This window comes from Phoenix dactylifera, unplaced genomic scaffold (assembly GCF_009389715.1).
Source record: "Phoenix dactylifera cultivar Barhee BC4 unplaced genomic scaffold, palm_55x_up_171113_PBpolish2nd_filt_p 000543F, whole genome shotgun sequence".
Classification (NCBI taxonomy): Eukaryota; Viridiplantae; Streptophyta; class Magnoliopsida; order Arecales; family Arecaceae; genus Phoenix; species Phoenix dactylifera.
Window position 1 is genome coordinate 231,377 of NW_024067952.1, and position 72,089 is coordinate 303,465.

A 72,089-nucleotide genomic window follows, 5' to 3' on the forward strand; every position below is an offset into this window, starting at 1 on the left:
TTTAACATATCTAAAATAAGCTATTATGCATCATAGCTATCTCATAGCATGTATAAATCATAAGCAACTAATTAACATGCTTCAACATATCTTCATATGGAAAATTTCATATCATGACATTTTATTACATATCATTGTTAGGGTTTCCCAGTGCCCTAGGGCGCAGCGGAAGATACGGGATTATAAAATTTTCTTATAAAACCCATTATATGAAACCCTAATAAGCCAAGATCGCCTTAATAGTATAACCAAATAATGTAGAAAATATAATCTTGGTATAGAAGAATACCTATCACGCTATATCCAATATATCTGAAGATGTCCTAAGGTGCCCAAATGTTCACCCTCCGATGTTGATCCACATAGGAATGGGTTCAAGACTCTAGCTCCACCAAAACTTGATTCTAATTGTTCAATCCTTCCAAAGGATTTAATTGGCTGATTTTCCTTCACTTCTTCCTTTCTACCTCTAAAACATTCACTAGCCTTTTTGTCCTAAAGAAGACCCTCTTGTCTTGGGTTAGGACAAAAGAGAGAGACTTGTAAGAAAGAAGGGATAAGGGAGAGAGAAGGAAAGGCTTTTTCTTGGATGATCTTTAGAACCCCAAGGCACCTCCTTATTTATAAGAGATGGAGGGATGCATCATAAAGGGATGCATCCCATCCACACACCTCATCATGATGAGGCATGTGCCAAGAGAGGCATCCCATCATGATGGGGTGCTAAGGAGAAGGGTGTATCGACTTCTTTCTCACATCTCCCTCTTAAATCATGATGATCCAAGGGCCCAAATGCAGTGAACCAAAGCCAATGGTCCAGATCTAGGTGCCATCTAATGGTCCAGATCAAGACATCATCATCCAGGGTGCCATCCAATGGTCCAGAAGTAAGATGCCATCACCGATGGTCCAGATTCAGGCGCTGAGCAACGGTCCAGATCTTTCATCCAGAGAGCCATCCAGTGGTCCAGATTCAGGCACGAGCAACGGTCCAGATCTTTCATCCAGAGAGCCATCCAGTGGTCCAGATTCAGGCGCTTACCAGTGGACCAGATCCTTCATCCAGAAAGCCATCCAATGGTCCAGATGAAGGCGCCAACCAGTGGACCAGATCCTTCATCCAGGAAGCGATCCAATGGTCTAGAAGTGAAGGCCCTATCAAACCCAATCCAATTGGGTTTAACCAACTTAAAGAAAATATTAAACCTAATCAAATTAGGTCTAATTAAAGCCAAATGGGTTTCAACTCTTGGCTAACCCATATTAGGTCATGATCTAATCATATTAGATCAACCAAATCTAAGAATCATATTCGAATTTAATTTGAATCAGGAGCTAGGATTTGCAACACGTGCTAGCATGTTCATCTTGCAAATATGATCTAATCGAATTAGACCCTTGATCAATTCCCTTATGTGTGACCCATTGGGTTCCTTATCTTAGCTAGCAGTAGGTGCAGGTGCAAGTTGACCTAACCTGATTAGAATACCTCTAATCCAATTTAGGTTCAATTTAGTGCTAAACCTGACTTAGCAATCAGAACCTTTCTGATGCTTTGATCTAATCAAACTCTTTGATCCGATCAACCCACAAGACATGATTGACGTCTAGCAACGTATCATGTCTACCCGGAAGATGAGGAATGTATTGGACAAATCCAAACATACCCTTCAGTGGAAAGTTACGGTGCAATTCAATCCCTCAGTCATACTACATCCTGAATAAGTGCTCGAGTATGGATCAATATCAAACTCAATCACTTATTCATGTCTCTCTCAATCTTTTATATGATAATTCAAACAATGAAACATTAGAAACTCTTTCTAATATTCATTTTGCTTTGATCAAAGGCTTCGTGAATCATCATAAGATTAGAGTAAGTAGGATGTTACCTTCTCTTACTAGAAGTGACTGATTCCTTGTTGACCTACTCACAACCTTCGTACAAAATCCACCATATCCAGAATATCCAGTACACAACGCAATGTCGTGAATGAGGGTAAACCAAAACATAGCTTCAAGTGCACAAGGTACCATGGTGATCTCAGGTCTAAGGATCACTTGCACAACTCCCACTATGAGAACCATCTTTTGATAATTAAGTAAGAATCCATAAGATGTTCTCATGGCTGGTCATTTCAGTGAACTCATTCCTCTAATGAGCACCCACATCTTTGTATTAGTGTCTCACACAAGTGATTGTGAGATCAATCACCCTCTACATTGAGCATACATAAGATGTGCCAGTCTTTCCGGTAATATTGATCCCCGACTCAATATACCAATTTGACTGGGAATATTCTAAATTAGGATTTTAGGATTTTAGGTCTCACTGGTATGATCTCATCATAACCCTAAAACCAATGTCCTAATTTATGGGGTTCATCATCCAATAATAAAATAGATAAGCAGCAAATGATGAAACACAATGCCTAAAGCCATGATTTGGAGGATTACAAAGAAAAACCCATCAAATGATTGGCTTATAGGGCATCTACTCTTTCAATCTCCCACTTGCACTAAAGCCAATCGCCCTTATATTTTAACCCCATACAATCGAGGTGACGATTGAATTGCTGCTGTGGTAGAGCTTTAGTAAATGGGTCTGCTATATTGTTCTTTGTGTCTACTCATTCAATCTTGACGTCTTGTCTTTCGATTATCTCTCGAACAAGGTGGAAGCGTCTCAAAATGTGCTTGGATCTATGATGAGACCTTGGTTCCTTAGCCTGTGCAACTGCTCCAGTGTTATCGCAATAAACTGGGACTGGTCCGGCAATCTCAGAAACTACACCCAGCTCTGTGATGAACTTCTTCATCCAGACTGCTTCCTTAGCAGCTTCACTAACAGCTATGTATTCTGCCTCAGCAGTTGAGTCAGCTACAGTTTGCTGTTTGGAACTTTTCCAACTCACAGCTCCACCATTCAAAGTGAAAATATATCCAGAGATTGACTTGCTATCATCTGGATCAGATTGAAAGCTAGAATCTGAATAGCCTTCTAGTTTCAATTCTGATCCTCCATAAATCAGAAAAACATCTCTAGTCCTTCTCAAGTATTTGAGAATGCTTTTCACAATTTTCCAATGATCCTCTCCGGGATCTGCCTGAAATCTACTTACCATACCCAAGGCATAAGCTACATCAGGCCTGGTACATAACATAGCATACATGATTGACCCTACTGCCGAAGCATAGGGAATAGAACTCATTCTATTCCTCTCTTCAGATGTCTTAGGAGACATCTTCCTAGAGAGTTGTATGCCATGTCCTATGGGTAAGAAACCTTTCTTACTTCCATCCATATTGAACCTCTTCAGCACATTATCAATGTACCTAGACTGGGACAAACCGAGCATCCTTTTAGATCTATCTCTATAGATCCTTATACCAAGTATATAGGATGCTTCACCCAAGTCTTTCATGGAAAATTTCTTTGATAGCCAAGTCTTGGCCGATTGCATCATTGGAACATCATTTCCAATGACCAATATATCGTCCACATATAATATCAAGAAGACAATAGCACTCCCACTAGTCTTCTTGTACACACAAGGTTCATCTATATTTTTAATGAAGCCAAACTCTTTGACTATCATGTCAAAATGGATGTTCCAACTTCCAGATGCCTGCTTTAATCCATAAATGGATTTCTTAAGCCTACATACTTGATTTGCTCTCCCTCTTGAGACAAATCCCTCTGGCTGTGTCATATAGACCTCTTCCTCAAGGTGACCATTAAGGAAGGCGGTTTTGACATCCATCTGCCAGATCTCATAATCATAGTATGCAGCTATAGCAAGCATAATCCGAATAGATTTGAGCATAGCTACTGGCGAAAAAGTTTCATCATAATCAATGCCTTGTTTTTGCCTAAAACCTTTTGCCACTAGCCTGGCCTTGTAGGTTTCTACTTGGCCATCAGCTCCTATCTTCTTCTTGTATACCCATTTGCACCCTATTGGAATCACTCCCTCAGGTGCATCAACCAAAGTCCACACTTGGTTTGTATACATAGAATCTATCTCGGATTTCATGGCATCCAACCATTTGTCAGAGTCCCTACTCTTGACAGCTTCCGAATAGGTCAGAGGGTCATCGTTATCAACGATGTGGGCTTCATCATTCTCAATAATAAATCCATACCTCTCAGGTGCATTTCGCTCTCTTTCTGACCTTCGAAAAGGAGTAGTGTGTAGTGGCTGTACCTCTTCCATGGGTATATCTGGTTGAGGATTATTATGTGTCTCACCTTGTAGGTCTTGAACTTCATCAAGTTCAATTTTTCTATCCTTGCCCTTTTCTAAAAAAAACTCTTTTTCCAAGAAAATGGCATGCCTAGCAACAAATACCTTTTGTTCGGTAGGATTATAGAAGATATATCCTAAACTGTCTTTCGGATAACCTACAAATATACATTTGTCCGATCTAGCACTTAGCTTATGTCCAAAATTTCTTTTGACATAAGCATGACAACCCCATATCTTAAGATACTTAAGATTAGGTTTCTTTCCTTTCCAAATCTCATATGGAGTGCTGATAAGTGCTAAATAATGCATAAATTAATATCCTATTCATAGCACTTATCATTATTTTAATTCACATATTTTGTAAATGTAACTAAAAAAATGTGTTACCTTCACCATTGCATTTTTATAAACTATCAAAGTTTGATTTGATTATTTATTAAGTTTTATATATGCAGGTCAAGTCAAATCCAATTGAGTGATTGCCTAAGCCCACACCCCAAACATGTTCCCAGCCATACGAGGTTAATTCCATCTTCCTAGCCAAATCACATTAAAATAAGCACAAACCTCCCATGCTAGCCTTCCCCTGTTCCACGACATTCACCCAGAACCAATCCCATTCCAAACTTCCTTAACTTCCCAACCATTCCGCTCCCGTCCACAAACAAAGCCACGTCTTCTCCTTCCGAAAACTCCCAGCTCATCTTTTCTTCTTTCAACGATCTCCTCCCAGCCAGCTCGTTCATTCCATCTTCCCCAACGAGAACCAGCTTGATCTCAGCATCCACGGATTAGAACTCACCTTCCCGAGATCCCAACTTCCCAACTCCTCGTTTCTCCCTCTCCCGTTTGGAATTGACTCCATCCACGGATGAGTTCACCTCCCCGAATCCCATGCATCCCGGCATTCCGAATTGATCCCAGCTAACTTTGAGTGATTTCCGTTGTCTATACTTCATCTCCCAGCCATCTTCCGGATGAGAACCAGCAACCTTCTGTCGGACTACTCCCAACGTCCCAAGCCGTTCCCGAGAATCCAGATCCCATCCGGATTTGCTTCCATCCTCATAACATATCAGCTCAAATCCTCCGCATCAGCTGAATCAAGCTATCCATCATCCACGTCCTTCCCAAATCTCCTATATCCATCAACAAAAACCCATGCATCCGTTCCCTGTTATCAACCGATATCCAAACATTCTATCCTCTGTTTCGTGCGGATAAAAACCAGAAACATCTCCCGGATTTCCAGCCAACGGCAGCACAACCAAATGATCCAAACGTCCAGCATCATCCTCTCATTCACACGTTTCTTCCGCGTTCATCCTCATCCAAACCGATTCCCCTGTTTTGGGATTAATTTCAGCCGAATCCATCTGCCCATCCGCGGATTCGAAGCCCTTCCGGGTTCCTCTCACGCTCATCCCGTGCAACAACTTCTTCAAAAGCCCTTCTAGATCATCTCCTGGCAACCCATCTCCTCCCATGACCGGTAATTCAGCGAGTCATCTTCATCCCATGAGCTAGATCTTCTTTCTAGATCACATATCCCAGCTGCCATCCGAATCCCCTGTTTCTCCGTGATCTTCTCTCCTTCCATTCGCGTTAGCCTCTTCCGGATCACTCCTAAACGGCATCAGCTCTCATTAGCCTCCGGATGAACTCCAATCCCAGCTCGCCCACACTCGTTCCAGCCGTCCGAGATTCTCTCAACAGAGCCATGTTCCCTTCCGCGTTGAAGAAGTGCATCAGCTTCATCCCGATCCCAACTGAATGCATCCACAACGGCCCAACGCGTCTACAGTCTCCTCCGTTCGCGATCCGTTTCCAGTATCTGGTGGAGGCTATAAAAGGGGAGGAGACGGACCCCTTCATCGATGAATCTCTCGGAGGCAAGTCCCACGGGAAGAAGAAGAGGAAACAGGGGAGGGAGTGAGCCACGGGAACATGAGAGAATAAAAAAATAAGAGGAGAGAGAAGAGTTTTGTTATTTTGGGAATATTTCAAAGAAAGAAATCATGAAGGAAGAGATGGGAGCCTGCTGCTGTGCTGCTGCTGCCGTCTCCAACTCCATGCAGGGCTGATCTCTTCTCCAGGGCTGGATGCAGCCCTAACAAAGGGCCAAGGGTTTTTATATTTTTAATTTCTATTCTTGAAGTTGTATAAACCTTATTTTGCTTCTAATGAATATTTTATTTCATCTCATATTTAATTTCTGTGATTTTAAATATGAAGTTTATACAACTGCTCTTCATGATCATTGACGTAAAAATAAGATAGTTCATGCTTAAGGAAGATGCGATGTGCTACCACCTTAGATTAGGGTAGACATTTCATGCTAAACTAAAGATGGATTATGCCTAAATTACTTCTGTGAAATTTTATTCGAATGCTTATTAGGCTTGTAGCCAATTTGCATGTTAATCCAAGAATAAATTAAAATATAAATAACCCTTGTTCCGATGTTAGTGGTGAATTCCTTGCCCTAGGTTTTTCCCAAACTGATATCTTTTTAATTGCATTTTGCTTTATTAAAATTCCTTAGTTTAATTTTCTTCACCAACTCTTCCTTTTTAAATATTTTATTTTTTTTAGAAGAAAAACAACTATACCCCAATCCCTGTGGATCGATACCCGTATTCACTATCCTATCAGATACGTGCTATTGCGTGGTCTTTAAAGTTGACTATCAATTTTTGGCGCCGTTGCCGGGGATTGTTAGCATAGTTATTTTTCTTTTCAATAAAAAAAACTTTCAAAAAAATATATATTTAAAATTAAATAAAAATATTTTTTGTTTTTGTTATTTCTCTTATCTCTTTTCTCTCCTTTACTAATTTTTGATTTTTATTTGATCAGGAATCGAAGAGAAAGTCTGGGATGATCAAAAAGGGAACTACTGGAAAAAGAATGCTGTAGAGGTTTGCTTTAAAAATAAAAAAAATTGCTAGAGAAATTCCCTTTAGTAACATCTAAACCTTTCTTATTTAAATTTCCTTGTGTGGTGATTGTTTGATTTTAAATTTAGCAAAAGTGTGAATGCATGCTTGATACACATACACCAATTAATCCGCACATGGTAAGGGCAATCACCCCAACAAGATAAGAACTGGATTTCATCACCAGATTCTTGCCCAAATTAGGGAATCAATTCTCACATAGCTTTCACATTAATTAAAATCAATTAGACGTTGGCCCCTAGGGACATTCGAGCTCAATAGGACGAAGATCACCGAAAGTTGCACCAATTTTGCTCTGTGGCTCAGTTGATGTCTAGGCAAGCTTTGTCCCTTTAAGGGAGACAGTTTATCTGTTCGAGGCAAGTGGTTTTTAAGTGGGACCTTTGCAACGCATCGTGACCCCCCCACTTACCTGGGAGCTTACCTGGTCAGCTCAGTCATTAGACCGGATTGGAGGCTTAGGTGCCATCTTCAAACCAGTTAGGAGCTGTCTAGTGATTTTAGGGTGAACTTAAGGAATTGATGTGTTTTTCTTTTTAGTGCATGCTTGACTGTACTTGACTAATCAAAGGAGTCTTAGTGTATGCTAGGGTGTCGTTCCAAATCTCCTGAATTAGTACCTTTTGACCCCGAAATAGAGCGTTCTATTAGGACCCTTCGAGCCGAAATCCGTACCTATAGAATCATAGGATCTACACCACTTGTCGAGAGGGCTGAGGAGCAACCCAAAATGTTAAAGGAGTACTTCACTCCTTCTATTTATACCTCTCCATCTTGTATTCGACTACCTGATACCACTGCTGCTGCACATTTTGAAATTAAGTCTAGTGTCATCCAAATGCTTCCCTCTTTCTATGGACTCAACAATGAAGACCCATATAAACATTTGGATGAGTTCCTTGAGATCTGCACTACTGTCAAAATTCAGAACTTCACTGATGATGCTCTGAAACTTAGGCTGTTTTCTTTTTCCCTTAAGGATAGAGCTAAACAATGGCTCCATTCATTAGAAGCCAATTCTATTCTTTCATGGGCTCAAATGCAACATGAATTTCTAAAGAAATATTTTTCCATAGGAAGAACAAACCAATTTAGGCGTGCTATCACGAGCTTCTCCCAATCTGACGGGGAAGAATTTCATGAAACTTGGAAAAAATTTAGAGACTTACTCCGAAAATGCCCGCATCATCAAATACCCAAATGGCAATTAGTGCAATGCTTTTATGATGGACTATCCGAACGAAATCGTCAAATGGTTGATGCTTCTTGTGGGGGTACTTTCATGCTTAAAAGTGAACATGAGGCATGGCAATTATTTGAGAACCTTAATGAAAATTCCCTCCACCATGCCTCCTCCGCTCGTCAAGCACCCCCAAGTTCTCAAAGAAAAGGAACCATATATGAAGTTAACCAGTCCATAGGTCTATCTGAGAAAGTAGATGCATTATCCCGCAAATTGGACCAACTAATGTCTAAAGAACAGCTTCCAAACTTTCATCAAGCACAAGTATGTACTCTCTGTTCTAGTCCATCTCATACTGTTTTTGACGGCAGCACAATTTCCTGAATTTGTGCAAGAACAAGTAAATGCTGCCCAAACACAGTCCCGACCGGGTAATGATCCATATTCTAACACTTATAACCCGGGGTGGCGCAACCATCCAAACTTCTCTTGGAAGCAGCAGACTTCCAATACTTCCCAGCCTTATTCCCAAAACTTTCAACCATTCCATAATGTTAATCCATACCGTCCTTTGACTCAATTTCAACACACTCCTCCTTCACCCCAAAGAAACACAGCCTTTGAGGAGAAAGTGTTGACCTCCCTTCAAGGTTTGGAAACCATTACACAATTGGTGCACTCTCACACGCAATCTATCGCCAAGCTAGAATCCCAAATGGGGCAACTAGCTAATGCACTGAACAAGCGAGAGAAAGGAAAGCTTCCAAGCCAACCAGTGAGTAATCCTAGGGGACAATACATGGCTCAAGAAAATCAACCAAATACAATTCATCATGAACAAGCCAATGCTTTGACTACCCTAAGGAGTGGACGTGTAGTAGACAACACGATTGAGGAGGGAAACAATAAGGAAGGTAAAGAGGAGGAGAGAAATGTATCACATGAAAATCCAAAACCTTCCTCTTCCTCAGTTAGTCCACCTTCGGCCAAAACTCACATCCCAAAGGCTCCATTTCCTGAAGCTCTTAATGCACCCACTCCCTTTGGCAAGAAAGGAACTTCACTAGAGGAGATGATGGAGGTTTTCAAACAAGTCAAAATCAACCTCCCGCTTCTTGATGCTATTAGACAAGTTCCATCTTATGCCAAATTTCTCAAAGACCTTTGTACCCAAAAGTAAAAATCTAGGACACATGTACCTAAAAAGGTCTTCCTAACTGAGCAAGTGAGTTCTATTCTCCAACACAACACCCCACCGAAATTCAAAGATCCTGGTGCTCCCACCATCTCCTGTGTCTTAGGAAATAATTTCATTGATCGAGCACTCTTAGATCTAGGGGCAAGTGTCAACATTTTACCTTACTCAGTTTATGAGAAACTTGGGTTAGGTGAGTTAAAACCAACCTCGGTATCCCTTCAATTGGCTGATCGATCTGTAAAAATACCACGAGGAACAATTGAAGACGTCCTAGTCAAGGTAGACAAATTCTATTTCCCAGTCGATTTTATCGTCCTTGATATGGAACCTGTGCCTAATCTTAAGAAACAGATCCCTATGATTCTAGGTCGTCCCTTTTTAGCTACAGCCAATGCGAGTATAAATTGTAGAACTGGGGTGATGAATATATCCTTTAGGAATATGAAGGTCAAGTTAAATATATTTCGTGCCTCTGATCAACCTGCAAAGGAAGTTGAGTGCTTCCTAATAGACAAAATGGACGATCTTGTAGAAGAAACCCTTTCCTATATTTTGGCAGATAACCCTCTGAAAACATACTGGCCCATTTTGACTTTGATATCGACAAGGCCATAGAAGCAGTCAACTTCCTGCTTAACAATCAGTCTTCCACAAATTTTCTTCCTTAGAGAACCCCGCATGAACCCGGTATGATTTGATAAGGATGCACTGCGTCTGGCTGAAGACGTTAAACTTAGCGCTTGTTGGGAGGCAACCCAATTCTCGTAGGTTAGTTTTGCATATTTTTTTGTCGCATTTTTTTATTATTTTATTAACAGGATCCCTCATATTACTGATGCAACTACGGTAAAATGCTTCTATCATCCATATACATCATATTTTCGTCCAAAATAAAAAATATATAAAACAATAAAAATAATAATATAATATTCCAAAAAAAAAGAAAAAAACATTGAGGACAATGTCTAATCTAGGTTGGGGGGTATAAATTCGAATTTTTGAAGAAATTTTTTGAAATTTTTGATTTTGTGAATAAGTATTTCATCTCAAAAAAAAAAAAAAAAACCCTAATTTCTATGCTTTAATGCTGAAATGATAAACACACAAAGTATATAAAATCTAAAAAGCCCAATAACTAGTCAGGAGTAAGTCAATTTGAGTTCTTTTTATTAAAAGTTCTTTTAGTAAGTTGTAAGATAATTTTTACTTTGGAATTTCACAATACACATGGCCTGCACTTCTAAGGGTTAGGTTCAACATGATGTTGTTAAGTCTGGTAGCAACCTTGAGTCCTGATGAATCATACCTATCTAATTCACTATTAAAAAAAAAAAAAAAAGAGAAGTGAATTTAGTCAGGTACATCGAAAAGGGCTACCTATCGTCAAAGGTCAGCGGGCTTGTAATGAGGAACCCGAGCATAGGTCCGTAGGGGAGTCTTGATGCCCAACACCTTACGCCATCTGGTGTGGGAGTGTTGACTGAATGCTCGCTACATGGAGGAATCATTACAAGAGTAAAAGTGCATAATTTATTTATAAATACAAAATCAAAAAAAAAAATCAAAATCAAAAAAAAAATGAAAGAGAAAAAGAGAAAATAATATTGACCTTGAAAAAAGACGATAGTGTGAAAGCCGTCGTTGTAAAAATTCGAGTAAACTGGAATATTACAGATAAAGCCCATGAGGTATTAAAGTAAACATCCACAACTCTCGAAATCCTGCAAGGTAGGATGATTTTGAATCAGTGATTAGGTCTTATCTGACCAATTCTTGGAAGCTACTAGCTTTAGCAGTATTTTGGAGAATCTAAAGCCTTAGCTTGTGTATGGTCCAGACATCACCGAGCACCCAAGTATAAATTAGCCTTACAACTCTCTAACGGAAACTTAATGACTTCAACTTAAGTTGCATCTTGACCTAGGATTTGGGCTGACTTAGTATTAAAACTTTGTGTGCTTTTGAAATTCTTGGCACTTATGCATTTGAAATTAGATTTTATAAATTAATAAAATAAATTCTTTCGACTACAGTTTGTGGATATCTGAGCCGGAAATCCTCACGAGACAAAACTCGTCCACTAGGGCCACCTAGGGGTTTAAAGTCTTATTGCATACGGTAAATGCAATCGCGATTCTTGCAAAAGTGAGTTAGTTTTCTTTTAATTAATTTATTTTGCTCGAGGACTAGCAAAATGTAGGTTTGGGGGTGTGATAAGTGCTAAATAATGCATAAATTAATATCCTATTCATAGCACTTATCATTATTTTAATTCACATATTTTGTAAATGTAACTAAAAAAATGTGTTACCTTCACCATTGCATTTTTATAAACTATCAAAGTTTGATTTGATTATTTATTAAGTTTTATATATGCAGGTCAAGTCAAATCCAATTGAGTGATTGCCTAAGCCCACACCCCAACCATGTTCCCAGCCATACGAGGTTAATTCCATCTTCCTAGCCAAATCACATTAAAATAAGCACAAACCTCCCATGCTAGCCTTCCCCTGTTCCACGACATTCACCCAGAACCAATCCCATTCCAAACTTCCTTAACTTCCCAACCATTCCGCTCCCGTCCACAAACAAAGCCACGTCTTCTCCTTCCGAAAACTCCCAGCTCATCTTTTCTTCTTTCAACGATCTCCTCCCAGCCAGCTCGTTCATTCCATCTTCCCCAACGAGAACCAGCTTGATCTCAGCATCCACGGATTAGAACTCACCTTCCCGAGATCCCAACTTCCCAACTCCTCGTTTCTCCCTCTCCCGTTTGGAATTGACTCCATCCACGGATGAGTTCACCTCCCCGAATCCCATGCATCCCGGCATTCCGAATTGATCCCAGCTAACTTTGAGTGATTTCCGTTGTCTATACTTCATCTCCCAGCCATCTTCCGGATGAGAACCAGCAACCTTCTGCCGGACTACTCCCAACGTCCCAAGCCGTTCCCGAGAATCCAGATCCCATCCGGATTTGCTTCCATCCTCATCACATATTAGCTCAAATCCTCCGCATCAGCCGAATCAAGCTATCCATCATCCACGTCCTTCCCAAATCTCCTATATCCATCAACAAAAACCCATGCATCCGTTCCCTGTTATCAACCGATATCCAAACATTCTATCCTCTATTTCGTGCGGATAAAAACCAGAAACATCTCCCGGATTTCCAGCCAACGGCAGCACAACCAAATGATCCAAACGTCCAGCATCATCCTCTCATTCACATGTTTCTTCCGCGTTCATCCTCATCCAAACCGATTCCCCTGTTTCGGGATTAATTTCAGCCGAATTCATCTGCCCATCCGCGGATTCGAAGCCCTTCCGGGTTCCTCTCACGCTCATCCCGTGCAACAACTTCTTCAAAAGCCCTTTTAGATCATCTCCTGGCAACCCGTCTCCTCCCATGACCGGTAATTCAGCGAGTCATCTTCATCCCATGAGCTAGATCTTCTTTCTAGATCACATATCCCAGCTGCCATCCGAATCCCCTGTTTCTCCGTGATCTTCTCTCCTTCCGTTCGCGTTAGCCTCTTCCGGATCACTCCTAAACGGCATCAGCTCTCATCAGCCTCCGGATGAACTCCAATCCCAGCTCGCCCACGCTCGTTCCAGCCGTCCGAGATTCTCTCAACAGAGCCATGTTCCCTTCCGCGTTGAAGAAGTGCATCAGCTTCATCCCGATCCCAACTGAATGCATCCACAACGGCCCAACGCGTCTACAATCTCCTCCGTTCGCGATCCGTTTCCAGTATCTGGTGGAGGCTATAAAAGGGGAGGAGACGGACCCCTTCATCGATGAATCTCTCGGAGGCAAGTCCCACGGGAAGAAGAAGAGGAAACAGGGGAGGGAGTGAGCCACGGAAACATGAGAGAATAAAAAAATAAGAGGAGAGAGAAGAGTTTTGTTATTTTGGGAATATTTCAAAGAAAGAAATCATGAAGGAAGAGATGGGAGCCTGCTGCTGTGCTGCTGCTGCCGTCTCCAACTCCATGCAGGGCTGATCTCTTCTCCAGGGCTGGATGCAGCCCTAACAAAGGGCCAAGGGTCTTTATATTTTTAATTTCTATTCTTGGAGTTGTATAAACCTTATTTTGCTTCTAATGAATATTTTATTTCATCTCATATTTAATTTCTGTGATTTTAAATATGAAGTTTATACAACTGCTCTTCATGATCATTGACGTAAAAATAAGATAGTTCATGCTTAAGGAAGATGCGATGTGCTACCACCTTAGATTAGGGTAGACATTTCATGCTAAACTAAAGATGGATTATGCCTAAATTACTTCTGTGAAATTTTATTCGAATGCTTATTAGGCTTGTAGCCAATTTGCATGTTAATCCAAGAATAAATTAAAATATAAATAACCCTTGTTCCGATGTTAGTGGTGAATTCCTTGCCCTAGGTTTCCCCCAAACTGATATCTTTTTAATTGCATTTTGCTTTATTAAAATTCCTTAGTTTAATTTTCTTCACCAACTCTTCCTTTTTAAATATTTTATTTTTTTTAGAAGAAAAACAACTATACCCCAATCCCTGTGGATCGATACCCGTAATCACTATCCTATCAGATACGTGCTATTGCGTGGTCTTTAAAGTTGACTATCAAGTGCTAGATACAGACTTAGATGGTACTCTATTTAATACTAATGCAGCAGTTTCTAGGGCATGTCCCCAGAAGGAAATTGGAAGATTTGTGAAGCACATCATGGACCGTACCATATCTAATAAGGTACGATTCCTTCTTTCAGCTATACCATTTAATTGTGGCGTATATGGAGGTGTCCATTCAGAGAGTATACCCTTTAATTTAAGATAGTCTAAAAATTCACTAGAAAGGTATTCTCCTCCTCGATCAAATCGAAGGATTTTAATACACTTTCCAGTTTGTTTTTCGACCATACTTTGATACTCTTTAAATTTATCAAAGGCTTCGGATTTATGTTTCATTAGATACACAAAACCGAACCTTGATAAGTCATCAGTAAATGTGATGAAGTAAGAGTATCCATCTCTAGCTTGAGTTGACATAGGACCGCACACATCAGTGTGTACGAGTTCTAACAACTCACTTGCCCTTTCTCCATGTCCCGAGAATGGAGACTTGGTCATTTTACCCATAAGACAAGATTCACAAGTTCCTAATGATTCAAAATCATAAGGATCAAAGAATTTATCTTTATACAACTTATGTAACCTTGTCTCACTAATATGACCTAATCGGTAATGCCAGAGGAGGGTATTATTAATATTTTCTCTTTTTCTTTTATTATCTTTGCCAATATGAAACATAACATTATTAAGACATAATACTAAAAGACCATTTTCCATAGTGCCATGACAATAATACTCATTAGATAAAGAAATAGAGCAACCATTGCTCTTTCCATTTATTTCGAATCCTTTCTTAAGCAACAAAGGAATTGAAATTACATTTCTAATGATTTTTGGCATAAAATAACAGTCTTCTAGCTTCAAGAACTTTCCGGAGGGTAGCTCCAGTATGTAGGTGCCAACAGCTTCAGCCTGGATGGATTCTCCTCCAGCGCCATATAGCTCGAAGTCACCTTTCTTCAGTCTTCTAATTTTCTGCAGTCCATGCAAAGATTTGCATATGTGAGAACCACAACCGGTATCCAATACCCATGAATTAGAATCAGAAGAACTTAATGTCATATTGGCATGTAATAAAAACATACCTTTTGATGCAACACTTACATCAGGCTTCACACTTGCAAGAAAGCTCTTGCAGTTCCTTTTCCAATGCCCCGTCTTGCCACAGTGGAAACAGGGTACCGGGTCCAGAGATTTTCTTTTCCTTCTTCTTTTTGATGCGACTCTTAGGGTTTAGTTTTTTCTTTGAACCCTTGTTGCCCGACTTCTTCTTTGAGCTCTCACCAACAAGAAGGATCGGACCCTTGTCCTTCTTGATGTGAGACTCTGCTGTTTTCAGCATATTTAGAAGCTCAGGCAGGGAGGAATTCAGTTTGTTCATGTGATAATTCACGACAAACTGCGAGAATGAGTCGGGTAGTGATTGCAGGATCAAATCCTGACTGAGCTCACTGTCCATAGCAAAACCAAGTTGACTTAGTCGAGTGATTAAGTCTATAACCTTTAAACAGTGGTCTTGCACAGATGATCCCTCGATCATTCTAGCACGGAACAACTGTTTAGATATCTCATATCTAGCAGTTCTGCTCTGCTCACCATATAACTCCTTTAAGTTAAGGAGGATGGAGTGAGTATCCATGCTATCATGCTGCCTCTGCAATTCATTATTCATAGAAGCAAGCATGATACATTTGACAGTCAAACTATCATTTTTCCACATACGATATGTGGCCAATTCCTCCTCAGTTGCATCTTCCCCTGCTGACCCTAGGTCAGGGGTTTCAAGAATGTAGGAAAGTTTTTCTTGTGTGAGAACAATCTTTAAATTTCTCAACCAATCCACATAGTTGGGACCAGTCAATTTGTTTGTATCTAAGATACCTCTAAGTGAGAGTGAAGATGCCATTTTTGCAGAATTAATCTATAATTACAAAGAACACTAATATAAGCAGACCAATCATGATGACATGTATTCAATCAGACAAGGACTTTTATCTAATTGTTACTCCCACTATTTTTGTCGAATATCATAACCCTCAAGTATGATGAACGAGAAAATACTAATTTTCTTAGTGGGGTTGAGATCCAAATTCCTTATAAAAGACCTTGTGGGAATCACAACAAGCCCTTATAAGTTCAAAGGTAGGAAACTCTTTCCAATTGCATCCCATGCAATTCCCAACTTTATTCTGTCCTCTAGCACACATATAGTCTTGTGGGAATCACAACAAACTATTGTGTCTAGTTAAGTCAAACCCTTCATTTTTATACGGTCATATTTGAATAATGCTGCCCTTGTGGGAATCACAACAAGGCAACATATTAAAATATGCCATATGCATCATATGCACCAAGATATTACAATATCAATCCCTAATACTAGCCTTGTGGGAATCACAACAAGCTAGCGTAGATATTGACATAATAATATCTAAGCATGAAGGAAGGACCTTTATAGTGTTATATCAGCAATTAGCTTTTCCATGGAGGTCAATCAAATAGTTGGCCAGGTAAGCAGATGGGAGGCTCTCCTTACTTAGTAAGGTCCTAATTAAATAACCACCTGTAGCCTCTTTCCTAGACACCAACTTAGTCAATTAATTCAGAATGGCTCAGCTTAAAGCAATTAACACTACGACTTAATTATGAATTTAGTGAGGGCTTTCAAATAGTAGTATCTTACTAATATTAAGCTCAACCATAAAGGATAATCAAATAATTGGCCAAGAAAGCAGGTGGGAGGCACCCCTCACTTAGAGAGTGAGGTCCTAATTAAGTAACCACCTGTGGCTTCCTTCCTAGACACCAACTGAGTCGATTATTCTAGAATGGGTCAGCCCAAAGTTTTCATATTACTATATTGGTCTCATTGCACATTCTATAATTTAGTACTAGCAATTATACTGTGCTACAACATGAATATAACACTATCTCATAGCATAAACTAATCATGCATACAAACAACCTAGCTATCTCATAGCATCAAGATAATAGCATGTATTATCATTTGGTTAAACTGATTAAGGGTGGCTCTGATACCACTGTTAGGGTTTTCCAGTGCCCTAGGGCGCAGCGGAAGATACGGGATTATAAAATTTTCTTATAAAACCCATTATATGAAACCCTAATAAGCCAAGATCGCCTTAATAGTATAACCAAATAATGTAGAAAATATAATCTTGGTATAGAAGAATACCTATCACGCTATATCCAATATATCTGAAGATGTCCTAAGGTTCCCAAATGTTCACCCTCCGATGTTGATCCACACAGGAATGGGTTCAAGACTCTAGCTCCACCAAAACTTGATTCTAATTGTTCAATCCTTCCAAAGGATTTAATTGGCTGATTTTCCTTCACTTCTTCCTTTCTACCTCTAAAACATTCACTAGCCTTTTTGTCCTAAAGAAGACCCTCTTGTCTTGGGTTAGGACAAAAGAGAGAGACTTGTAAGAAAGAAGGGATAAGGGAGAGAGAAGGAAAGGCTTTTTCTTGGATGATCTTTAGAACCCCAAGGCACCTCCTTATTTATAAGAGATGGAGGGATGCATCATAAAGGGATGCATCCCATCCACACACCTCATCATGATGAGGCATGTGCCAAGAGAGGCATCCCATCATGATGGGGTGCTAAGGAGAAGGGTGTATCAACTTCTTTCTCACATCTTCCTCTTAAATCATGATGATCCAAGGGCCCAAATGCAGTGAACCAAAGCCAATGGTCCAGATCTAGGTGCCATCTAATGGTCCAGATCAAGACATCATCATCCAGGGTGCCATCCAATGGTCCAGAAGTAAGATGCCATCACCGATGGTCCAGATTCAAGCGCTGAGCAACGGTCCAGATCTTTCATCCAGAGAGCCATCCAGTGGTCCAGATTCAGGCGCTGAGCAACGGTCCAGATCTTTCATCCAGAGAGCCATCCAGTGGTCCAGATTCAGGCGCTAACCAGTGGACCAGATCCTTCATCCAGAAAGCCATCCAATGGTCCAGATGAAGGCGCCAACCAGTGGACCAGATCCTTCATCCAGGAAGCGATCCAATGGTCCAGAAGTGAAGGCCCTATCAAACCCAATCCAATTGGGTTTAACCAACTTAAAGAAAACATTAAACCTAATCAAATCAGGTCTAATTAAAGCCAAATGGGTTTCAACTCTTGGCTAACCCATATTAGGTCATGATCTAATCATATTAGATCAACCAAATCTAAGAATCATATTCGAATTTAATTTGAATCAGGAGCTAGGGTTTGCAACACGTGCTAGCATGTTCATCTTGCAAATATGATCTAGTCCAATTAGACCCTTGATCAATTTCCTTGTGTGTGACCCATTGGGTTCCTTATCTTAGCCAGCAGTAGGTGCAGGTGCAAGTTGACCTAACCTGATTAGAATACCTCTAATCCAATTTAGGTTCAATTTAGTGCTAAACCTGACTTAGCAATCAGAACCTTTCTGATGCTTTAATCTAATCAAACTCTTTGATCCGATCAACCCACAAGACATGATTGACGTCTAGCAACGTATCATGTCTACCCGGAAGATGAGGAATGTATTGGACAAATCCAAACATACCCTTCAGTGGAAAGTTACTGTGCAATTCAATCCCTCAGTCATACTACATCCTGAATAAGTGCTCGAGTATGGATCAATATCAAACTCAATCACTTATTCATGTCTCTCTCAATCTTTTATATGATAATTCAAACAATGAAACATTAGAAACTCTTTCTAATATTCATTTTGCTTTGATCAAAGGCTTCGTGAATCATCATAAGATTAGAGTAAGTAGGATGTTACTTTCTCTTACTAGAAGTGACTGATTCTTTGTTGACCTACTCACAACCTTCGTACAAAATCCACCATATCCAGAATATCCCGTACACAACGCAATGTCGTGAATGAGGGTAAACCAAAACATAGCTTCAAGTGCACAAGGTACCATGGTGATCTCAGGTCTAAGGATCACTTGCACAACTCCCACTATGAGAACCATCTTTTTATAATTAAGTAAGAATCCATAAGATGTTCTCATGGCTGGTCATTTCAGTGAACTCATTCCTCTAATGAGCACCCACATCTTTGTATTAGTGTCTCACACAAGTGATTGTGAGATCAATCACCCTCTACATTGAGCATACATAAGATGTGCCAGTCTTTCCGGTAATATTGATCCCCGACTCAATATACCAATTTGACTGGGAATATTCTAAATTAGGATTTTAGGATTTTAGGTCTCACTGGTATGATCTCATCATAACCCTTAAAACCAATGTCCTAATTTATGGGGTTCATCATCCAATAATAAAATAGATAAGCAGCAAATGATGAAACACAATGCCTTTATTGATATATATCGAGTGTCAAAGTACATGATTTGGAGGATTACAAAGAAAAACCCATCAAATGATTGGCTTATAGGGCATCTACTCTTTCAATCATATCATATATGAATCATATATTTCAGCATTTCATTAAGCATATGACATTACTATCTCATAGTAAATTAATAATCATACATCATGCATTATTATTTGATTGAACCAATTAAGGATAGCTCTGATACCACTGTTGGGTTCTAGCATGTTATAATGGGCAGCGGAAGCTAGGAATTTTAAAAATTTTCTTAATAAAGTTCCCATGCATGAAACCCTTTTAAGCCTAGATCACCTTAATGATTACAATCAAATAATATAAAATAAATGCAGACTTAGTAGAATACCTCAAACGCTAATCCAAAGTGTACAATCTCCACGAGGCGTCCAAGTGTCCGCCCTCCAATGGTGATCCACACGAAAACTTGATCAAGACTTTAGCTCCAAAGACTTTTGATCCTTAATGCAGAATTCTTTTAAAGAACTCTAATGGCTTGCTTTCCTTCCTTTCTATTTTTCTTTAGCCTTCTAAAATCACTTCTAATCCTTTTGTCCTAAGGAAGACCACCTTGTCTTGGCTTAGGACACACTAGAAGCAATGTTAGAAAGAAAGAAACTAATGTAAGAAAGAAGGGATATGAGAGAGAGAGAGTTGGATTGATTTCCGATGATCGAAAAACACCGGGAGCATTCCCTATTTATAGATGGCGTACGGATGCATTGTCGCCATCCATTCATGCATGAAGAGGGGCGTGAGATCAAGGGGTGTGTCATTTGATGAGAGGGCATATCAGAAGTAGTTAGGATAAGATGAAGTGCTTATGATATGGCGCTTCATCCTTATCCATTCCCTAAGCATCTCTTCATGAAATCCACCGTACTCATGCCTCTCTTCATTTCTTCTCATGCATGAAAAATAGGGAGCATTCTCAACCATTGATCAAGGCTAGATGATGATCCAAAGGCCCTTATTGGTGGCGCCATAAGAAAGAAGGAGAGAGAGAATGATGCGGTTGAAGGGAAAGTAGTTAGGATAAGATGACGTGTCATCTTTATCCAATCCAAGTGGCGCTTCTTCATGAGGCGCCATTCTACATTCACCGTATTCCCTTCTTTCTCACGCCATCTGATGTTGACTAAGTCAATATCACAAGTCCATCAGGAGATCATGATCTCCCATCATCCCATGATGAAGATCCAATGGCTCTAATCCATGGCGCCATCCATTTGATCCTTCTCTTCATCCAAATGTTGATCCAACGGTCAAAATTAAATGTTTTATCAAATCTAATCCAATTAGACTCAAATCAAGCCAATTAGGTGCCAACTCTTGGCTAACCCATATTAGAATATGATCTAATCAAATTAGATCAATTAAGAATCAGATTCGAATCCAGTTCGAATCAGATTCGAATCCAGTTCGAATCAGGAGCTAAGGTTTGCAACACCTGCTAGGATGTTTATCTTGCAAACATGATCTAATCCAATTAGTGTTAGATGTATGCCCTAGAAGCCAATTTGGCTGACACATTGTTGATTCTAGGGACATAATTTTATACTTGACTATTTATTATTGAATAAATAAAAGGCATCTTTTTCATTCATATTGTTTATGTGTCTATGAATCATCCAAGAAATTAATAAGATGATGATACATATTCTCAAGAGTTGAGAATTTGAGCCATGTATCATTGGTGATTAATTTCTAAATGCTCCTGATCAAAGGATCATCACGAGGACGGTGATCGATCCGATCAGTGCACAGATCACTCTCCTTCTGGATGGACGAGACTTGAGTCCACAGTGTAGGGACACTGAAGTGATAGTGCAGGTGCTTGTTAGAGAACAAGGGTACTGAGCGTGACCAATACAAGAAGTCACTTGGATGTCTATCCACTCGTCAGTGACTTGCTTGATGTTGCAGTAGTGTGACTGGTCCTTTGACCTGCGGCGCTTCGGCTACTCACAGTGAGGTTATTGTAGTTTGACTGCACACATACATGGTCTCTAGCCATATGGGTCCATGCAGTGTAGATTGGCTGCAGTAAGTTCACTGTAGGAGTAGGGTATGCACCTATATGGAATCTATCGACCTTGATAGATAAGGAGAGATCCTATGTGATTTATAAGACTGAGTTCGTAAGACCTCGGCCGGGGCAGTATACACAGTGGAGAAAGAGTTTTTCACTATCGAACTCGAGTCGAATAAATCTTGACATATGACAGACGATGGGGTTTGACGAGTTGTCCATGACCTCCGTCCTGTAGGGATCCACGATAGTAGGACTGTATCACATGTTAACTGCACCTAGAGGTTCATCATTCTATTCTGCTGGGTAGCCACTACATGCTGCTAGGTGTCACTGGTGGATGGTGGGACTCATAGGGATTATCTTGATGATCGATAAACCCTAATGAGTTGAGTTGGAATCGTTCCAACCCATTGAAAGGAGTTTTCAATGATATAGTGATAGAGATCACAATATATCTCACTACCAGTCAGAATAGAACCTATGGGGTCACACACACTAGAAGTATTGACCGATCCAATGGTTGAAATCGTGATTAGGAATCACAAGAAATCAATTTGATTGATAAGAAGTTGAAGAAGAACAAAGGGAATTAATTAATTGGACTTGAAACAAGAATCCTACTTCGGGTAGGATACCTAGAGTTCTAATTGGATTAGGACTGGGATTCCTACTTGGAATAGGATTCCTCAATCCTAATGAGATTAGGATTTTTGAATTAAAATTGGATTCCTACTTGGAGTAGGATTCCTAGAAATCCTAATAGGATTAGGACTTCAGATTCAAATAGAGTCCTAATTAGATTAGGACTAAAATTAAATACATCCTAATTAGATTAGGATTCCTTAAGTCTAAATTAATTATTAATCTAATGAATCAACATGACTCCTAATTGGATTAGGATTGAAGAGTTCAATTGAGTCATGGTTCATTCAAATCCTAATTGGATTAGGACTAGCATAGATTGAACCCAATTTGGCTAATCCTAATTGGATTGGGATTAAACCATAAGAGAGGCACCCAATCCTCTTTGGAAGAGGATTAGGGCATCACAAGAAGGAGGGTTCACGCCCCTCCTCCTCTTCTTGTGTGCGGCATGAAGAGAAGGGCCGGCGCCCCCCTTCCCTCTTAGGCAATATGTCTAGGGCTCCTAGATTGTAGGAGCCCTAGATGGCTTTATAAGGAGGCATGAGGCCGGCGACCTAGCTAAGAGCTCTCTTCCTCCTCTTGCTGCCGCCACCAACCCCCTCCTCTCTTGGTTCAGCCGCAAGCAAAGGGAGAGCAAAGTCCAAGCGTTGGCGTCATCCTCTTCCTCCAATCCTTCTTCCAACGCAGGGAAAAGAAAGAAGGCTGCAGAAGCTGTGTTCTTCTTCCTTGAGTTCCTTCTTCTTCTTCCTCCTCTCAAGCACTTTCAAGAGTTGAAAGAAAGAGAAGAGATCAGCCATCAAAGGAGTCTTTGCAAGGGAGCTAGCACCCCGGGAAGACAAGAAAGCTTTGATCGGTTCTCTACTTCGTGTGGATACCCGTAGAGGCCGGACGTTTGAACGGCTTCAAACGAACCCTCTTCCAAAACCACGAATTCAGATTCGCGGTGATCATCTACCCGCGCAAGGTGAAGATTTGATCTTCCTATTAGTTCTAAAAGTTTTAATTCTTACCTAATTACGAAAGGTCTCGAAACAAGCGTTCATGCGATGAACGTCGAACCCGTGCATGCCGATTCCGCTGCCATCTGATTTTTGTTTTTGAAATATCAGCGGCATGGGCGGGTACCCAACAATTAGACCCTTGATAAGCTTTCTTGTGTGTGACCCATTGGGTTCCATACTTAGCCGGCAATAGGTGTGAGTGCGAGTTGACCCAGCTTGATTAGAACTCTTCTAATCGATTTAAGTCCAAACTGCGCGAACCCGAACTTAACAATTAGAATCCTTTCTAATTGGTGATCGAATTAAACTCTTTAATTCGATCAAACCTATAAGACAAGATTGACGTCTAGCAACGTGTCATGTCTACCCAAAAAATATGGAATTTGGTGGAAATACCAAAAATACCCTTCAGTGGCAAGTTACCATGCAATTCAATTCTTTAATCAAACTGCATCCCAAATATGTATATGAGTATGAATATATATCAAACTCAATTTTATATTCATATTTTTTGCAATCTTTTAATGATAATTCATCCTAATTATAGATCCGTATAATTAACTTAACTTATATTCATATTTGGGATGCAGTCTTTTAACAAACTCAATTTTATATTCATATTAAGGGAGCCAAATTTGATAACTTATTAAGGGAGCCAAATTTGATAATTCATCCTAATTAACTTATCAAACTCAATTTTATATTCATATTTTTTGCAATCTTTTTTCTTCAAATAGCTGATAGAGCGCGGAGTTCCTCCAAAAAATGGGTTTTCAAAAGATCGAATCACTATGCGTATCTTGGTGGTCGTGTGGTTTTGGAGGTCGCATACCTTGGTTGCAGTGACATCGACACTGACGAGTCCTCTCATTTCCGCAGTCCCAACAAGACTAGCAGTAAGGGACGAAAAGACTCCGGGGAGATCGAAGTACCAAATGCTTATGTATCCCGAGATAGGCCTACGGGGCATTATTAGAGAAAAAGCCCCAAGGCCGTGGGTCATGAATGGGGAGAGATAAGAACCATCGTGCGGCGCCTCCGACTTCTGAAAAAGGTAGATCAACATCCCCTCCTACCTCCTCTACGTTCTTGATCCCCTGTTCTTCCATCAAATATTCTGCTTTTTCCTGGATACTCGGGTTCGACATAACGGCCGGCCCGTAGATCTAAAAGGATCCATCCATAGGCCTGACCGGAAAGTTTGTCCACGAAAAAAAAAGTCGTTCATGAGACCTCGAATTCCCACGTTCCAGCGTGCATTATGCCAGCAGGTCCCACCCCCAATTGATTGAGTCACTTTACGTACCTTTATTTATACCTATAACGGGACACCACTATTGGAGAGAAGCTCTAACCACCACTGGATATAGAACCGTTGCTGGTGGAACCGGAACAGCCCGAAGATTCGAACCCGAACCTCGCAAACTTAGGTTCGGGAAACTTTAAAGATTTCTGGGGAAGGGAAGGTTTCCCCTCCCCCGAACCCCCTCCCCTTCCGGTCGGTCAGCGTGGGCTTTCCCGAAGGAAAGTCCGTTGGTTCCCTCGGTGGGATTAGTTCCAACAACCCCTTGACCATTTGAGCTGCAGATCGTAATGCTCCTAGAAAGGCATATTTCGAATATAGAGGACGTTCCCAACAATCCACGAGAATATCATACCAACTTCGGAAATTTAGAAAGACTTACAAACCCGAACAAGATCGGAAGAGGAAGAACTTTGCGGCAGTATCTCCGTCCCAGCCTTTACGAGCTCCTCTCTTGGAAGCGCTTGGTGGCAAGGGCACGCCATCCGACTTACAGCCGTCAAGCCGTCTCTGAGATCATGGAAATTGGAATACTTTGTTGCTTTATACCTGACTCACCGTTTACACACCTTCTCGGGCGTCAAATGGGAACAAAGGAAAAATCTATGCGGTAAACTGGCAAACGGTATGTCAGCCTTTGGACGAAGGAGGTCTAGGCATTCGGTCTCTTTACTTAACTCTCACCCGCCCGTTTGACTTATGGCATCATCGACTTGCTTTTCAACCTAAGCGATTTCATAACCAGAAAGAAAGACCTCTCTTTCGGGATCAGTCCCGGCCCGAGGGTGATGGGACTACTTCCTGAAAGAGCGTTTCGTTCAGGCCGGCAGGAGGGCCCCTGATCTATCAATAGAGGGAGCAAAAAACAGGCTTTTTTATATACAACACAAAAATATTCCTCCCTTACGAACAATAAAATGGGTTTGCTACCGACATGTCAAGATCCAAATTCGAATTGGTTCCTGGTCCTACCGACGCTTCATCTTAAGTGCTTTGCTACCGAGGCTCAGCATAAAGGACGCTCCTATCTATAGAAGCGCTTCGTTCCGCTTCGCTAACGGACCACAGATGAATGCAGGCTCAGGAAGGAAGAAGAAGGTGACTCGGGAAAGCTTTTTCAACTAGGTGATACATTTTCAGATATTATTTTTATGTTAAAAGTCTTGAACAAGCCAAGAGAAGAGTACACCCAGTGCAATGGAACCCAGCTCAGCTCCCCAATGCACCAATACGGTCTCTTTCTCCATTTTGGTGAATAGGAGAGCTGCTGGAACTTATGAAAAATCCAACAGCTGGAGACCCGCTCTATCCTTTTTTATTAATTATAGCTGCTGACTTCCTTAGCCGGGAAAAATGCTTCTAAGATGAATCTGTTCCCATGCAATAAATAGTAAGGAATTCTTGACGGTATCGAGCTGGAACAACCTGGCTCATCTCGTCTTGCTTGCTGGGAGAGAGGAAGTTTCCGGACCACCTTTTCAAGCCAGATAGCGAGCGATCACTCAGCAATGATACCGCCGGCCGGGAATAAGTACCTATCCCTTACGGGAATCGAACCCGTGTCTTCGACATGAAAAGACGATGTCCTAACCACTGGACGAAAGGGACCAAAAAGCAATTCTTCATATACCTCAGCTCCGAGAATAGAAGTGGTTCGTTTTGTTTCTATACGAAATTCGACGATTTCGTTGCCCGCAAAAGGGAAAGCCGTGGAGACGGCAGACAGGCACACCGTGAGGCTGACTACAGCCAATCCGATAGGGCCAGATCTCTCTTCTTCTTTATAGGAAAGTCCGCTCAGTGGTAGCATGAAAGCGGATAACCAAGGTAGGAATACTGGGGATTTGACCCTCAGAAATGATAGGTCGACCGCATGAATGAGTCGAGATGGGGGCGACTCTGTTCATAGTTTTGAGATTTTCTAATTGAAATTTCGCAAAAGCGGGGTGCGCCTGCTCTTTTTTCTACCCATAACGAACTATCATTTTTTTTGCCAAAAAATTTGGATATAATCAACATGTTTCCTTTTTTCTTTTTTCTTTGTTTTTTTTTTTTATTATTCCATTTTTTAAAGTATATGCCTGCCTGGGGTGAGGGTACCTATTATTCGTCGGCGGTACGGCGCACGCAGGGCCTCGGTTTGCTGCGTGGACTTCCTACAGAGTGCAATGGAACCCAGCTCAGCTCCGCCGAGCCAAAAGGAAAGAACCGCCAGAGTGACCTTGTTTGCTCCCCATTGCTTTTTTGAAGAAGCGTAAAAATAAGCTCTTGTACTATTTCCATGAAAGAAAGGGCGTAGTTTCTTTTCTTCCACCAAAACCAGGAAAGGAGTTTGGGTATAGACTATAAAAAAGATATTTTGAGTATTTATAATACCTCAGGAGCTAATGAGACTATTTTAGTCAAATTCAACTGTCTCAATTCCCGAGCGATCGCACCAAAAACTCGAGTTCCCTTCATGCCGCATTTCCGTCATGGGTCTCTTTCCCGAAGGCTTTCTACCTACAATCAAACGAAATCAAAGATCGAATCGAGAAGGAAATGAACCTAATTCATATAGCTACTTGGTATGACTAGAGAGACCACTCCGACCCCTATAGCTCCCGGGGCTGACTTGGCTAGATCGATCGGTTTCGGGTCAAATAGGAAGAACTAGAATCTTCCACCTCTGGAAAGCGCCTACACCTAAGAAAGAAGTCAGGCAAGTGGTTTTCTCGATGAACTCCTTCCTTTTCTGCGCAAGCGAAGCGTCATAAATGCTTGGTTTTTAAGAGAGAGTTAGGAAAGAAGCTAGCATAGTTTCTGTTCCAGGGGTCGTAGAATAAAGAGAATGATTGTGGTTTCGGCTTTTAAGGGAAGGGAAGGGTTAGAGAAGGGTTAGAGAAACTCCGCCTGCTGTTGAGGGTTCCGTCGCCGGTTGGTCTGGGGATCAGGAGGTTTGGGTGGAGTGGCTTTCTGGCTTTTGAGATCAGATCCGCTTTCTGGTCAGGGGAGGAGAGGTGGTTGATTGACAAACTATCTCTGTCCCATTTCGACACACGACTAGCTGTGATTAGTCTTCCTTGTCCATGCCAGACGTGGAGATGGATTAGGTAGGGCTCAGTCATCATCACTCGCGCTCGATCTACCTTGTACGGAGTCCCCGGCAGGTCCTTGGACCCTAAACAGCCATTCATACGGAATGGGACAATAAAGAAAATCGAATACGACATGAGGTCTTGCCCTCGGGCTCGGAACTATGCGATCTCTTCAACCAGACTCTTTCGAGTCGAAAACCCTTCATGAACCTTTCATTTTTCGCCATCGCACATCGCCTCTCCCTCGCACAGACCCCTTGAACGACGGGAAAAACGGAGTGACTCTTTTTTCTTCAAAATAAGCTACAAAAGATCACATAGAGTAGCGAAAGTTTCAACCGAAAATGGCTTTTCTTTTTTGCGCGGGCTGTGTTTCCCCAGCGGCCACCCAGTGGCGGCAGAAAACGAACTCGGGTGGGCTCCGCGCGGTTCTTTGTCTAATGGTCCCGTTGCATATGGACTCGACTCGCACTAGTGACTGCTTTCGTAGCAGCTCAACCAGTAGCCGGTGTAAGCAATTGAATCATCATAAGAGTTAAGTTAGCAGGGCTAGGGCTGTCATCCCTCCCCTTGGATGGCCTAGCTGTTGGAAAAATAAGAGCTGTGTAACTGTCACTGTAATTGTCGGTACCGCCCGAAATGGAACTATTAATACTGAGAAGATGGCACCAGAGTTGTTTAACCTTTTGAAAAGAAAAGCCAAGTGGCTACTCCTGTTTTGTGCAGAAAAATTTCAGATTTGCATTTTTTTTTTAATCTGGTTTTTTTTCTTGTTAATTTCGAACATATACAAGCGAAAACTACAGCCAACAGGGTGGAAGTCCAAGTGGTAAGGCATCGGTTTTTGGAGCGGAACAAGTGCCTTAGATACGAAGTCCAATCCGTAACAGAGAGCTTATTTTGGAAGGGAAGAATATCAATAGAATGGCTGAACAATATGACCAGTACCCATCGATGCTAGCAGGGGATTCCAAACATTCATGATCTGTATGTGAATGAGTCGAATTACTTATCTCTCGGTCTATTAGAGAACTATCTCTCCAGGGATTGTGAAAGATCCCCATAGCAACTGGGGATCGAAAAGCACCAAATTTGATAACTTATTAAGGGAAAGATAATTCTTTTCCTCAAATATGAATATACGGATCTATAATTAGGATGAATTATCATTTAAAGATTGCAAAAAATATGAATATAAAATTGAGTTTGATATATATTCATACTCATATAAGTTAAGTTAATTATACGGATCTATAATTAGGATGAATTATCATTAAAAGATTGCAAAAAATATGAATATAAAATTGAGTTTGATATATATAAAATTGAGTTTGATATATCAATTTTATATTCATATTTGAGTTTGCAAAAAATATGTATATGACTTTGACTCCCGTATATTTTTTGCGATCCGTTTTCTTTTCCTTTTCTTTGAAATCAGCAACGGACCTTATTTCTTAATGGGTATGACTTCTAAAATCCTCGGGCTGTTCTATCTCCTATGATGAAAGGTTTCCGCGGACTGGGGAAGAAGGACTCGTGGAATCATCATTCATTGGTTGTAATGCAAGAGAAGTCTTTCCCACGGAACGGTGGAATTACGATAGGTAGAGTGCCTCTATACGGGAAGGTAACCCTACGAGTGCTGCTTTGTTTGTAAATAATGAAACATTAGAAACTCTTTCTAATTTTCATTCTGCTTTGATCAAAGGCTTCCTGAATTATCATATGATTAGAATAAATAGGATGCTATCTTCTCTTACTAGAAGTGATTAATTCCTTGTTGACCTACTCATAATCTTCGTACACAATCCACCATATCTAGAAGACCTCGTACATAACTTATTGTCATGAATGAGTGTAAACCAAAACATAGGTTCATGTGCACAAGATACCATGGTGATCTCAGGTCAAAGGATCAGTTGCACAACTCCCACTAAGAGAATCATCTTTTGACATGTAAGTAAGACTTCATAAGATTTCTCTTTGTAGGTCAATTCAGTGAACTCATTCTTCTAATGAGCACCCATATCTTTGTATTAGTGTCTCCACACAAATGATTGTAGATCAATCATCCTCTGCATCGAGCATACATAAGACATGCCAGTCTTTTCGGTAATCATTGATCCCCGACTCAATGTACCAATGACTGAGAATATTTATGATTAGGATTTTAGGATTTTAAGTCTCACTAGTATGATCTCATCATAGTCTTAAAATCATTGCCCTAATCTAAGGAGTTTATCATAAATATAACCAACAGCATATGATAAAACATAACGCCTTTATTCATATTTAAATGTCATGTACATGATTTGGACAAATCAAAAGAAAAACCCTTCGCAATACATATTGCGATTGGCTTGTAGGGCATCTACTCTTTCACATGGCATACATGAGGCTCCCTATTGCCGAAGCATAAGGGATCTTGCTCATGCATTGTATCTCTTCAGATGTGTTGGGGCACATCTTCTTGGAGAGATGAATCCCATGCCTTAGGGTAATAGACCCCTCTTTGAGTTTTCCATACTGAACCTCTTCAGTACCTCCTCTATGTACATCTTCTGTGATAGGCCAAGCATCCTCTTAGATCTATCTCTATAGACCTTAATCCCTAAAATGTAGGATGCTTCCCCAAGGTCTTTCATGGAGAATTCTTTTGATAACCAGACCTTGACCGAGGTTAGCATGGGAATATCATTCTCTATCAGGAGGATGTCGTCTACGTACAGTATGAGGAACATGACAGCACTCCCACTAACCTTCTTGTAAACACACGGTTCCTCTTCATTTTTGGTGAAATCAAACGATTTGATCGCATCATTGAAACGAGTGTTCCAACTCCGAGATGCTTGCTTTAGTTCATAGATGGACCTTTGCAGCTTGCAGACCTTGTGATCTCCATCACTATAAGTAAAACCCAAAGGCTGCTCCATGTAAATATCTTCATCAAGATATCCATTCAAAAAAGCAGTTTTCACATCCATCTGCCATATTTCATAATCATGAAATGCTGTAATGGCAAGTAATATTCGAATGGATTTTAGCATGGCTACAGGTGAAAAGGTCTCCTGATAGTCAATGCCTTCGCGCTGACTATACCCTTTCGCCACTAGCCTTGCCTTATAGGTCTCTACCTTTCCATCCGAACCTATTTTCTTTTTATAGATCCATTTATATCCAATAGGTACTATACCTTCTGATGGATCTACTAAGGTCCAGACTTGGTTGGAATACATGGAGTCTATCTTTGACTTCATGGCTTCCAGCCATTTCTCGGAATCGATATCAGATATCGCCTCGTTGTAGGTATTGGGATCCTGTACATGTTCCCTATCTCCAATGAGAAATATTTCCTCAGTATCCTCTACTAGTATACCTAAGTATCTATCAGGAGGATGGGAGATCCTACTTGATCTACGAGGTGGAGGAGGTACTACGTGTACTAGCTCTATGTGAATAGGTTCTATAAGATCCATTACTCGTTGCTTTTCAGAGACTCTCTCTTCAAGCTCAATTTTCCTCCCACTGCCTCTATTAAGGATAAACTATTTTTCCAAGAAAATGGCATGTCGGCTCACAAACACATTGTGATCCTCTGAGACGTAAAAAATGTATCCTAATGACTCTTTAGGATATCCTATGAAACGAGCACTTATGGTCCTAGGCTCTAACTTGTCCGCCTGTTGTCGCTTGACGTGGGCAGGACATCCCCAAATCTTGAGATGACCGAGACTCGGCTTCTTACCATGCCATATCTCATACGGTGTGGTAGGAACGAATTTAGAGGAAACCCTATTCAGTAAATAAATCATGGATAATAAGGCATCTCCCTAAAGAAATATAGGCAAATCTGTGAAGCTCATCATGGATTGAAACATATTCAATAAAGTTCGATTCCTCCTTTTTGACACCCCGTTGAGTTAAGGTGTATCCGAAGGCGTCCATTGTGAGACTATGCCATTCTCCTTGAGATAGTCCCGAAATTTTCCACTAAGGTATTCTCCTCCTCGATCTGATCGAAGAACCTTAAGGATTTTTTCAGTCTGTTTTTCTACTTCATTGCTAAACTCTTTGAACTTTTCAAAAGACTCAGATTTGTATCTCATAAGATACACATACCCATATCGTGAATAGTCATCGGTAAAGGTAATGAAGTATGAATAACGACCCCTGGCTGACACATCAAATGGGCCACACACATCAGTGTGTACCAAGGTAAGTATTTCAGTGGTCCTCTCCCCATATCCTACAAAGGGCAATCTAGCCATTTTTTCTTGAAGACAGGACTCACAAACTGGATATGACTTGGAAGTCACTGGGCCGAGAAGCCCATCTTTCTCCAATTTGTTCATTCTGTCCTCTCCAATATGGCTAAGCCTGAGGTACCACAAATACTTCTGGTTTTATCACATCTCTGGATCTTTTGGATCCTATGGCAGTCACAACTTGCTCAAACACATTCACAGACACATCAACATGCAAGTGATAGAGACTGTCAATCATGAAACCACGTGCAACTAATTTATTTCTGAAATAAATAGAACAGCAGTCTTTGTCAAATGTCATAACATGACCATCCTGTGCTAAACATGAAACAGAAATCAAATTCTTGCTAGCAGCAGAGACATAATAACAGTCTCTAAGCAATAAACTAAATTCAGACGGTAATCGCAGAGGATAGGTGCCCACAACTACAGCAGCAACTCTTGCCCCGTTGCCAACCCGAAGGGTCACTGTACCTTCCGCCAGCCTCCTACTTTTCTTTAGACCCTGCATAGTAGTGCACAAATGAGCACTAGAACCAGAATCTATAACCCAACTAGAAGTAGAAGAAACCGTAAGGTTAGTTTCAATTATGAGCAAGTCTAACATACCGTCAGAAGGTGTGTCTGCCTTTATATTCTTCAGGCTCTCGAGGTATGAAGGGCAGTTCCTTTTTCAGTGGCCATCGACATTGCAGTGGAAATATTTTTCCTTGTCATTTGCCTTTTTCTTATGAACTTCCTTCTTAGGCTTCTTGATTTTCTTCTGCTTCTTTGCAGGTTTCTTTTTCTTCCAAGTAGACTTTCTCTTGGAATCAGAAGTCAGCTCAGTAGCCAGAATAGAGCCCCTTGAACCTTTCAAGGCCCCCTCAGCAGTTACCAACATGTTCAACAATTCGGTCTTAGTGCAATCAATCTTATTCATGTGGTAGTTTACTATAAACTGCCCAAATGAATCAGGAAGGGATTGCAGGATCAGATCTATCTGCAGTTCCTTATACATGGTCATACTGAGCTTTTCAAGCTCCTTTAGGTACTTGATTATAGTCAGACAGTGATCATGGACAGACTGCCCCTCGCGCATCTTTACCTTGAAGAGCCTCTTAGACACTTCAAAGCGTGCAGTGCGGCTCTGCTCACCATACAACTCTTGCAGGTGTGCCAATATTTTCCTAGCAGTCTTCATGTTCTCATACTAGCATTGAAGTTCATTAGTCATGGATGCCATGATGTAGCACTTGACCCTAATGTCATCATCTGTCCACTTTTGATGCGTCTCACACTGATCATCAGTAGGACGTGCTGGTAACCTGAGGATATCATTCTTGAGTACATACCCTAGTTTCTCACAATTCAAAACGATTTTTAGGTTTCTAAGCCAGTCTTTATAATTGGTTCCGGTCAGTCGGTTGGTCTCAAGAATACGGGTCAAAGGGTTTGAAGCTGACATTGTGATCTGTAGAGAGTAAAGATTCTAGTTAGACTTTGTACTTGAACTTAATTTGTTCTAGGGACTTTTAAAACAAATATGCTCCCACTATTTTCTCGAATCCCTCATACTTTCCTGATGGAGAAACGAAAATCCTACGCGACTAGGATTTCTAGTGGGTACTGCGGTCTCACCGATTTATATGCCGCCTCACCTAACAGTTATTGGTGACATATAAATGGATGAGTGTACAACTCTTATACAATGCTTCTCAAGCAAATTGCAGTGGTACTTGGTCTCTAAGTCATGAAGACCTCACCTAACAGTTATTAGCCTCATTACTTAGTTTAAGTCAGACCCACCGTATAACCGCAAAAATAAAGTCGTCATTGGGTCCTCACCTAACAGTTATTGGTGCCCAACCCCACCTTTACCCCACAACATCTCATGTCTAATAGAGAGGTCCAGTCCTCCGATGCAACTTGCTCACTGTGTCCAGCCGAGACAAATCAACACCGGAAAGACCTTAGCAGCTCTACTACAGTGGAAGACCTATGGACTTAATATTGCATAATCATGTCTTAGTGTTTGCAACTTGAGTTCTTCATAAGAGATAATCGAACAATTGGCCAGATAAGTAGGTGGGAGGCTCTCCTTACTCGGAGAGTAAGATCCTAATTAAGTAACCACCTTTTAGGCTTGCCTAGACACCAATTAGATCAATTAATCTAATATGACTAACTCATGTTGGTTCACTCTCGACTGATTAGGAAGGTTTATATTTAGGTCTCACTCGATCGCGTATTCACATCTCATGCAAATATAAATCTACCGCATAAACATAAGCATTAAACATCCAGGCATTTATCAACAACAAAAATATAATAGTGATGATCATGGATCCAGGATGGGATCATTTTACAAGCACATGCACGTCAATTGGTTAGATCGTCTTCAACTCTTGACTCGATCTTGATCCCTTAGGTCCAATTATGATCAACTCCTTGATCCATCTTCAATCAACCCTTGATCTCGATCCGCACATGTTGAGCTTGTTGATGTACATATCGATCAACCATCGACGTGCAACACACATCACAGATTACATCCTAGATTGTTTTAAAAATTAAATAAAAATAAAGAAATAAATTACAACCCTTTTTCATGAGACACACAGGTCTCTAATACATGAATTTAAGATGCACGCAGGCATCTGAAAATTAAAATTACATGCATCACAGAACATCGTAGAACATTTCAGCACATTCAAAAGGGTCTATCCATGATCATCACCATATGCATCATATGCATAAAAATTATTTTCAGATCTATAATTTAACTGATTATTTTATCTCATGACTTGCTGATCATGCAAGATTTGATTCTGAACATTTGTAATCACATTATCAAAGCATTAGAATTATTAATCTAAGCATCCAAAAATCAGCATGCAGAAAAATCAGCAAGCTGAAAATTCTGCATACATAAATTTCAGCAAGCATAATCCCTTAAATTTCAGATCTAAAATGCCTTGAAAAATTTAATCATAATCTTAATCTACATAACTATGGGTCTGATACCACTGTTAGTGGGGGAGTCTCCACTCCTACATAGGTTCGGTCCTATTAAAAATAGGGTGACATCCATGTATACCTATCAGAGCACGCATCTCTATACGCCCCCGGGCGGAGAGCCATGCTTCGTCACACGATCACGCGTGAGAGTTCTTGGAGATCAGTCACAACTCTTGGACCTTTGCTCTGATACCACTGTTAGGATCTGTCACATGCCGCTGAAAATTCAAAAATTTTCAGATATGCAGCGGAAAGATATGTACATATCCCGTTCATCGCATGAACGTATTTTAAAACCCTTTATAGATAGATTAGGATTAAATTCTTATTAAATTATTTTAAAATCATGATTAAGAAGATCAGATCTTCACCTTGTGCTGGTAGATGGTCTCCGCAAATCTGATTCACGTGGTATTTGATGAGGGTTCAGTGGAAGCCGCATACGCGTCCGGCCTCTACGGGTATCCACACGAAGTAGTGAGTTGATCGAAGCCTTTGAATCTCCCCGGGGTGCTAGCTTCCTTGCAGAGAAAGCTATTGGTGGCTGATATCCTTTCTATCAATCAACTCTTGAATGCCTAAGGGAGGAGGAAGAAGAAGGATGGTTCAATGGAAGGAAAACAAAAACCCGCAGCCTTTTCTTTTTCCTTCACGTTGGAACCAAGGAAGGGGATGAAGTAGACCACGCCAAGAGCTTTTTTTCCCTTGCTTCCTTGTGGCTGAAAGAAGAAATGGAAGGAGGTTCCTTGCTGCCAAAAATCTCAAGAAAAATCATGAAAAATTCGGAGCCCCTTTGAACCCCTCTTTTATGGTGTGTGGATAGAGATGAACTCCTAAATTTTAGGAACTCATCTTTATCCCTTTGTGAATTCAAAATAGGAGGAGCATGGCCCCTCTTCTCCCATATGGTTGGCCCCACTTAATCAACTTAAGTGGGGATTGGGTTAGGATTAGTTCTAGGTCCAATCCTATTCAAAATAGGATTAAGTGCACCCAATTTAATTCCTCCAAATCCAATTAGAATTTAATTGAACCATGACTCAATTGAACTCTTCAATCCTAATCCAATTAGGAGTCATTTGATTAATTAGATTAATTAATTAAGACTTAAGAAAATTCTAATCTAATTAGGACTTGTTTAAATTTCAGCCCTAAAACAATTAGGACTTTAGAAATCCTACTCCAAGTAGGACTCTAATTTAATTTGAAATCCTAATCCAATTAGGACTCTAAGAATCCTACTCCAAGTAGGACTCATGATCAAGTCCAATTAATTAAATCCAAAGAATTAAATTGCAATCCGATTGCAATTATTCATTCTTCTAACCACTAACTCTTAGCGAGTTATCCATTTATCAATCTAATTGATCATATGTGATTCTTAATCACAATTCAACCATTGGATCGATCAATACTTCTAATGTGTGTGATCCCATAGGTTCTATTCTGACTCGTAGTGAGATATATTGCGATCTCTATCACAATATCATTGAAAACTTCTTTCAATGGGTTGAAACAATTTCAACTCAACTCACCAGGAATTATCGACCATCAAGATGATCCCTGTGAGTCTCACCATCCACCAGTGACACCTAGCAGTATGTAGTGGCTACCCAACAGAATAGAATGATGAACCTCTAGGTGCAGTTATCGTATGATAAAATCCTTCTATCGTGAATACCTACAAACCGAAGGTCATGGATAACTCGTCAAACCCCATCGTCTGTCATATGTCTAGATTTATTCGACTTGAGTTCGAGAGTGAAAAACTCTTTCTTCACTGTATATACTGCCCTGGCTAAGATCTTAGAACTCAGTCTTGTAAATCACATAGGATCACTCCTCATCTATCATGATCAATAGATTCCATGTAGGTGTATACCCTACTCCTACAGTGAACCTACTGCAGCCAATCTACACTACAAGGACCCATATGACTAGAGACCATGTATATGTGTAGTCAAACTACAATAACCTCACTGTGATTAGCCGAAGCACCGCAGGTCAAAGGACCAGTCACACTACTGCAACATCAAGCAAGTCACTGACGAGTGGATAGACATCCAAGTGACTTCTTGTCTTGGTCACGCTCAGTACCCTTGTTCTCTAACAAGCATCTGTACTATCACTTCCGTGTCCCTACACTGTGGACTCGAGTCTCGTCCATCCATAAGGAAAGTAATCTGTGCACTGATCAGATCGATCACCGTCCTCGTGATGATCCATTAATCAGCAGCATTTAGAAATTAATCACCAATGATACATGGCTCAAATTCTCAACTCTTGAGAATATATATCATCATCTTATTAATTTCTTGGACGATTCATAGACACATAAACAATATGAATAAAAAGATGCCCATTTATTATTCAATAATAATAAAATCAAGTACAAATTTATGTCCCAGAATTAATAATGTGTCCGCCAGATTGGCTTCTAGGGCATACATCTAACAGCTTGAGCCATAGTACTTGAGCACAGCAACTCCCGGCAGCTATATACTCTGCCTCAGCCATTGATAATGCTACTGAATTCTTCTTTTTGCTAAACCATGATACTAAGTTATTTCCTAAGAATTGACATGTTCCACTGGTGCTTTTCCTATCTAATTTGCATCCAGCAAAATCAGCATCAGAATATGCAAGCAAATCAGTACAGGAGTCTCTAGAGTACCATAATCCTATGTTTGTGGTTCCTCTCAAATATCTAAGAATTCTTTTGACAGCACTTAGATGTAATTCCTTAGGATTTGATTGGTATCTAGAACATATTCCTACACTAAATACTATATTTGGCCTACTGGCAGTTAGGTAAAGCAAAGATCCAATTAATCCTCTACAGAGCTTCATATCTATACTTTTTCCTTTTTCATCTTTGTCTAGTTTACTAGTGGGGTTCATAAGAGTGCCTATCCCCTTGTGATTTTCATTCCCAAACTTTTTTAGTATTTCCTTTGTGTACTTAGTTTGATGAATAAAGATGCCTTCTTTAGTTTGCTTGATTTATAATCAAAGAAAGAAATTTAGTTCTCCCATCATACTCATCTCAAATTCTCCTTGCATTAATTTAGCAAACTCTTTGCAAAGATTATCATTAGTGGCACCAAAGATTATATCATCTACATATATTTGTACTACTAGCAAATTTTTGTCTTTTCTTTTGAGAAAGAGTATTTTATCTACATTTCCTCTTCTCAAATCATTATTTAGCAGAAATTTGCTTAATCGATCATACCAAGCCCTAGGTGCTTGTTTCATTCCATATAATGCCTTGTGTAATCTAAACATATGATTTGGCAATTCATGATTCTCAAAACCAGGAGGTTGCTCTACATATACTTCTTCCTCTATATAACTATTTAAGAAGGCACTTTTTACATCCATTTGATACAATTTGAAATCCATAAAGCATGCAAAAGCTAGAAGTAATCTAATAGCTTCTAATCTGGCTACGGGAGTAAATGTTTCCTCAAAATCTATCCCTTCTTCTTGATTGTATCCCTTAGCTACAAGTTTAGCCTTATTTTTCTTATAACTACCCCATTTTCATCTAATTTATTTCTAAAGACCCATTTTGTTCCAATTACAGAATTATGCTTTGGTCTCTCAGTTAATGTCCATATATTGCTTCTTTTGAATTAATTTAATTCTTCTTGCATAGCATTTATCCAATTTACGTCTTTTTTAGCTTCTTCATAATTCTTAGGTTCTATTTATGAAATAAAAGCAAGATAGTCATTTATATTTTTAAGAGAGGATCGAGTTCTTACCCTTTGAGATGGATCACCAATGATTAAGTTTTTAGGATGCCCATGTGCGTACCTCCATCCCTTTTGCAGGTCTTGAGAGTGTGATGGTACATGATCATCTTTTTTATCTTGATTTGGTACGCCATTAAGATTCAATTTTTCGAACTCAAGAATTCCTGCATCATCATCAGAAGTATTTTCTCTTCTAGGAGACTCGCTATCAGACTCATCAAAAATGATATGAATTAACTCTTCAACTACAAGTGTTCTTTTGTTGAATACTCTGTATGCCCTGCTAGATGTAGAGTATCCTAAAAAGATACCTTCATCTGACTTGGCATCAAATTTACTTAGATCCTCCTTGCCATTGTTTAAAATGAAATATCTACACCCAAATACTCTAAGATATTTAGCAGTTGGCTTCCTATTCTTCCAAAGTTTATAAGGAGTTTTCTTAGTTATAGGTCTTATTAAAATACGATTTAAAATATGGCAAGCAGTACTTACAGCTTCAGCCCAAAAGTACTTTGGAAGATTTGACTCACACAACATCGTGCGTGCCATCTCTGCTAAGGTCCTATTTTTTCTTTCAACAATCCCATTTTGTTGAGGCGTTCTAGGTGCTGAAAATTGATGGAAGATACCATTTTCATTACAAAATTCTTCAAAGTGTTGATTTTCAAATTTAGTTCCATGATCACTTCGAATTGCAATTAAGGTGAGCTTCTTTTCAGTTATGATATTTTTATAATATTTCAAGAATGCTGAAAATGCTTCACTCTTATGTGCAAGAAATGAAACCCATGTGTATCTTGAGAAATCATCTACTATGACTAGTGCATACTTTTTTTTCCCCAAACTTGCAGTTCTAGTAGGCCCAAATAGATCCATGTGTATGAGTTCAAAGGGCCTAGTGGTTGATACTATATTCTTTGATTTGAAAGATGATTTTGTTTGCTTTCCCAATGAGCATGGTCCACGGATTTTATCTTTTCAAAAATTAATTTCGGCACATCTTTTATCAGATCCTTCTTGACTAGTTTTGATATTAAGTCTATACTAGCATGTCCTAGTCTACGGTGCCAAAGCCAACTTGTTTCACTTTTTCTTTCTTCATTAGTAATTAAGCATAATCCATTTTTCTTGTCTAAATCATGAAGATCTATCATATAAATATTTCCATGCCTATATCCCATAAGTACAATGCTATTATCTTTTGGATTTGTAATTATGCATACTGAAGCTTCAAATGTGACTTTAAGATCTTTATCACAAAATTGACTTATGCTAAGCAAGTTATGTTTCAGACCATCAACTAATAAAATATTTTCTATAAATGTGGATGGAGTAATATAGATTTTACCCTTTCCAATGATAAGTCCTTTTCCATTGTCCCCATAGGTTACCACTCCACCCTCCTTAGATTCCAAAGTGACAAATTGTTCTATGTCATCTGTCATGTGTCTTGAACAGCCGCCATCTAGATACCATCGTTTATCCCTCTTATTAGCCATAAGACACTCCTGCAATCAAAGTCAAGAATGTGCTTTAGGTACCCAAACCATGTTGGGTCCTTCAAGATTAGTACTTGATGTTCCTTTTGGAACCCAAATTTTCTTAAACTTTAGCTTACTTTTATCACTCAATTTGTTATTGTAGGGTTCTAGCATGTCTTAATGGGCAGCGGAAGCTAGGGATTTTAAAAATTTCTTAATAAAGTCCCTGTGCATGAAACCCTTTAAGCCTAGATCACCTTAATGATTACAATCAAATGATATAAAATAAATGCAGAATTAGTAGAATACCTCAAACGCTAATCCAAAGTGTACAATCTCCACGAGGCGTCCAAGTGTCCGCCCTCCAATGGTGATCCACACGAAGACTTGATCAAGACTTTAGCTCCAAAGATTTTTGATCCTTAATGCAGAATTCTTCTAAAGAACTCTAATGGCTTGCTTTCCTTCCTTTCTATTTTTCTTTAGCCTTCTAAAATCACTTCTAATCCTTTTGTCCTAAGGAAGACCACCTTGTCTTAGCTTATAACACACTAGAAGCAATGTTAGAAAGAAAGAAACTAATGTAAGAAAGAAGGGATATGAGAGAGAGAGAGAGTTGGATTGATTTCCGATGATTAGAAAACATCGGGAGCATTCCTATTTATAGATGGCGTGGGGATGCATCACCAAAGGATGCATCCCATCCACACATCCTTCAAATGGGGTGTGAAAAGAGGAGAGAAGGTGCCACAAAAATAGGGAGAGGCGTATCAAATAAGGATTTATCCTTATCCATCCAAGAGACGTATTTACGATACGTCTCTTCATTCTTTGCGCCGTACTTTTCCCTCATTTTCTTTCTTCTCACGCATGAAATGTAGGAGCCATTCCCATCCTTTGATCAAGCCTTGATGATGATCTAAAGGCCATGAAAGAGGGCACCACATTCACCTTAGGCGTGATGAAGAGAGAAGAGAGAGAATGGATAAGATCAAATAAATGGTTCATCCTTATCCATTTAATCTTCACATATTCTCTCTCTTTCCTTCACATATTTTTCATCACCACGCCTCCCAATGATATCCATCACGTCATCATGATCTCCCATCATCCTATGATGAAAATCCAATGGCTCCAATCCATAGCGCCATCCATTTGATCCATCTCTTCATCCAATGTTGATTCAAAGGTCAAAAATGAATGATTTGTCAAATCTAATTCAATTAGACTCAAACCAAGCTAATTAGGTGCCAACTCTTGGCTAACTCATATTAGAATATGATCTAATCAAATTAGATCAATTAAGAATTAGATTCGAATCCAATTCGAATCAGATTCGAATCCAATTCGAATCAGGAGCTAAGGCTTGCAACACCTGCTAGGATGTTTATCTTGCAAACATGATCTAATCCAATTAGATCCTTGATAAGTTTTCTTGTGTGTGACCTATTGGGTTCCATACTTAGCCAGCAATAGGTATGAGTGCGAGTTGACCCAACTTGTTTAGAACTTTTCTAATCGATTTAAGTCTAAACTGCGCGAAGCCGAACTTAACAATCATGTCTACCCAGAAAATATGAAATTTGGTAGAAATACCAAAAATACCCTTCAGTGGGAAGTTACCGTGCAATTCAATCCTTTAATCAAACTGCATCCCAAATATGTATATGAGTATGAATATATGTCAAACTCAATTTCATATTCATATTTTTCTCAATCTTTTAATGATAATTCAAATAATGAATCATTAGAAACTCTTTCTAATTTTCATTCTGCTTTGATCAAAGGCTTCCTGAATTATCATATGATTAGAATAAATAGGATGCGATCTTCTCTTACTAGAAGTGATTAATTCCTTATTGACCTACTCATAATCTTCGTACACAATTCACCATATCCAGAAGACCTCGTACATAACTTATTGTCATGAATGAGTGTAAACCAAAACATGGGTTCATGTGCACAAGATACCATGGTGATCTCAGGTCATAGGATCAGTTGCACAACTCCCACTAAGAGAATCATCTTTTGACATGTAAGTAAGACTTCATAAGATTTCTCTTTGTAGGTCAATTTAGTGAACTCATTCTTCTAATGAGCACCCACATCTTTGTATTAGTGTCTCCACACAAATGATTGTGAGATCAATCATCCTCTGCATCGAGCATACATAAGACGTGCCAGTCTTTCCGGTAAACATTGATCGCTGACTCAATGTACCACTGACTGGAAATATTTAAGATTAGGATTTTAGGGTTTTAGGTCTCACTAGTATGATCTCATCATAGCCTCAAAACCATTGCCCTAATCTAAGGGGTTTATCACAAATATAATCAACAGGATATGAAACATAATGCCTTTATTCATATTTAAATGTCATGTACATGATTTGGACAAATCAAAAGAAAAACCCTTTGCAATACATATTGCGATTGGCTTGTAGGGCATCTACTCTTTCAATCTCCCACTTGCACTAAAGCCAATCGCTCTTATATTTCATCCGCATACAATCGAGGTGGCGATCGAATTGCTGTTGTGGTAGAGCTTTAGTGGACGGATCTGCTAGGTTGTTCTTTGTGTCTGCTCATTCAATGACTATGTCTTATCTCTCGACAATCTCTCAAACAAGATGGAAGCGTCATAGAATGTGCTTGGATTTATGATGAGATCTTGGTTCCTTCGCTTGAGCAACAGCTCCAGTGTTATCACAATAAACTGGGACTGGTCCAGCAATCTCAAGAACTACTCCTAACTCAGAGATGAACTTCTTCATCCAGACAGCTTCCTTAGCGGCTTCACTTACAGCAATGTATTCTGCCTCAGTAGTTGAGTCAGTTACAGTTTGCTATTTGGAACTCTTCCAGCTCACTGCACCACCATTTAGGGTAAAGACATACCCTGAAGTGGACTTGCTATCATCTGGGTCTGACTGAAAACTAGAATCAGAAAATCCTTTTAGTTTCAACTCAGATCCTCCATAAACTAGAAAAATATCTTTAGTCCTTCTTAAGTACTTAAGAATATTTTTCACAGCTATCCAATGATCCTCTCCTGGATCAGCCTGGAATCTGCTTGTTATGCCTAAGGCATAAGCAACATCAGGCCTAGTACATAGCATAGCATATATAATCGATCCTACTGCCGAAGCATAGGGAATAGAATTCATTCTATTTCTCTCTTCAGATGTCTTAGGAGACATCTTCTTAGAGAGACGTATGCCATGACTCATAGGCAAGTAACCTCTTTTACTTCCTTCCATGCTGAATCTTTTCAGCATATGATCTATGTACCTAGACTGGGACAAGCCTAGCATCCTTTTAGATCTATCCCTATAGATCTTTATACGAAGTATATAGGATGCTTCTCCCAAGTCTTTCATGGAAAAACTTTTTGACAGCCAAGTCTTGACCGATTGTAACATTGGAATATCATTTCCAATGATCAGTATGTCATCTACATACAATATTAAGAAGACAATGGCACTCCCACTAGTCTTCTTGTACACACATGGTTCATCCATATTTTTGATAAAACCAAACTCTTTGACTGTTGTATCAAAATGGATGTTCTAACTCCTCGATGCTTGCTTTAATCCATAAATGGATCTCTTAAGCTTACATACTTGATTTGCTCTCTTACTTGAGACAAATCCTTCTGGCTGTGTCATGTAAACCTCTTCCTCAAGATGACCATTAGGGAAGGCGGTTTTGACATCCATCTGCCAGATTTCATAATCATAGTATGCAGCTATTGCAAGCAAAATCCGAATAGATTTGAGCATAGCTACTAGTGAAAAAGTTTCATCATAGTCAATTTCTTGCTTTTGCCTGAAACCTTTTGCCACCAATCTAGCCTTGTAGGTTTCTACTTGGCCATCTGCTCCAATCTTTTTCTTATAGACCCATTTGCAACCTATAGGGTTTACACCCTCTGGTGCATCAACCAAAGTCCATACTTGGTTGGTATACATAGAATCTATTTCGGATTTCATGGCTTCTAGCCATTTGTCAGAGTCACTACTCATGACAGCTTCCGAATAGGTCAGAGGATCATTATTCTGAACAATGTGGGCTTTATCATTCTCAATGATGAACCCATACCTCTCAGGTGCTCTTCGCACTCTATCTGACCTTCGGAGAGGAGATGTGTGTTGTGGTTGTTCCTCATTTATGGGTACATCTGGTTGAAGGATTTCTTGTGTTTCTATTTGTAGGTCTTGAACTTCATTAAGTTCAATTCTTCTTTCACTGCCCTTTTCTAAGATAAACTCCTTTTCTAAGAAGGTGGCATGCCTACTAACAAATACCTTTTATTCAGTAGGGTGATAGAAGAGATATCCAATACTTTCTTTGGAATAACCTACAAATATACATTTATCTGATCTAGCACTTAGGTTATGTCCAAAATTTCTTTTGACATATGCTTCGCAGCCCCATATTTTAAAATATTTAAGATTGGGCTTTCTACCTCTCCATATCTCATATGGAGTACTAGATACAGATTTTGAAGGTATCCTGTTTAGCACATATGTAGCAATTTCTAAGGCACAACCCCAGAAGGAAATAGGAAGATCTGTAAAGCACATCATGGACCTTACCATATCTAATAGAGTACGATTTCTTCGTTCAGCTACACCATTTAATTGTGGCGTATACGGAGGTGTCCATTCAGAGAGAATGCCCTTTTCTTTAAGATGATTTAAAAATTAACTAGAAAGGTATTCACCTCCTCGATCAGATCAAAGGATTTTAATACACTTTCCGGTTTATTTTTCAACCATACTTTGATACTCTTTAAACTTATCAAAGGCTTCGGATTTATATTTCATAAGACACATAAATCCGAACCTTGATAAATCATCAGTGAATGTGATGAAGTAAGAGTATCCACCTCTAGCTGGAGTTGTCATAGGACCACATACATCTGTATGTATAAGTCCTAATAACTCACTTGCCCTTTCTCCATGTCCAGTGAATGGAGACTTGGTCATTTTTCCCATAAGACAAGATTCACAAGTTCCTAATGATTCATAATCATAAGGATCAAAGAACTCTTCTTTGTATAACTTGTTGATTCTTGATTCACTTATGTGACCAAGTCGGCAATGCCAAAGGAGGGTATTATTCACTTCCTCTCTCTTTCTTTTATTGCTTTTATTAATATGAAAGACATTGTCATTAAGTAATAAAACAAGAAGACCATTTTTCATAATGCCATTGCAAAGATGCTTATTAGAAAAATAAATAGAGCAACCATTGCCCTTTCCATTAATTTCAAAGCCTTTCTTTAACAACAAAGGAATGGAAATTACATTTCTAATAATTTTGGGCATATAATAACAATCTTCTAATTGTAGGAGCTCTCCCGAAGGCAACTTCAAGTTGTAGGTTCCAACAGCTTCAGCCTGGATGGACTCTCCTCCAGCGCCATATAGCTCGAAGTCACCTTTTTTCAAAATTTTAATTTTCTGTAGTCCATGCAAAGATTTGCAAATGTGAAAACCACAGCCAGTATCCAATACCCATGAATTTGAATTTGAAGAACTTAAAGATAAGTTGGCATGTAACATAAACATACCTTTCGATGCAACTCTTGCATCGGTCTTCATACTTGCAAGAAACTCTTGCAATTCCTTTTCCAGTGGCCAGCTTTGCCGCAATGAAAACAGGTACTTGATCCGGAGTTTTTCTTTCCTTTTTTCTTTTTGATGCTACTCTTAGGGTTCAATCTTTTCTTAGAACCCTTATTTCCCGATTTCCTTTTAGAGGTGCTATCTATAAGAAGGAGTGGACCTTTATCTTTCTTAATATGGTCTTCCGCTGTTTTGAGCATATTTAACAGCTCGGGCAGGGAGGTGTTCAGCTTGATCATGTGAAAGTTCACAACAAACTGAGAGAATGAATCAGGCAGTGATTGCCGCCTGACTGAGCTCACTGTTAGATGTATGCCCTAGAAGCCAATCTGGCTGACACAATGTTAATTCTAGGGACATAATTTTGTACTTGACTATTTATTATTGAATAAATAAAAGGTATCTTTTTATTAATATTGTTTATGTGTCTATGAATCGTCCAAGAATTAATAAGATGATGATGTGTATTCTTAAGAGTTAAGAATTTGAGCCATGCATCATTGGTGATTAATTTCTGAATGCTCTTGATCAATGGATCATCACAAGGACGGTGATCGATCCGATCAGTGCACACATTGCTTTCTTTATGGATGGACGAGACTCGAGTCCACAGTGTGGCGACACTGAAGTAATAGTGCAGGTGCTTGTTAAGAACAAGGGTACTGAGCGTGACCAAGACAAGAAGTCACTTGGATGTCTATCCACTCGTCAGTGACTTGCTTGATGTTGCAGTAGTGTGACTGGTCCTTTGACCTACGATGCTTCGGCTACACACAGTGAGGTTATTGTAGTTTGACTGCACACATACATGGTCTCTAGCCATATGGGTCCATGGAGTGTAGATTGGCTGCAGTAGGTTCACTGTAGGAGTATTGTATGCACCAATAAGGAATCTATCGATCTTGATAGATAAGGAGAGATCCTATGTGATTTATAAGACCGAGTTCATAAGACCTCGACCGGGGCAGATTGCACAGTGGAGAAAGAGTTCTCCGCTCTCGAACTTAAGTCGAATAAATCTTGACATATGACAGGCGAAGGGGTTTGACGAGTTATCCATGACCTCCGTCTTGTAGGGATCCACAATAGAAGGACTGTATCACATAATAACTGCACCTAGAGGTTCATCATTCTATTCTGCTGGGTAGCCACTACATGCTGCTAGGTGTCACTAGTGGATGGTGGGACTCACAGGGATTATCTCGATGATCGATTAACCCTAATGAGTAGAGTTGGAATTGTTCTGATCCATTGAAAGGAGTTTTCAATGATATTGTGATAGAGATCACAATATATCTCAATACCATTCAGAGTAGAACCTATGGGGTCACACACACTAGAGTCATTGACCGATCCGATGGTTGAATCGTGATTAGGAATCACAAGTAATCAATTCGATTGATAATAAGTTGAAGAAGGAACAAAGAAAATTAATTAATTGGACTTAAAACAAGAGTCCTACTTGGAGTAGGATTTCTACTTGGACTGGAAATCCTATTTGGAGTAAGACTAGGATTCCTACTTAGAGTAGGATTCCTACAATCCTAATTAGATTAGGAGTTTTGAATTAAATTTGAATTCCTACTTGGAGTAGGATTTCTAGAGTCTTAATCGGATTAGGACTTCGAATTCAAATAAGAGTCCTAATTGGATTAGGACTAAAATTAAATAAGTCCTAATTGGATTAGCGTTTCTTAAGTCCTAATTAATTATTAATGAATCAACATGACTCCTAATTGGATTAGGATTGAAGGGTTCAATTGAGTCATGGTTCATTCAAGTTCTAATTGGATTAGGACTAGCATAGATTGAACCCAATTGATTCATGATTTGACTTAAGCCTAATTGGATTAGGACTAAGCCACAAGAGGGACACCTAATCCTCCTTGGAGGAGGATTAGGTTAACCAAGTAGGAGGGGTATGAGCCCCTCTCCTTTTCTTGGTGCGGCATGAAGAGAAGGGGCTGGCGCCCCCTCTTAGGAAATAAGTCAAGGGCTCCTAAATTGTAGGAGCCCTAGATGACTTTATAAGGAGGCAAGGGGCCGGCGCCCTAGAAAATGAAAAGCCCTCCTCCTTTCAGCCGTGGCCTCCCTCTCCTCCTTCTCCATCTTCAGCCGCAAGCAAGGAAGAAATAAAGAAGGTGTTGGCGGCCCTCTTCCTCCCTCATCCTCCTTCCAACGCAGGAAAAAGAAAGAAGGCTGCAGGGGCTGTGTCCTTCTTCCTTGAGTTCTCCTTCTTCTTCCTCCTCCCAAGCACAATCAAGGGTTTATTAAGAGGGAGGACATCAGCCATCAAAGTTATCTCTGCAAGGGAGCTAGCATCCCGGGGAGATAGAAAGCTTGGATCGGTTCCTGCTTCGTGTGGATACCCGTAGATGCCGGGCACTTGAACGGCTTCAAGCGAACCTTCATCCAAAACCATGATCATCAGTTTGCGGTGATCATCTATCCGCACAAGGTGAAGATCTGATCTTCCTAAAGATTCTAAAAGTTTTAATCCTTATCTATCTACGAACGGTTTTAAACAACGTTCATGCGATGAACGGTTGATCCCGCGCATGCCTCTTCCGCTGCAGCTGAAATTTTTGAAATTTTTCTGTGGCATGGGCGGGCTCTTCTAACAGTGGTATTAGAGCCTAGGCATCGTAGATTAAGATAAGGATTAATTATTAATAGGCTTATTAGATCTAAAATTTGAATGATTATGCATGCTGAAAATTTTCTGCATGCAGATTTTTTCTAGGGTGCTGATTTTTGCATGCTGATTTTTATGTGATAAAAAGATGATTCTAATTGCATTGTTAATGGGATTACAAAGTTTAGAATCATGATTAGCATGATCAGCAACCTATGTCATGAGATAATTAATTAGATTTCAGATCTGAAAATTATAATTGCTGCATATGGTGATGATCATAGGATTCAAACCCTTTTGGTATCAAATGTAATGACCTGCGATGTGATCTGTAATGTCATGTAATTTTTCAGATGCTTGCATGCATCTTATTTGATGTTTTGAAAGGCCTGCGTGCCTCCTAAAAGGGGATGTAATTTATTATTATTTTTATTTTACATCTGATTGTATTTCTGTGATGTGATGTACGTCAACGATCAAGTTGAAGACAAGGTATGAGATGAACGGCGATCTAAGCAGTTGATGGCGATGAGATCAAGAGTTGATCAAGGATCGAATCAAGGAGGCTTGGAACCAATTCAAGAGTTGAAGACCCATTGATCGATTGACGTGCATATGCTTGTAATATGACCTAATTAGAATCCATGATCATCACCTATTTAAGGTTTAGCTTTATTTGATGCTGCGATTATAACTGCCTGTGATGTGCCGTTTGCATGTGATGTGAATGAGAGCGGGGTAGATAGGTTTACATGTGATGTAACAAACCCAATTGAGATCTAAATTAAAATCTCCTCAATCAAGTCGAGAGTGAACCAACATGAGCGAGTCATATTAGATTAATTGATCTAATTGGTGTCTAAAAAAGCATGAAAGGTGGTTACTTAATTAGGACCTTACTCTCTGAGTAAGGGGAGCCTCCCACCTGCTTACCTGGCCAATTGTTCGATTACCTCTTATGAAGAGCTTAAGTTGCAAACACTAAGACCTAATTAACCAATATTAAGTCAATAGGTCTTCCACTGTAGTAGAGCTGCTAAGGTCTTTCTGATGTTGATTTGTCTCGGCTGGATACAGTGGGCAAGTTGCATCGGGAGGCTGGACCTCTCTATAGACATGAGATGTTGTAGGATAAAGGTGGGGTTGGGCACCAATAACTGTTAGGTGAGGATCCAATGACGACTTTATTTCTACGGTTATACGGTGGGTCTGACTTAACTAAGAAATAGGATCAATAACTGTTAGGTGAGGTCTTCATGGATTAGAGACCAAGTTGCACTGCAACATGCTTGAGAAGCATTGTACAAGAGTTGTACACTCATCCATCTATGTATCACCAATAACTGTTAGGTGAGGTGCCATGTAGATTGGTGAGACTGCAGTACCTACTAGAAACCCTAGTCGCGTAGGATTTCCGTTTTCTTACCAGGAGAGTGTAAGGGATTCGAGAAAATAGTGGGAGGTACATTTGTTCTAAAAGACCTTAGAACAAAATAAAGATCAAGTACAAAGTCTAACTAGAATCTTTACTCTCTGCAGATACAATGTCAGCTTCAAATTCTTTGACCCGTATTCTTGAGACCAACCGACTGACCGGAACCAATTACAAGGACTGGCTTAGAAACCTCAAAATTATTTTTGAATTTTGAGAAACTGAGCTACATACTCGAAAATGATATTCCTAGACTACCAGCACGTCCTACTGATGATCAGCGTGTGACGCATCAAAAGTGGACGGATGATGACATCAGAGTCAAGTGCTATATCATGGCATCCATGTCCAATGAACTACAATGCCAGCATGAAAATATGAAGACTGCTAGGGACATACTGGCACACCTGCAAGAGTTGTATGGTGAGCAGAGTTGCACAGCTCGTTTTGAAGTGTCCAAGAGGCTCTTCAAAGCAAAGATGCGCGAGGGGCAGTCTGTCCATGATCACGGTCTGACTATGATCAAGGACCTAGAGGAGCTTGAGAAGCTCGGTATGAACATGCACAAGGAATTGCAAGTAGATCTGATCCTTCAATCCCTACCTGATTCATTTGGACAGTTTATAGTAAACTACCACATGAATAAGATGAATGCACTAAGACTGAACTGATAAATATGTTGGCAACCGCTGAGGGAGCCTTGAAAAGTTCAAGGGGCAATATCCTTGCTGCTGAGTTGACTTCTGGTTCTAAGAGAAAGTCTACTTGGAAGAAAAAGAAGCATGCTAAGAAGCAGAAGAAAGACAAGAAGCCAAAGAAGGAAGTTCAAAAGAAAAAGGCTAATGATAAAGGAAAATGTTTCCACTGCAATGTCGACGGCCACTGGAAGAGAAACTGTCCTTCATACCTCGAGAGCCTGAAGAACAAGAAAGGTGACATACCTTTAGAAGGTATAGACTTGCTCATAATTGAAATTAATCTAACGGTTTCTTCTACTTCTAGTTGGGTTATAGATTCTGGTTCTAGTGCTCATTTGTGCACTACCATGCAGGGTCTAAAGGAAAGTAGAAGGCTGGCGGAAGGTGCGGTAACCCTTCGGGTTGGCAACAGGACAAAAGTTGCTGCTGTGGCTGTGGGCATCTACCATCTGCGACTACCGTCTGATTTTAGGTTATTACTTAGAGACTGCTATTATGTACCTGCTGCTAGCAGAAATTTGATTTCTATTTCATGTCTAGCACAGGAAGGTCATATTTTTACATTTGACAAAGACTGCTGTTCTATTTATTTCAGAAATAAAATAGTCGCACGTGGTTTTATGATTGATAGTCTCTATCATTTGCATGTGGATGTATCTGTAAATATGTCTGAGCAAGAAGTGAGTGCCAAAAGATCCAAGAGATCCAGGGATGAGATAAACCAAAAATATTTGTGGCACCTCAGGCCTGGACATATTGGAGAGGACAGAATGAACAAGATGGATAAAGATGGGCTTCTCGGCTCATTGACTTCCGAGTCATATCCAGTTTGCGAGTCCTGTCTTCAAGAAAAAATGGCTAGATTACCCTTTGTAGGACATGGGGAGAGGGCCACTGTAATACTTACCCTGATACACACAGATGTGTGTGGCCCATTCGATGTGCAAGCGAGGGGATGTTATTCGTACTTCGTTGCCTTTACCGATGATTATTCATGGTATGGGTATGTGTATCTTATGAGACACAAATCTGAATCTTTTGAAAAGTTCAAAGAGTTCAGAAATGAAGTAGAAAAACAAACTGGAAAACCTCTTAAGGCTCTTCGATCAGATCGAGGAGGAGAATACCTTAGTGGGGAATTCCGGAACTATCTCAAGAAAAACGGCATAGTCTCACAGTGGACACCTCCGGGTACACCTCAACTCAACGGGTGTCAGAGAGGAGAAATCAGACTCTATTGGATATGGTCCGGTCCATGATGAGCTTCACTAATCTACCAATATTTCTTTGGGGAGATGCCTTACTTACCGCAGTATATCTACTGAATAGAGTTCCCTCTAAATCCGTTCCTATCACACCGTATGAGATATGGCATAGTAAGAAACCAAGTCTTGGTCATCTCAAGATTTGGGGATGTCCGGCCCACGTCAAAAGACTACAGGCAGACAAGCTAGAGGCTAGGACCATAAGTACTCGTTTTATAGGATATCCTAAAGAGTCATTAGGATACAATTTTTACGTCTCAGAGGATCATAATGTGTTTGTGAGCTGACACACCATCTTCTTAGAAAACCAGTTTATCCTTGATAGAGGCAGTGGGAGGAAAATTGAGCTTGAAGAGAAAGTCTCTGAAAAGCAATGAGTCATGGATCCTATCGAACCCCTTCATACAGAGCCAGTACACGATGTCCCTGAACCATCTCGCAGATCTAGTAGGGTCTTCCATCCTCCCGATAGATACTTAGGTATACTAGAAGAGGATACCGAGAAAATGTTCCTAGTGGGAGATAGGGATCCCATACAGGATCCCAAAACCTACGACGAGGCGATATCTGATATCGATTCCGAGAAATGGTCGGAAGCTATGAAGTCAGAGTTAGACTCCATGCATTCCAACCAAGTCTGGACCTTAGTAGATCCACCAGAAGGTATTGTACCTATTGGATGCAAATGGATCTACAAAAGGAAGATAGGTTCGGATGGAAAGGTAGAGACCTATAAAGCAAGGCTAGTGGCGAAAGGGTATAGCCAACGCGAAGGCATTGACTATCAGGAGACCTTTTCACTTGTAGCCATGCTAAAATCCATCCGAATATTGCTTGCCATTGCAGCATTTCATGATTATGAAATCTGGCAGATGGATGTGAAAACTGCTTTCCTGAATGGATATCTTGATGAAGATATCTATATGGAACAGCCTTTGGGTTTCACTTCCAGTGATGGAGATCACAAGGTCTGCAAGCTGCAAAGGTCCATCTATGGACTAAAGCAAGCATCTCGGAGTTGGAACACTCGTTTCGATGACGCAATCAAAACGTTTGATTTCATCAAAAATGAAGAGGAACCGTGTGTTTACCAAAAGGTTAGTGGGAGTGCTGTCGTATTTCTCGTACTGTACGTGGACGACATCCTCCTGATAGGAAATGATATTCCCATGCTAACCTCGGTCAAGGTCTGATTGTCAAAAGAGTTCTCCATGAAAGACCTTGGGGAAGCATCCTATATTTTAGGAATAAAGGTCTATAGAGATAGATCTAAAAGGATGCTTGGCCTATCACAGAAGATGTACATAGAGGAAGTGCTGAAAAGGTTCAGCATGGAAAACTCTAAAAGGGGTCTTTTACCCCTAAGGCATGGAATTCATCTCTCCAAGAAGATGTAACCCAACACATCTGAAGAGATTCAACGCATGAGCAAGATACCCTATGCATCGGCAATAGGGAGCCTCATGTATGCCATGCTATGTACACGACCTGATATAGCCCTTGCTGTGAGTGTCACAAGTAGATATCAGTCGAATCCAGGTGAAGAACACTGGACAGCTGTGAAGAATATTCTTAAGTACTTGAGAAGAACTAAAAATTTATTCTTGGTCTTTGGAGGATCATCAGAGTTAAAGGTAGAAGGGTACACAGATTCAGACTTCATGACTGATGTCGATGATAGGAAGTCAACATCTGGATATGTGTTCTTGTGCAATGGTGGTACGATGAATTGGAAAAGTTCTAAACAACCGATCATTGTTGATTCTACTATGGAAGCTGAATACATTGCTGCCTCTGAAGCTGCTAAAGAAGGCTTCTGGTTCAAGAAATTCATTGCAGAGTTGGACGTGATGACATCAGATGCCATAACACTCTACTGCGATAATAATGGTGCCATAGCTCTTGCTAAGGAGCCAAGGTCTCATCAGAAGTTCAAGCTCATAGAGCGGCGCTTCCACCTCATATGCGACTATGTTGAGAAGAAGTATGTCGAGGTGCAGAGAGTCGACTCCGCGGACAACGTGGCAGACCCATTCACTAAGCAGCTAAGTCAACAAAAGACTGAAGCCCACCTTGAGAAGATGGGCCTAAGATATATGACCAATTGGCTTTAGTGCAAGTGGGAGATTGTTAGATGTATGCCCTAGAAGCCAATCTGGCTGACACATTATTAATTCTAGAGACATAATTTTGTACTTGACTATTTATTATTGAATAAATAAAAGGCATATTTTTATTCATATTGTTTATGTATCTATGAATCGTCCAAGAATTAATAAGATGATGATGTGTATTCTTAAGAGTTAAGAATTTGAGCTATGCATCATTGGTGATTAATTTCTGAATACTCCTGATCAATGGATCATCACAAGGACGGCGATCGATCCGATCAGTGCACACATTGCTTTCCTTATGGATGGACGAGACTCGAGTCCACAGTGTGGCGACACTGAAGTAATAGTGCAGGTGCTTGTTAAGAACAAGGGTACTGAGCGTGACCAAGACAAGAAGTCACTTGGATGTCTATCCACTCGTCAGTGACTTGCTTGATGTTGCAGTAGTGTGACTGGTCCTTTGACCTGCGATGCTTCGGCTACTCACAGTGAGGTTATTGTAGTTTGACTGCACACATACATGGTCTCTAGCCATATGGGTCCATGCAGTGTAGATTGGCTGCAGTAGGTTCACTGTAGGAGTAGGGTATGCACCTATAAGGAATCTATCGATCTTGATAGATAAGGAGAGATCCTATGTGATTTATAAGACTGAGTTCGTAAGACCTCGACCGGGGTAGATTGCACAGTGGAGAAAGAGTTCTCCGCTCTCGAACTTAAGTCAAATATATCTTGACATATGACAGACGAAGGGGTTTGACGAGTTATCCATGACCTCCATCTTGTAGGGATCCACGATAGAAGGACTGTATCACATAATAACTGCACCTAGAGGTTCATCATTCTACTCTGCTGGGTAGCCACTACATGCTGCTAGGTGTCACTAGTGGATGGTGGGACTCACAGGGATTATCTCGATGATCGATTAACCCTAATGAGTAGAGTTGGAATCGTTTCGATCCATTGAAAGGAGTTTTCAAGGATATTGTGATAGAGATCACAATATATCTCACTACCAGTCAGAGTAGAACCTATGGGGTCACACACACTAGAGGCTTTGACCGATCCGATGGTTGAATCATGATTAGGAATCCAAGTAATCAATTCGATTGATAATAAGTTGAAGAAGGAACAAAGAGAATTAATTAATTGGACTTAAAACAAGAGTCCTACTTGGAGTAGGATTCCTACTTGGACTGGAAATCCTATTTGGAGTAGGACTAGGATTCCTACTTGGAGTAGGATTCCTACAATCCTAATTAGATTAGGAGTTTTGAATTAAATTTGAATTCCTACTTGGAGTAGGATTTCTAGAGTCCTAATCGGATTAGGACTTCAAATTCAAATAAGAGTCCTAATTGGATTAGGACTAAAATTAAATAAGTCCTAATTGGATTAGGGTTTCTTAAGTCCTAATTAATTATTAATCTAATGAATCAACATGACTCCTAATTAGATTAGGATTGAAGGGTTCAATTGAGTCATGGTTCATTCAAGTTCTAATTGGATTAGGACTAGCATAGATTGAACCCAATTGATTCATGATTTGACTTAAGCCTAATTGGATTAGGACTAAGCCACAAGAGGGACACCTAATCCTCCTTGGAGGAGGATTAGGTTAACCAAGTAGGAGGGGCATGAGCCCCTCTCCTTTTCTTGGTGCGGCATGAAGAGAAGGGGCCGGCGCCCCCTCTTAGGAAATAAGTCAAGGGCTCCTAAATTGTAGGAGCCCTAGATGGCTTTATAAGGAGGCAAGGGGCCGGCGCCCTAGAAAATGAAAAGCCCTCCTCCTTTCAGCCATGGCCTCCCTCTCCTCCTTCTCCATCTTCAGCCGCAAGCAAGGAAGAAACAAAGAAGGTGTTGGCGGCCCTCTTCCTCCCTCATCCTCCTTCCAACGCAGGGAAAAGAAAGAAGGCTGCAGGGGATGTGTTCTTCTTCCTTGAGTTCTCCTTCTTCTTCCTCCTCCTCCCAAGCACAATCAAGGGTTGATTAAGAGGGAGGACATCATCCATCAAAGTTATCTCTGCAAGGGAGCTAGCACCCCGAGGAGATAGAAAGCTTGGATCGGTTCCTGCTTCGTGTGGATACCCGTAGAGGCCGGGCACTTGAACGGCTTCAAGTGAACCTTCATCCAAAACCACGATCATCAATTTGCGGTGATCATCTACCCGCACAAGGTGAAGATCTGATCTTCCTAAAGATTCTAAAAGTTTTAATCCTTATCTATCTACAAACGGTTTTAAACAATGTTCATGCGATGAACGGTTGATCCCGCGCATGTCTCTTCCGCTGCATCTGAAATTTTTGAAATTTTTCTGCGGCATGGGCGGGCTCTTCTAACACTCACTATCCATAGCAAAACTTAATTGACTTAATCTGGTGATTAAGTCTATAACCATAAGAACATGGTTTTGCACTGGAGTTCCTTCATTCATTCTAGCACGGAACAACTGCTTAGATATCTCATACCTAGCAGTCCTGCTTTGTTCTCCATACAACTCTTTTAAATTGAGAAGTATGGATTGAGTGTCCATGCTTTCATGTTGCCTCTGTAATTCATTGCTCATAGAGGCAAGTATGATACATTTGACAGTCAAACTGTCATTTTTCCACATCTTATGTGTGGCAACCTCCTCTTCTGTAGCATCATCCCCTAGATCTCCAAGATCAGGGGTTTCAAGTATATAGAAAATTTTCTCCTGAGTGAGTACTATCTTTAAATTCCTCAACCAGTCCACATAGTTTGGACCGGTCAACTTGTTGGCATCTAAGATGCCTCTTAGTGAAAGTGAAGAAGCCATTTAATAATTCTACATATGCAAGAACAAAACTAACATAAGCAGACCAATCATGATGACATGTTTGCAACTAGATAAGGACTTTAATCTAATTTGTCTTCTACTATTTTTATCGAATATCATAGCCCTCTCCTATAATAAACGTGAAAATATAATTTTTCTTAGTAGGGTTGAGATCCTAATTCATCATAAAAAGCCTTGTGGTTACACAACAAACCCTTATGAGTTCAAAGGTAGGAAACTCTTTCCAATTGCATCTCATGCAATTCTCAACTTTATCTTGTCCTCTTAAAACACTTATTGCCTTGTGTTAGCACAACAAACAATAATGTTTTAGTTAAGTCAAACCCTTCATTTCCATATAGTCATATCGAATAATATTGCCCTTGTGGTTACACAACAAAGCAGTATATTAAAATATGCCATAAGCATCTTAATGCACCAAGACAATATAAAATCAGTCCCCATAGTAAGCCTTGTGTTAGCACAACAAACTAGCATGGATCTTGATATAATAATGTCGAGGCATGAAGGAAGGCTATCAATAGTGTTATATCAATATTAAGCTTATCCATAATAGGCAATCAAACAATTGGCTAGGTAAGCAGGTGGGAGGCTCCCCTTACTCAGAGAGTAAGGTCCTAATTAGAGAACCACCTTTAGTGCTTTCCTTAGAAACCAATTAGATTAATTGTTCTAAAATGGGTTAGCCTAAAGTTTTTCAACACTATGACTTAATATAATTTTTATTGAAGGCTTACTAGTCTCTAGCGCATTCTTTAATTGTAACATATATTTAATATGTCTAAAATAAACTATCATAGCATGTATACATCATAAGCAATTAATTAACATGCTTCAACATATCTTCACATGGAAAATTTCATATCATGACATTTTATTATATATCATATCATATATGAATCATACATTTCAGCATTTCTCTAAGCATATGACATTACTATCTCATAGTAAATTAATAATCATACATCATATATTATTATTTGATTGAACCAATTAAGGATTGCTCTGATACCACTGTAGGGTTCTAGCATGTCTTAATAGGCAGCAGAAGCTAGGGATTTTAAAAATTTCTTAATAAAGTCCCTATGCATGAAACCCTTTAAGCCTAGATCACCTTAATGATTACAATCAAATGATATAAAATAATTGCAGAATTAGTAGAATACCTTAAATGCTAATCCAAAGTGTACAATCTCCACGAGGCGTCCAAGTGTCTGCCCTCCAATGGTGATCCACATGAAGACTTGATCAAGACTTTAGCTCCAAAGATTTTTGATCCTTAATGCAGAATTCTTCTAAAGAACTCTAACGTCTTGCTTACCTTCCTTTCTATTTTTCTTTAGTCTTCTAAAATCACTTCTAATCCTTTTGTCCTAAGGAAGACCACCTTGTCTTAGCTAAGGACACACTAGAAGCAATGTTAGAAAGAAAGAAACTAATGTAAGAAAGAAGGGATATGAGAGAGAGAGAGAGTTGGATTGATTTCCGATGATTAGAAAACATCGGGAGCATTCCTATTTATAGATGGCGTGGGGATGCATCACCAAAGGATGCATCCCATCCACACATCCTTCAGATGGGGCGTGATAAGAGGAGAGAAGGCGCCACAAAAATAGGGAGAGGCATATCAAATAAGGATTTATCCTTATCCATCCAAGAGACGTATTTACGATACGTCTCTTCATTCTTTGCACCGTACTTTTCCCTCATTTTCTTTCTTCTCACGCATGAAATGTAGGAGCCATTCCCATCCTTTGATCAAGCCTTGATGATGATCTAAAGGCCATGAAAGAGGGCGCCACATTCACCTTAGGCGTGATGAAGAGAGAAGAGAGAGAATGGATAAGATCAAATAAATGGTTCATCCTTATCCATTTAATCTTCACGTATTCTCTCTCTTTCCTTCACATATTTTTCATCACCACGCCTCCCAATGATATCCATCACGTCATCATGATCTCCCATCATCCTATGATGAAAATCCAATATCTTCAATCCATAGCGCCATCCATTTGATCCATCTCTTCATCCAATGCTGATTCAACGGTCAAAAATGAATGATTTATCAAATCTAATTCAATTAGACTCAAACCAAGCCAATTAGGTGCCAACTCTTGGCTAACCCATATTAGAATATGATCTAATCAAATTAGATCAATTAAGAATCAGATTCGAATCCAATTCGAATCAGATTCGAATCCAATTCGAATCAGGAGCTAAGGTTTGCAACACCTGCTAGGATGTTTATGTTGCAAACATGATCTAATCCAATTAGACCCTTGATAAGTTTTCTTGTGTGTGACCCATTGGGTTCCATACTTAGCCAGCAATAGGTGTGAGTGCGAGTTGACCCAACTTGATTAGAACTCTTCTAGTCGATTTAAGTCCAAACTGCGCGAACCCGAACTTAACAATTAGAATTCTTTCTAATTGGTGATCGAATTAAACTCTTTAATTCGATCAAACCTATAAGACAAGATTGACGTCTAGCAACATGTCATGTCTACCCGAAAAATATGAAATTTGGTAGAAATACCAAAAATACCCTTCAGTGGGAAGTTACCGTGCAATTCAATCCTTTAATCAAACTGCATCCCAAATATGTATATGAGTATGAATATATGTCAAACTCAATTTCATATTCATATTTTTTTCAATCTTTTAATGATAATTCAAATAATGAATCATTAGAAACTCATTCTAATTTTCATTCTGCTTTGATCAAAGGCTTCCTGAATTATCATATGATTAGAATAAATAGGATGCGATCTTCTCTTACTAGAAGTGATTAATTTCTTATTGACCTACTTATAATCTTCGTACACAATTCACCATATCCAGAAGACCTCGTACATAACTTATTGTCATGAATGAGTGTAAGCCAAAACATGGGTTCATGTGCACAAGATACCATGGTGATCTCAGGTCATAGGATCAGTTGCACAACTCCCACTAAGAGAATCATCTTTTGACATGTAAGTAAGACTTCATAAGATTTCTCTTTGTAGGTCAATTCAGTGAACTCATTCTTCTAATGAGCACCCACATCTTTGTATTAGTGTCTCCACACAAATAATTGTGAGATCAATCATCCTCTGCATCGAGCATACATAAGACGTGCCAGTCTTTTCGGTAAACATTGATCCCGGACTCAATGTACCACTGACTGGGAATATTTAAGATTAGGATTTTAGAATTTTAGGTCTCACTAGTATGATTTCATCATAGCCTCAAAACCATTGCCCTAATCTAAGGGTTTTATCACAAATATAATCAACAGCATATGATAAAACACAATGCCTTTATTCATATTTAAATGTTATGTACATGATGATTTGGACAAATCAAAAGAAAAACCCTTTGCAATACATATTGCGATTGGCTTGTAGGGCATCTACTCTTTCAGTTATAGCTAGGCTTTCTAAGATTGCATTCATATGCTTTGTATCCTACTTTATTGCAGCAATGACAAGTTATATTTTCAGTTTTGGCCTTCACAAATATGTTCTTTAAGTATTTTTGCTTCCTATTTGTTTTATATCCCAAACCAGCCTTATCATATACGGCTTTTTGACTATCAAGAATCATATTTAATTTAGTTGAACTAAGTGTAAACTTGTCCACTAAGAATTTGTATTTTTCTGCATCTTCTTTTAGCTTGATATTTTCAGCAATTAGATTCTTGGTTTCATTTGTGAACCTCCTACTTAATGTTTCATAGTTATTAGATAGTTTCAGCTTATCTTTGATAAGAGATTGATTTTCATCTTTTAGAACTTTATTTTTATGAATTAGCTTCTTGTGTTCTTCCATTAGTTCTAAAAATGCATCATGTAACTCTTCTACCGAAAAATCACATTGAAGTTCAGAATCTACCTCATCGTCATTGGCCATGTAGCAGATTTGAGCCGTCTCTTATTGATCTTTCTCTTCCGAACTTCTTTTTTCTTTTCTTTTTTTTCCCCTTTTCCCAGCTTGAGCTACCTTTTATGAAAGGTTTTCTTTTATGAATTTCTTTTTACCTTTCATAAATTTTCTGAATTTTCTTGCAAGCATTGCCATTCCTTCTTCATCATATTCTTCCTCATCATCGGACTCCTTTGATGTAGTTTTCTGCTTTGGAGCTGTGGATTTCAAGGCAATGGTCTTCCTTTTCTTAACCTCCTCTTCTAAGTTTTGTTTCATAGTCAGCTCATAGGTCATGAGTGATCCTAGAAGTTCTTCTAATTGCAGTGTATTGAGATCCTTTGCTTCTTGTATTGCAGTTACTTTGGCCATCCAAACTCTTGGTAGAGACCTGAGAATTTTTCGCACTAGTTCAGAGTTAGCATAAGACTTTCCCAAACTCTTTAGTCCATTTATGATTTCAGTGAATCGAGTGAACATTTCAGTTATGGACTCAGTGGATTCCATTTTAAATAATTCATACTTATATACTAATATATTTATTTTTGACTCTTTGACTTGATTAGTTCCTTCATGTATGATTTCTAGTTTATCCCAAATTTTTTTAGCGGAGAGGCATGTGGATATTCTATTAAATTCACTTATATCTAGTGAGCAGTAAAGTACATTAATTGCTTTAGCATTTAATTGTGCAAGTCTTCTATCACTCTCATTCTAATCCATTTCAGGCTTAGGAATAATTGTGCCCTCTATACTAACTGTGGGTGTGTGTGGCCCCCTAGTTACGATATTCCACATGTCATAGTCTAGTGCTTGAATGAATATCCTCATCCTAGCTTTCCAATAAGTATAATTAGTGCCATTAAACAAGGGTGGTCTATTTGTGGATTGTCCCTCACTAATAGAACATCCTACTTGGGTTGTAATGATCTTTGACTCTTGATCATAAGATCAACAAATACTATGAGAGCAACCTTGCTCTGATACCACTTGTTGCCCAAGGTGACAAGCCAGGAGGGGGGGGGTGAATTGGTTTTTGTTAATTTTTAATTCTTTAATTATGTTAAATGATGAGTAAGTGATTTAGAACAATACACAATACAAATAACAAGAAGTATAGTGGTTCGGTGCACTCCTATGCACCTACGTCCACACCACAAGCGACCCCTTAGAAATTCACTATAATCTCACGGATTACAGTTGGATTGTTTTCCGGGCTCACAATCCAAAAATCTTTACACTTGGTTTTCCGGGATCACCAAAAACCTATGTTGGTTTTTGCGGGCTCACCAATAAACCTTCACCATTGGTTTTGTTAGCATCCCTCAAATGCCATGAAAATTTCGAAATAATTTTCAGATTGCAGCGGAAAAATATATGCGGGATTCGTTCATCGCATGAACGTATTTTAAAACTTTTCGTTTGTAGATAGATTAGAATTAAATTATTTTAAACTATTTTAAAATTATTAAGAAGATTAGATCTTCACCTTGTGCGGGTAGATGGTCTCCGCAAATCTGATTTACATGGTATTTGATCAAGGCTCAGTGGAAGCCGCACACGCGTCCGGCCTCTACGGGTATCCACACGAAGCAATGAGTCGATCGAAGCCTTTGGATCTCCCCGGGGTGCTAGCTCCCTCACAGAGATGGCTTTAGATGGCTGATATTCTCCCTATCATTCAACTCTTGAATGCCTAAGGGAGGAGGAAGAAGAATGATGGATCAAAGGAAGAAGAAACTAGCCCTTTTCAGTCTTTTCTTTTTCTCCTGTGCTGGATCCAAGAAAGAGGAAGAAGAAGGCCACGCCTTGATTTCTTTTTCTCCCTTTTCTCTTGCGGCTGGAAGGAGGAATGAAAGGAGAAGAGTTGCTGCCGAGATCCCCAGAAGAACTCATGAGAGGAGGGGTCGAACCCCTCCTCTTTTTATATTCCCATGGGATAAGGATGAGCTCCTATTTTTTAGGAGCTCACCCTTATCCTTTTAGTTTGGCAGCAAGGAGGGGCTTATGCCCCTCCTTTTTCTCTTCTCACGCAAGGAATCAAGGGGCCTACGCCCCTCCCTCATAACCCCTTTAATTAACCACTTAATCAAATTAAATGGTAAGATGGTTTGGGTCTAATGCATGGGTCTAATCCCATTCAAAATAGGATCTATGTGAACCCATTTAAATTTCCTCCAAATCCCAATCTAATTAGGATTTAATTGAACTATGACTCTATTGAGCTCTTCAATCCTAATCCAATTAGGAGTCATAAAATTAATTAGATTAAAATTATAATTAATTAGGACTTAAAATAATCCTAATCTAATTACGATTTAATTAAATTTCAGCCCTAAGCCAATTAGGGCTTTAGAAATCCTACTCCAAGTAGAACTCTAATTTAATTTGAAATCCTAATCCAATTAGGACTCCATGAATCCTACTCCAAGTAGGACTCGTGATCAAGTCCAATTAATTAACTCCAATTAATTAAATTAAATTGCAATTCGATTGCAATTATTCCTTCTTCTAACCACTAACTCTTAGCGGGTTAACCATTTATCAATCTAATTGATTATTTGTAATTCCTAATCACATTCAACCATCGGATCGGTCAATACCTCTAATGTGTGTGACCCCATAGGTTTTATTCTGACTGGTAGTGAGATATATTGCGATCTCTATCACCATATCATTGAAAACTCCTTTCAATGAGTTGAAACAATTTCAACTCAACTCACCAGGGATTATCGACCATCAAGATAATCCCTGTGAGTCTCACCATCCACCAGTGACACCTAGCAGTATGTAGTAGCCACCCAGCAGAATAGAATGATGAACCTCTAGGTGCAGTTATCATATGATACAGTCCTTCTATCGTGGATCCCTACAGACCGGAGGTCATGGATAACTCGTCAAATCCCGTCGTCTGTCATATGTCTTGATTTATTCGACTTGAGTTCGATAGTGGAAAACTCTTTCCCCACTGTATATTATTGCCCTGACCAAGGTCTTAGAACTCAGTCTAATAAATCACATAGGATCTCTCCTCTTCTATCAAGGTCGATAGATTCTATGTAGGTTCGTACCCTACTCCTACAGTCAACTTACTGCAGCCAATCTACACTACAAGGACCCATATAACTAGAAACCATGTGTATGTGTAGTCAAACTACAATAACCTCACTATGAGCAGCCGAAGCACCGCAGGTCAAAGGACCAGTCATACTACTGCAACATCAAGTAAGTCACTGACGAGTGGATAGACATCCAAGTGACTTCTTATCTTGGTCACGCTCAGTATCTTTGTTCTCTAACAAGCACCTGCACTATCACTTCAGTGTCCCTACACTGTGGACTCGAGTCTCGTCCATCCATAAGGAAAGCGATCTGTGCACTGATCGGATCGATCATTGTCCTCGTGATGATCTATTGATCAGGAGCATTTAGAAATTAATCACCAATGATACATGGCTCAAATTCTCAACTCTTGAGAATATGTATCATCATCTTATTAATTCCTTGGACGATTCATAGACACATAAACAATATGAATGAAAAGAATGCCCATTTATTATTCAATAATAATAAAGTCAAGTACAAATTTATGTTCCAGAATTAATAATGTGTCTGCCAGATTGGCTTCTAGGGCATACATCTAACAATCTCCCACTTGCACTAAAGCCAATCAAACATATATCTAAGTCCCATCTTCTCAAGGTGGGCTTCAGTCTTCTGCTGACTTAGCTGCTTAGTGACCGGATCCGCCACGTTGTCCGTGGAGTCTACTCTCTGCACCTCGACATATTTCTTCTCGAGGTAGTCGCGTATGAGGTGAAAGCGCCGCTCTATGTGCTTGGACTTCTGATGAGACCTAGGCTCCTTAGCAAGGGCTATGGCGCCATTATTATCGCAGTAGAGTGTGATGGCATCTGATGGCATTACATCTAGCTCAGCAATGAATTTCTTAAACCAGAAGGCTTCCTTTGCAGCTTCAGAGGCGGCGATATACTCAGCTTCCATGGAAGAATCAGCAATGATCAGTTGTTTGGAACTCTTCCAATTTACCGTACCACCATTGCACAAGAACACATATCCAAATGTAGACTTTCTATCATCAATATCAGTCATAAAGTCTGAATCTGTGTATCCTTCTACCTTTAACTCTGATGCTCCTCCAAAGACCAAGAACAAATCTTTAGTTCTTCTTAAGTACTTAAGAATGTTCTTCACAGCTGTCCAGTGCTCTTCGCCTGGATTCGACTGATATCTGCTAGTGACACACACAGCAAGGGCTATATCAGGTCGTGTACACAGCATGGCATGCATGAGGCTCCCTATTGCAGAAGCATAAGGGATCCTGCTCATGCGTTGAATCTCTTCAGATGTGTTGGGGCACATTTTCTTGGAGAGATGAATCCCATGCCTAAGGGGTAATAGACCCCTTTTGGAGTTTTCCATGCTGAACCTTTTCAGCACCTCTTCTATGTACATCTTCTGTGATAGGCCAAGCAACCTCTTAGATCTATATTTATAGACCTTAATCCCCAAAATGTAGGATGCTTCCCCAAGGTCTTTCATGGAGAACTTTTTTGACAACCAGACCTTGACCGAGGTTAGCATGGGAACATCATTCCCAATCTAGAGGATGTCATCCACGTACAGTATGAGGAACACGACAGCACTCCCACTAACCTTCTTGTAAACACACGGTTCCTCTTCGTTCTTGATGAAATCAAACGATTTGATCGCATCATTGAAACAAGTGCTCCAACTCTGAGATGCTTGTTTTAGTCCATAGATGGACCTTTGCAGCTTGCAGACCTTGTGATCTTCATCACTGAAAGTGAAACCCAAAGGCTGCTCCATATAGATATCTTCATCTAGATATCCATTCAGAAAAGCAGTTTTCACATCCATCTGCCAAATTTCATAATCATGAAATGCTGCAATGGCAAGCAATTTTCGAATGGATTTCAGCATGGCTACTGGTGAAAAGGTCTCCTGATAGTCAATGCCTTCGCGCTGACCATACCCTTTCGCCACTAGCCTTGCCTTATAGGTCTCTACCTATCCATCCAAACCTATTTTTCTTTTATAGATCCATTTGCATCCAATAGGTACTATACCTTCTGGTGGATCTACTAAAATCCAGACTTGGTTGGAATACATGGAGTCTATTTCTGACTTCATAGCTTCCAGCCATTTCTTGGAATCGATATCAGATATCGCCTCATTGCAGGTATTGGGATCCTGTATATGTTCCCTATCTCCCATGAGGAACATTTTCTCGGTGTCCTCTACTAGTATACCTAAGTATCTATCGGGAGGATGGGAGACCCTACTAGATCTACGAGGTGGAGGAGGTACTATGTGTACTGGCTCTGTATGAATAGGTTTTATAGGATCCATTACTCGTTGCTTTTCAGAGACTTTCTCTTCAAGCTCAATTTTTCTCCCACTGCCTCTATCAAGGATAAACTGTTTTTCCAAGAAGACGGCATGTTGGCTCACAAACACATTGTGATCCTCTGAGATGTAAAAATTGTATCCTAATGAATCTTTAGGATATCTTATGAAACGAGCACTTATGGTCCTAGGCTCTAACTTGTCCGCTTGTAGTCGCTTGACGTGGGCCGGACATCCCCAAATCTTGAGATGACCAAGACTCGGCTTCTTACCATGCCATATCTCATACGGTGTGGTAGGAACGAATTTAGAGGGAACTCTATTCAATAAGTAAATTGCGGATAATAAGGCATCTCCCCAAAGAAACATAAGTAGATTAGTGAAGCTCATCATGGATCGGATCATATCCAATAAAGTCCGATTCCTCCTTTCTGACACCCCGTTGAGTTGAGGTGTTCCTGGAGGCGTCCATTGTGAGACTATGCCATTCTCCTTGAGATAGTCTCGAAATTCCCCACTAAGGTATTCTCCTCCTCGATCTGATCGAAGAACCTTAAGGGTCTTTCCGGTCTGTTTTTCTACTTCATTTCTGAACTCTTTGAACTTTTCAAAAGACTCAGATTTGTATCTCATAAGATATACATACCCATATCGTGAATTGTCATCGGTAAAGGTAATGAAGTACGAATAACGACCCCTGGCTGACACATCAAATGGGCCACACACATCAGTGTGTACTAGGGTAAGTATTTCAGTGGTCCTCTCCCATGTCCTACAAAAGGTAGTCTAGCCATTTTTCCTTTAAGATAGGACTCACAAACTGGATATGACTCGGAAGTCAATGGGCCGAGAAGCCCATCTTTCTTCATTTTGTTCATTCTGTCCTCTCCAATATGGCCAAGCCTGAGGTGCCACAAATACTTCTGATTTATCTCATCTCTGGATCTTTTAGATCCTATGGCATTCACTACTTGCTCAGGCACATTCACAGATACATCAACATGCAAGTGATAGAGACTGTCAATCATGAAACCACGTGTAACTAATTTATTTCTAAAATAAATTGAACAGCAGTCTTTGTCAAAGGTCGAAACATGACCATCCTGTGCTAAACACGAAATAGAAATCAAATTTCTGCTAGCAGCAGGGACATAATAACAATCTCTAAGCAATAAACTAAATCCAGACAGTAATCGCAGAGGATAGGTGCCCATAGCTACAGTAGTAACTCTTGCCCCGTTGCCTACCCTAAGAGTCACTGCACCTTCCGCCAGCCTCCTACTTTCCTTTAGACCCTGCATAGTAGTGCACAAATGAGCACTAGAACCAGAATCAATAACCCAACTAGAAGTAGAAGAAACCGTAAGGTTAGTTTCAATTACGAGCAAGTCTAACATACCTTCAGAAGGTGTGTCTGCCTTTTTGTTCTTCAGGCTCTCGAGGTATGACGGGCAGTTCCTTTTCCAGTGGCCGTTGACGTTGCAGTGGAAACATTTTCCTTTATCATCAGCCTTTTTCTTATGAACTTCCTTCTTAGGCTTCTTGTCTTTCTTTTGCTTCTTAGCAGGCTTCTTTTTCTTCCAAGTAGACTTTCTCTTGGAACCAGAAGTCAGCTCAGCAGCTAGAACAGAGCCCCTTGAACCTTTCAAGGCCCCTTCAGCAGTTACCAACATGTTCAACAATTTGGTCTTAGTGCATTCAATTTTATTCATATGGTAGTTTACTATAAACTAACCAAATGAATCAGGAAGAGATTGCAGGATCAGATCTATCTGCAGTTCCTTGTGCATGGACATACCGAGTTTCTCAAGCTCCTCGAGGTCCTTGATCATAGCCAAACAGTGATCGTGGACAGACTGCCCCTCGTGCATCTTTGCCTTGAAGAGCCTCTTGGACACTTCAAAGCGTGCAGTGCAGCTCTGCTCACCATACAACTCTTGCAGGTGAGCCAGTATTTCCCTAGCAATCTTCATGTTCTCATGCTGGCATTGAAGTTCATTAGTCATGGATGCCATGATGTAGCACTTGACCCTAATGTCGTCATCTGTCCACTTTTGATGCGTCTCACGCTGATCATCAGTAGGACGTTCTGGTAACCTGGGGATATCGTTCTCGAGTACATACCCTAGTTTCTCATAATTTAGAACAATTTTCAGGTTTCTAAGCTAGTCTTTGTAATTAGTTCCAGTCAATCGGTTGGTCTCAAGAATACGGATCAAAGGGTTTGAAGCTGACATTGTGATCTGTAGAAAATAAAGATTCTAGTTAGACTTTGTACTTGAACTTATTTTGTTCTAGGGACTTTAAAAACAAATATGCTCCCACTATTTTCTCGAATCCCTCATACTCCCCTGATGGAGAAACGAAAACCCTACGCGACTAGAATTTTTAGTGGGTACTGCGGTCTCGCCGATTTACATGCCGCCTCATCTAATAGTTATTGGTGACATATAAATGGATGAGTGTACAACTCTTGTACAATGCTTCTGAAGCAAATTGCAGTGGTACTTGGTCTCTAAGTGATGAAGACCTCACCTAACAGTTATTGGCCCCATTACTTAGTTAAGTCAGATCCACCGTATAACCACAGAAATAAAGTCGTCATTGGGTTCTCACCTAACAGTTATTGGTGTCCAACCCCACCTTTACCCCACAATATCTTATGTCTAATAGAGAAGTCCAGTCACCCGATGCAACTTGCCCACTATGTCCAGCCGAGACAAATCAACACCGAAAAGACCTTAGCAGCTCTACTACGGTGGAAGATCTATGGACTTAATATTGCATAATCAAGTCTTAGTGTTTGCAACTTGAGTTTTTCATAAAAGGTAATCGAACAATTGGCCAGGTAAGCAGGTGGGAGGCTCCCCTTACTCAGAGAGTAAGGTCCTAATTAAGTAACCACCTTTTAGGCTTGCCTAGACACCAATTAGATCAATTAATCTAATATGACTAACTCATGTTGGTTCACCCTTGACTGATTAGGGAGGTTTCGATTTAGGTCTCACTCGATCGCGTATTCACATCTCATGCAAATATAAATCTACCCGCATAAACACAAGCATTAAACATCCAGGCATTTATCAAAAATAAATATAATGGTGATGATCATGGATCCAGGATGGGGTCATTTTACAAGCACATGCACGTCAATTGGTTTGATCGTCTTCAACTCTTGACTTGATCTTGATCCCTTAGGTCCAATTGTGATCAACTCCTTGATCCATCTTCAATCAACTCTTGATCTCAATCCGCGCATGTTGAGCTTGTTGATGTACATATCGATTAACCATCGACGTGCAACACACATCACAGATTACATCCCAGATTGCTTTAAAAATTAAATAAAAATAAAAATAAAATTACAACCCTTTTTCATGAGACATGCAGGTCTCTAATACATGAATTTAAGATGCACGCAGGCATCTAAAAAATTAAAATTACATGCATCACAGAACATCGCAGAACATTTCAGCACATTCATAAGGGTCTATCCATGATCATCACCATAGGCATCTAATGCATAAAAATTATTTTCAGATCTGATATTTAACTGATTATTTCATCTCATGACTTGCTGATCATACTAGATTTGACTCTAAATATTTGTAATCACATTATCAAAGCATTAGAATCATTAATCTAAGCATCCAAAAATTAGTATGCAGAAAAATCAGCAAACTGAAAATTCTGCATACATAAATTTCAGCAAGCATAATCCCTTAAATTTTAGATCTAAAATGCCTTGAAAAATTTAATTCTAATCTTAATCTACATAACCATGGCTCTGATACCACTGTTAGCATCCCTCATATGCCATGAAAATTTTGAAATAATTTTCAGATTGCAGCGGAAAAACATATACGGGATCCGTTCATCGCATGAACGTATTTTAAAATCTTTCGTTTGTAGATAGATTAGAATTAAATTATTTTAAACTATTTTAAAATTATTAAGAAGATCAGATCTTCACCTTGTGCGGATAGATGGTCTCCGCAAATCTGATTTACATGGTATTTGATCAAGGCTTAGTGGAAGCCGCACACGCGTCCGGTCTCTATGGGTATCCACACGAAGCAATGAGATTTGGAAGCATGCATCCTACGACGCCATGTGGACTTTAAAGTCTGCATAGTATGAACATGACTTAAGTCATATTCATCCTACGATGACGTGTGGTCTTTAAAATCCGCACAAACCTTGGTTTAATCAAATTGATCCAATCATGAACCCAAATCAATTTGGATCGAATCCAATTTGATTTGGCTCATTAAATCAGCCCAATTGCAATCAGTTCCACTTAATTCTTCTTTCATTAACTTACTAACACTTAGTAGATTAATTCAATCACCAATCATATTGATGATTGATTTCTATCGTGATTCCAAATCACAATTATGATAGTCTGACTATAAATCCTTTATGTGTGTATTCCTGTAGGTTCTATTCTGACTGGTAGTGAGATATATTGAGATCTCCATCTCAATATCACTAAAATTCCTTTCAGTGGACTGAAACGATTTCAATTCTACTCTCATTAGGAGAATTAATTGATTTGGAAGCATGCATCCTACGACGCCATGTGGACTTTAAAGTCTGCATAGTATGAACATGACTTAAGTCATATTCATCCTACGACGACGTGTGGTCTTTAAAATCTGCACAAATCTTGGTTTAATCAAATTGATCCAATCATGAACCCAAATCAATTTGGGATCGAATCCAATTTGATTTGGCTCATTAAATCAGCCCAATTGCATTCAGTTCCACTTAATTCTTCTTTCATTAACTTACTAACACTTAGTAGATTAATTCAATCACCAATCATATTGATGATTGATTTCTATCGTGATTCCAAATCACAATTATGATAGTCTGACTATAAATCCTTTATGTGTGTGATCCTGTAGGTTCTATTCTGACTGGTAGTGAGACATATTGAGATCTCCATCTCAATATCACTGAAATTCCTTTCAGTGGACTGAAACGATTTCAGTTCTACTCTCAGAATTCACTGATCACCAAGTGAATGCCTTTGAGTCTCATAATTCACTAGTGACACCTAGCAGTATATGATGGCAATCCAGCAGAATGGAATATCTGAACCTCTAGGTGCAGTTAGCGTATGATACAGTCCCTCTATCATGGATCCCGACATGACGGAGGTTATGGATATCTCGTCAAATTCCATCGTCCGTCATATGTCAAATTTATACGACTTCCAGTTCAAGATATGAAAAACTCTTTTTCCAAAATATCTGACCAGAAATTTATCGAACTTAGTCTCATAAATCACATAGGATCACTCCTAATCTATCAAGATCGATAGATCCCATCTAGATGCAATCCTATTCCAAAATGAACCTACTGTATCCAATCCGCACTATAAGGACCCAAATGGTTAGGGTCCAAGTTCACATGCTCGTCAAACTACAGTAACCTCAAAGTGAATAGCTGAGGCATCGCAGTCAAAGGACCAGTCATACAACTATAGCATAAGTAGTCACTGACGAGTGGATAGACATCCATGTGACTACTATATTTGGTCATGCTCAGTACTTTATTCTCTAACAGGTACTTGCTTAATCACTCCAGTGTCTCTACACCGTGGACTCGAGACTCGTCCATCTGACCAAGTGATCTGTGCACTAATCTCAGTGGATCGATCATCGTCCCTCGTGATGGATCCATCGATCAGGAGCATTTAGAAATTAATCCCTAATGGCACATGCTCAAATTTTCAACTTCTTGAGAATATGTGTCATCATCTATTAATTTCTTGGATGATTCGTGGACACATACAAACATGAATGAAAAATAAATTGCCCAATCTTATTTATTAATAAGAGTCAAATTACAAATTTGTACCCCAGATTACAAATATGTATCAGCCACGTTGGCTTCTAGGGCATACTTCTAACATTAAGGCCTTCTTGTATTTTTTCAACTTGGTATGTCTCTTGCAAAACAAATTATCTTTCTTCTTGCAACACAAACATTAGTAATTATACTTCAAAATTTTGTGATCATCAAA

At 39.7% G+C, this 72,089-nt stretch overlaps 1 non-coding gene across 1 annotated transcript; it reads right to left on the reverse strand.

The window, feature by feature from the left end:
• Positions 1-26,106: 26,106 nt before the first annotated feature.
• Positions 26,107-26,178, reverse strand: TRNAE-UUC. The gene has a single exon. It is a non-coding gene; the product is annotated as a tRNA-Glu (tRNA).
• Positions 26,179-72,089: the final 45,911 nt, after the last annotated feature.